This window comes from Rutidosis leptorrhynchoides, chromosome 1, assembly GCF_046630445.1.
Source record: "Rutidosis leptorrhynchoides isolate AG116_Rl617_1_P2 chromosome 1, CSIRO_AGI_Rlap_v1, whole genome shotgun sequence".
NCBI classification, from domain to species: domain Eukaryota; kingdom Viridiplantae; phylum Streptophyta; class Magnoliopsida; order Asterales; family Asteraceae; genus Rutidosis; species Rutidosis leptorrhynchoides.
This window is the reverse complement of record NC_092333.1, coordinates 98,494,702-98,566,790: the sequence shown is the minus strand read 5'-3', so window position 1 is coordinate 98,566,790 and position 72,089 is coordinate 98,494,702. Positions and strand designations below refer to the sequence as shown.

Sequence of the window (72,089 nt, the reverse complement as noted above, 5' to 3'; positions counted from 1 at the left end):
AATCAGCAGGAAATCCACGGACCTCAGCATAAAACAGGGTCGTCAAGTGGTCAAATTTATCCTAACCATGAGAAGGATTTATCTCGTAAAATGGGGGGCACCGTGTAAATTAGCTTGATAAGACTAATGAATCAGATCCCCAGAAAGGATAATCTCCTTAAAGATCAAAAATCAGCTTTTAAGACTGATATTACTCAATCCTAGAGATTGACCTTAAAGATTGAGAATTCAAACTCATGGAATTCAATGATATCTAAACTCGAGCCTGAACGATAAAATATTTTGATCAAAATTACAAACCAATTTGTTTTCTAAAAACCCATTTTCAATGCGTTCATTACCATTGAACGTAAAATCCTAGGAATTCACCTGGAATTCATTAGGTCACCTGAACCAAATTGGGTGTCAACCGTAAGAACGGTGGTTGCATAGCATGGTCAAAGACAGGACCTTGTGCCAGACCGAAAAATCATAAGGGTGAGCTTTACTATTGCTCCTACCAAGGATAGTAATTGCGTCCGACACGTTATAGACCATAATTAAAAGCAAGTCAGGGGACATTGCCTTAACAGTTGCTTGTTCAACGCTTTCCTTTACAACCGGATGGTAGTTTACCGAAAGGTAATATACGGAGCAAGTATACTGGACGTGTTGCTTTCCTAATACAAGGTTAGCAAGTGGGTGACACAAAACCGCAAGTTTTGAGCTAAAATTTTCAAATCTGAAACCCACCAAACCCACAAAAAAAAAAGAATTTGCAAACACCGGTGAAGGGTTATTCCGGAAAACTTATCTAGGGTAAAAACTAGATTTAATTTTCAAAAGATCAAATGTTTTCATAAAGATCCAATTTCCTTAATGGATCTAAATTTTATAGTCATGTGGGAATGTAAACCATATCGTTACTACCATTGTTTATACCGCCGTATAGAAATCACTGATGTACAAAGTGTGAAGAATAAAGAAGTGATTCTAGTATTTCAAGACTATATTGCTTGAGGACAAGCAACGCTCAAGTGTGGGAATATTTGTTAATGCTAAAAACGAACATATATTTCATAGCATTATTCCTCAAGAAAGACAAGCTTTTAGTTGCAATTGTTCTATTTAAAAGTGATATTCGTTTAAATAATAAAAGGTGAAGACAAAAGACAGATTCGATGAATTGAAGACGTAAACGACCAAAAAGCTCAAAAGTACAAAATACAATCAATGAGGTTCCAATTATTGATAAGAAACGTCTCAAAATTACAAGAGTACAAGATTCAAAACGCAAAGTACAAGATATTAAATTGTACGCAAGGACGTTCGAAAATCCGGAACCAGGACCAGAGTCAACTCTCAACGCTCGACGCAACGGACTAAAAATTACAAGTCAATTATGCACATGAATATAATATAATATATAAATAATTCTTAAAAATTATATATACATATTATATTATTATTTAAAATTGTCGGTAAACAAAGAGCCAAGGCTGAATGAGCTGTAAAAACGAACTCCGCGATTTGCGGAGTTCGAAGGCTAAAAGAACCGCGACTCGCGGAGCCCCAAAAAATGAAAATGCCTATAAAAGCCAACGCAGTTCGACGAATTTTAATATCAATATATATCCATCCATCTATCTATACGTAATATTTATATTTATAATTTATATTTTAATTTTAATTTTAATTTTAATCCTAATAATAAGGGTATGTTAGCGAATGTTGTAAGGGTGTAAGTCGAAATTATGTCCGTGTAACGCTACGCTATTTTTAATCATTGTAAGTTATGTTCAACCTTTTTAATTTAATGTCTCGTAGCTAAGTTATTATTATACTTATTTAATCCAAAGTAATCATTATGTTGGGCTAATTACTAAAATTAGGTAATTGGGCTTTGTACCATAATTGGGATTTGGACAAAAGAACGACACTTGTGGAAATTAGACTATGGGCTATTAATGGGCTTTATATTTATTTAACTAAATGATAGTTTATTAATGTTAATATAAAGATTTATAATTGGACGTACCAATAAATTACCATATACACTCGATCGGACACGATGGGCGGGGTATTTATATGTACGAATAATCGTTCATTTAACCGGACACGGGAATGGATTAATAGACACTAGAATTATTAAAACAGGGGTGAAATTATGTACAAGGACACTTGGCATAATTGATAACAAAGTATTAAAACCTTGGGTTACACTCAGTCGACATCCTGGTGTAATTATTAAACAAAGTATTAAAATCTTGTTACAGTTTAAGTCCCCAATTAGTTGGAATATTTGACTTCGGGTATAAGAATAATTTGACGAGGACACTCGCACTTTATATTTATGACTGATGGACTGTTATGGACAAAAACCAGACAGACATATTAAATAATCCAGGACAAAGGACAATTAACCAATGGGCATAAAACTAAAATCAACACGTCAAACATCATGATTACGGAAGTTTAAATAAGCATAATTCTTTTATTTCATATTTAATTTCCTTTATTTTATATTTAATTGCACTTCTAATTATCGCATTTTTATTGTTATTGTATTTAATTGCACTTTTAATTATCGTATTTTTTAATTATCGCAAATTTATTTTATCGCACTTTTATTATTCGCAATTTTATTATCGTTATTTACTTTATGCTTTAAATTAAGTCTTTTATTTATTTAATATTTTACATTTTGTTTTAACTGCGACTAAAGTTTTAAAATCGACAAACCGGTCATTAAACGGTAAAAACCCCCCTTTATAATAATAATATTACTTATATATATATATTTGTATTTTTATAAAATTAAACTAATATAGCGTTAAGCTTTGATTAAAAGATTTTCCCTGTGGAACGAACCAGACTTACTAAAAACTACACTACTGTAAGATTAGGTACACTGCCTATAAGTGTTGTAGCAAGGTTTAAGTATATCCATTCTCTAAATAAATAAATATCTTGTGTAAAATTGTATCGTATTTAATAGTATTTCCTTGTAAAATTTAATTGCTATTTTATATACACCTCGCATAACATCAACCATCGTCTTCAAGCAATCTTCAAGTAATCTTCAAGGGATCTTCTTCGCGTTCTTCGTGTTCATCAAGATCCTCAAGTGTGTTCTTTGATATTCAAGTGTTTTGATCTTCATCTTCAAGTTAACTTCATCTTTTTGTTATTATTCTTCATCATCATCAATAAAGGTTGACATTCGGCTCACGATCATCCAACTCATTTATCTTTCTCTTCCAAGGAATAACTCTCTCATCTACTTACTAAGGTGAACTCATAGCCCCACTCTTATTTGCTAGAAACTTATTTAACTTTTTGGGGTGAGACACATGCTACTTTTACCTTTTTACAATTTAGACACAAGTACCAACTGTTAAACTATTCTATACCCGGCTATGTCTGACTAAGTCCATACAGTGATATTTTTAATTGCTCGCTAAATGCATTCTTAATTATTGGGGGTAGGCCTATCGGGAGTAATGTCCCTGATACATTTGACCAAGTCATTGTATTACTTAATAATGAAATTAAACCGACAAGTATAGACACAACTTGTCATTGGGGTAAACTTTGAACGTTTAGTCTAAATATCATGAACTGGCATAACTTTTTTGATCCCTGCGAGATCAACTTTTAAGATCTTTGTGATCTTCTTGACAACTAAAGATCTGTGTGATCTACTTTTGAAAACAAAATCTTGTGATCTAAAAACAACGATAACTACTTTTGTTAAACCTATGATTTCACTCAACCTTTTTGGTTGACACATTAGCATGTTTGTCTCAGGTGCCGATTGATCAAGGATATTATACTGCTTATGTGATGCTTACTTGGACTTAGGATCAAGAACTATCACATTTATTATTCTTGCATTTGAAATATTTACTTTATCGTAATTTCCATCATTGTAACGACACTTCATTTTCCGCTGTGTACTCAATAAAGTTTGTTTTTATCATATAGTATTGTTCTCGTATTATAATATATTGGTTTATTTGATATTAGTGACGTTTTCTTCCAGGACCTATCTGGAGGACGTCACAGAGTGGTATCAGAGCATAACCAGTCTGTTATAGAGAACCAGGATTGCATCTTTATGTGTGCCTTACTTGTTAGCTAGGGTGCCTTAGCAATCTAGGAAACTATAACCTTTCCTGTCTTAGACTTTAAAGCACTTAGGATTGCCTTGTAATCTTAAAACATATTCTTTACAATCTTATCTTAAAACTGATCGAAATCTCTTTCCTAATGTAAGGATGTCTAATTTTCATCAAGCGAACAAAATGACTCTTTTCGAGCCAACCGAAAAAGATACTGAAAGGTCTTCCACTGAAAGACCAGTCCAAAGTCTACCTTATGGCATTGGTAGTCCTCCCTCACCAAATTATAGCCCGGATACTCTACCTACTTCTCCTGATTTTCACCCGACTCAAGGATCTGAAAACAAAGGAAAAAGCCCTGCTAATTCTACCGACTCTGGCTCTTATCACTCACTGGTATATAAACCGATGAGTACTCCTGAATGGGATGCTCTTCAAGATCTCCCTAACTACGACAGTGACTTCTCAAATTATGATCCGGAAGAAGAACCTATTGAAGAATCATCTGAAAACTCAACTATAAAGAGAAAGCAACCCGAACCCGCTACTACTGGTGAAACCGGTCTATCATTTTGTAATAACATGGAGCACGTAATGGTGAAGCGTGATATCATCAACCTTCAGAGTAGTTGCTCGGATAGAAGTGAGTCTAAACAACCTAGAAAAAGAAAACAAAATCTTGAAGTAAGTCATCAAAGAGTCCTTCGACTCTCAAATTGAAAGGCTAGAGAAACTTGTGAAGAATAACATGGACAAAGTGATGGAGAAAGTGATGGCTGAGAAAGAGAAGAAATGAAGCGTATCTTGTTCTTTGTTTTCCTATTTATTTATTTTCCATTTTCCTATCTATGTAAAGGCTATGCCTTAAACTATTTCTATTTCCAAATCGTGTAATAAAAAGGCTTGTTTAAAGCCTCGTTCTTAATAATATAAAGTGTTTCATTTATATCATATTCATCTTCATCTCGCTTAAAAATTTTCAAACTTATGACCTATCAGATTTATCAAACTTCTATACACCCTTATGTAGTGAAGAATCATGGTTCGTCCAATTGCACCAACTCTTACCACGATGTTTCATAACTTTCTCGTTTGACCACGTTCATTTCCTAACTTTCACAACTTCCATAACTTTTAAAGATATGAAGGGTGACCAAGTCTATAATGACTGCAACTCAAAACTAGCCAATCATAACTCGACAAGTTCGTAACTGTTTTCATGGATAACATTTCGATCTGCTCCAAGAGTGAGAAAGGACGTGAGCAACATTTGCAAATTCATTCTTGAAGAACAACTCTACGCAAACTTTCTAAGTGCAAGTTTTGGCTTAAAACCGACATGTTATCGATCCAGCTAAGATTACTGCTATCCTTAACACACTATATTAGAAATCATCATTGATCACATATCCTGACCTTATGGAGTGACCTTGGAATGGAAATATGAATTAGTGAAATATAATGATGGTGGCCAACGTGATTAAATTACGGTAATTCATAGAAATATTCCAATATCATGACGTATGGAATAGAAAGTGAATCAAAGAAAACCCTCAAGCTATCTGTTCAAAAATCCAAATGCAAGGGCATGAAAGGAGAAAAATGATCAACTTGATATTAGTAGATACGAAGAACTCATTCTAATCAAACTATATATCTATCTCATACTCATTTAACAAACTTTCATGTACCATGAAGGTTGTAAACAATCGAATCTTGAAATTTTACATTCATTTATCCTAAATGGATATCTCCTGATCATTGATACTTAATCATCACTTGTTATATCCAGATCCTCTCTGTTATTACACTTTTGGTGTAAATTTACATATGAATTTAAAAAAAACCCATGTCATTTGAACCCTCAAATGTCGATATTACAAAACCTCATTATCTATGTCGAGATGATAAATATCTCATATGCATAATCATTTGAAGAATGGAATCTCCATACGTGTATCATTTTGACTATCATAGTCAAGAAACTTCTGTACTCGTACATCTACTTATAATAGACTACTTGGCACCATGCAAGTAATGGTGTCATACTCAAACAATAATCTATCATTGTCAACTCGAAAATCAAAGGTGAAATACACTATCTCAAATTGTGGCTTGAGCTAAACTCATCACATCTGAAAAATTGCTGTAACAATTGAAATGATTTCATCATACTTTAACGTATCCTCCTCTCAGACCAACTAAGGCTGAATCCAAATGATCATTTCATAGTTGAAATTCACTGCTTTAGCATTTATTTATACTTGTCTATGCGACTGCCAGATTATTCATGACGAGTTCTCGAACTCTCACTATCACTCGAACGATTCAAAATTGCAAATCTTATTTGAAGTTCTTTCATACATAACTCTAAATCCGAGGGATTTACTCATTTGATGATAATCACATTATCATCCTTCTAACTTTAATGTTAACATTTCGAGTCCAAGGACTCATGCCCTGATAAAAGTCAATTCATTAGTTTTCACTACCTCGAAACAATTATTACACAATTATCCTCCGGAATTTTAAAATCTAACAAATAAACTCTTAAATACAAGTATCCTGTTTTCCAAAGATTTCTTACACGAGTCTTTATTTTCAAACTATCTAGGAATTTATAAAAATGATTTTTCACTTATGTGGTCTATAAAATCTTATACATAAATTTACCTTTGCGTATTTTGACTAGTACACATCAAATTATACTTTCGCTTTTACAAGTTTCCACTTTGACTAAATCGAAATTATTTTACCAATTATACATAACCCTAGTTTTACTATGAACTTTAGTTCATCACATCCTCCAAAATTACTTCCACTTATTAAAGAAACACTTTCGTATTATCAAGTTATACTTTCTTTTTAATCAACTCTTTTTTGTTTTGTTCGAATTATTTCACATAAAATAGTACGTGTTGTACGTAACTCAAGTTTTACCAATAGCTCCGCTTCGTTTATATTGTTATATCAAATGTCGCAACTTTTCAAGAATTACTTTGGCTTATTATTAAAACTTTCGTATTGCTCTCCAATGTGTTTGGATCACCTTTATTCTCATTCTCCGTGCAAGAACGAGACTTACCTCTTTACGTACATCATCTCTTCCTTGCTATGCTAATCATTAAGAAGTTCCTACTTTCGGTATTTCACGGCTAAACCACAACGCTCTCGTAAACATCAATAATACGATCTTTTGAACAAGGAAGCAAAGGTTCCTTCATGGTGGAAACAATACCTTATAATCAATGATTCACATTTATTCTCATCCACATTTAAACTCATAAGTAAATAATAGGCCGACTCGCCATTTGTGCGAAAATACTTTTTCTACTCTAAAGAAGTTACCTTAAACATTTATGAAGATACTCTACACATTTCTTCCTTTTTGGATTGCAACTAGATGTTATTCTAGTCAATATATGATTCGAGATGAAACTGAAATCATAAATCTTGAAGCTACATCCTGAAACTAATTCTAAAGGCAAGTTCTCATGTGTACTGAACGACGTCTTTCATTTAATCGCTGATATTATCGTGAGGACAATGAATCCTCAACTAACATCTCATTTGTCTATTAGACATCTCTTGAAAACTAAAGGTATTATGGTTACCTTTTGAAACTTGAAGCTGGTACTATCTCTAACAAACACCAGCCATACATCAAACTACGTAACTGAAATCTTTACATACTCTACTCTATTTTATCTGCCCTACTATTATGGCATGAACACTCAAAACTTTAATAAGCTCAACGACACATTTAATGCTGGTTTAGCATCATCTTTCCTTTTAAAGGAAAACTAGTCAAACGACACTCTTGTTATTCCTTGGAAAATCTCCGATTTAATGCACTTTGTAAATGACCTATTAAGGTTAAGGATCATGGGATCAAACGTGTAAACAAAACAATATACTTATTGTTAACACTCATCAAAATTCACGTAAGGGCCCGATTGTACCAGGGAACGTGAAAATCAAACTCTATTATTAAAATCCATTGGAATTTGCGTAGAGGCCCGAATATACCTGGGAACGCAAAGACCAAAAGATACGGAAATACTTCCATCTCTTCTCAACTGCTGATGCAAATGAGAAATCTACCTAAAACTTCGGGACGAAGTTTCTAAAAACTGGGAGGTACTATAACGACCCTCATTTTTCCATTCTATATTTTTTCAATATTAAATGCCCAGATCATATAATTAAAACTTAACGATTAAACTTTAATCAATAATTGTTAAGTATTAAGAATTATAAAACATATTAATTAACTTTTTGCAATAATTGACAAGTTAATAAAAGATGAAAAATAAAAGCTAATTAACTTCCATAAACAAAATGTAAAACTCTAGAACTTGTAGCCTTTAAATATTTAAACTTGAACTTAAAAGGAGTCATTTAAGCTAATCTAAATTACAAGGACTAAAAGGAAAAAGTTCCAAAACCCTTCGCTTAAAACTCTAGCCCAAATTTTAAGGGTAAAATTACCATTTTGTCCCTCTAATTTTCGGCCCAAATTACCTCCTCCCTAAACGCTAACTTATTCCCTAAGAAAACCTAACTAAACCCTAATTCTAGATCCTTCTGTGATGACCCGTCCTAATCCATCTGACGAAGTCATCAACATCTGGTCCCATTGCGAGGTACTGACCTAAATATGCCATGAATGACTTTAAGTAATATCTTTAAAATGAGCAAATGCACAGTGGAAGATTTATTTCATACCTGAGAATAAACATGCTTAAAAGTGTCAACCAAAAGGTTGGTGAGTTCATAGGTTTATCATAACAATCATTTCAATATGTTAATAGACCACAAGATTTCCGTTTATAAATATATGTACACTCGAAAGTGTATAAAAGTATTCTATAAGTTGTTGAGCGCTTCGGTAACCATACTTAACATTTAATGTGACATATTCCCTTTATTATGAAATCTCCCTACACTCGCAAGTGTAGTAAAAATGAAGTACTATGCAACCGTCTACGATACTAGAGCGACTAGCCCGGTTGGGGTGGTCAAACCCGATTGATCTATCAATAGGATTCGCGCTTACATGTTCTTCCAACATGTAAATATTAGTTACCAAGCTATTAGGGAAGATATGCAAGGTGGTACAACTCAACGTAGAATATATTTTAAGTACTTATGTCTATTTCGTCAAACATAAAAACAGCGCATGTATTCTTAGCCCAAAAATATATAATGCAAAAGCATTTAAAAAGGGAGCAAATGAAACTCACATAATGTATTTTGTAGTAAAAATACATATGACGATATTGAACAATGCAGGGTTGGCCTCGGATTCATGAACCTATATCATTTATATATATATCAACACATAAAATGGTAATCGAATAAACTTATATATCATTAGTGATTTAATTGTTATTTTAATTATGTGTTTCATTAATAACCTAGTTAATTACATTTATTACTATTTATTATAAAAGTATTAATATAGTTATGTTATATGTAGTAAATATATATATTTTTTTCTTATATATATAATATTTATTTAGCACATTAATAATAATAATAATAATAATAATAAGAAGTTGTAATATTTTTTTATAATAATGACAGTAAAATAGTTATACGAAATCATAAAATTAATAATATATTACTATTATAATATTCATCATTTATAATTTTGGTATCTATGTAAATTTGAAACTTAAGTTTTATAGTTTATACCCTCGGGTCAAATCGAACGAGAGAGACGAGTAGTGCTCAGAAGTGAAGCCCGACAGCAGTGTCAGAAAGTCGAGTAACAACATCTATTGTGATTCACCAAATCTAGTTTAAGAAAATTGGGCCTTAAGACAACTAAACCCAATACTTTCACCCTTATTGTCCAATCCACCAATACTAAGATCATAAGCCCACTTTAAATTAAAGAAGCCCAACAAAACAATCCATTTAAATGACCCATTTATCATCATCATTTATCTATTATCTTAATCATCATCATCAATCCTTATTATAAACTATTACTCATCGTCTTCTTTTATTCACTTCATCATCATCAAATCATAGTAATCCATCATCATCATCCTCATAATCCGTATATCGTAATCAATCTTTATCATCATAAATTACCGTACATCATTTACCATTGTCTCCTAACATCACACGATCATAATCAATCATACCATTTATTTCAAAAAGTGTTATTGGGTCACAACAACCGCAGCCCAATTAAAAGTCCATTTATCGTTAAAAGGGCCCAATCATATCAAAACCCACTTTGTGTAGTAAGCTAGAGTATTGGTTGATATCTTGATATCATAAAGCTTTTGTAAATTGGATTCATTTAAATAACCACAAATTGACATCTGTGAAAAGCTTATATGATACATATCATGAATAAAATATAAGGTGTCCTACCCATTCAATAATATAAAGGTTTAGTTCACCGTAAAAATTATAGCGATAGTAATCTGAATACTCGAACCAAAAGAGAAAAAAAAAATAACAGCTTCCTCGTTTATAATAGCATCATCATTATCATATCATTATTGCTCTTAATAGCAATTGGTTTTAATGAAAATGGTTTTTGATAAAGGTGGCGGTTTGATGGTTGAAGTGGATTTCGATGGTAATGGTATGGTGGTGTTCGTATTGAACCAAAACAGAAACGAAAGAGAGCAATAGCATAACATTACAGCAGCATTTTAATGGTGTTAGAGGTTGTCGAACTTGAACAGAAATATACACAATAGCGATTTGTAATGAACGTAGCTGCACTAGAGGGTGGTTAATTGCTATGGCTCACGAAAAAATTAAAAAGTGAAGAAAGGTGATTGGCTCGTTTGGTGGTGATAACCGATGGTTAAAGGGGTGATGGTTTTCGGATGGTGATAACAACTTAACCGAAGGTGATGGTGTTTAAGATGGGTGGTGGTTCTCGTAGGTGGAGGAAATGGTGAAGTTCATGATGTGGTGAGGATTAGTGACTAGAAGGTGACGTCCGGTGGTTTTATGAAATTCACGGTGGGAGGTGGTTGTAGGATGGTGGAGGATGGTGTCGGTTGTGGTGATTTTGCTTATCACATAAGGCGTGCAGGATGAAGAGAGAGAGAGAGAGAGAGAGAGAGAGAGAGAGAGAGAGAGAGAGAGAGAGAATGGAAGATAGAAGTTCATGGAGGTTGTAGAGGGTGGTGATACATTGTAGGTGGTGGCGGTTTTAGAGAAGGTGATTGTTGTGGTTGAGCTTACAACTGAATTTATGGTTCACGAAAATATATAGAGAGAGAGAGACGAGATAGAGACGGTGAAAGAGGTAATGGTTGTTCTCGGTGGTGATGTAGTTGTAGGTGTCCGGCGGTGGAGTGAAGGTGGCCAGCGGTTGACTGTGGTGGTGGTGAGATGGGTGTCCAAAGGTGGTCATGTTTGTTAGAGATAGATGTGAATGAATGGTGATACATATATATCTATCATATTATATATACTCTAATCTATTAATAATAATAATAATAATAATTGTATATTGTAAAGTAACACATGTACACAGTAATTTGGCTCCTAACATTATTAAATCTGCCGACAGTTTATAAGGGTATTTTTCGTACCCCGTTGTTAAACAGTGGTGGATGAAAGTCTTCTGAAAAATCCCGAATTTTTAGATTAACTATATTTATTTATTTTGGTTATTATAGTATAAAATTTGATCCTTAACAATTAAATAAAAATTACATTAATTATTCACTCCCAACCCCCAAGCAAAATATAAAATTTTTAAAATTTGACAAACAACATCTAAATATATTATTAATAAGCCTAAAATTTATAAAACTCATTTTCGTATCACCGTTTATTTTAAAATCACATAAGTTCGTTTTAAACTTCTCTAAATAATAATCGAAATGTCCAACGAGTATTACAATCATTTAATATTTATTTTTAATATACTTTATTTATATATAGTTATGCTTTAAATAATAATTAATATAATATCTTATTTTTATTTTATTTTACATAATTAATTTTAAATACAACAACATATAATGGTTCAAGTTATTTTTCCAATACATACATTTATATATATATATATATATATATATATATATATATATATATATATATATATATATATATGTATATATACAAACAATTGTTCGTGAATCATCGAGAATAGTCAAAGGTCAGATGATTTCATAAAATAGTTCGAACATTTCGAGATTCAGTTTAATAGAATTTGCTTATCGCGTCGGAATCATAATAAGATTACGTTAAATTTGGTCGGAAATTTCCGGGTCCTCACAGTACCTACCCGTTAAAGAAATTTCGTTCCGAAATTTGATCGAGGTCGTCATAGCTAACAATAAAAATGTTTTCATGACGAATATGAGTGGATAAATAGAGTTTTATCATTATTGAGTAATATAGATAAAACAATTCGATTATTTGAAGAGTACGAATGAAGCTATCACAAAAGAGTGAAATAGAGATTTAACTTTTGACGTAGTCACAGTGGATTTCCAAAATTCAAGGAATTTAAAGATAATCTTCGAAATCTATAAAAGATTTGATTTTTCGAAAACTAAGGAATTAGTATCTTATATAATTGAATGCGGTATTCTGTCTCGATTACCACGTCCGACAATTTGTTATAAATTAACCTCTCCCGTTCCATTCTTTTCACCGTTCCTTTACTCAATTCATACTTCTAAAAGATTTTGGAAATGCTGAATCCAGTTCTAATACTTTGTATTTTCTTGACTATCGCTTCTGTCATTCTTCTCTTTCATTTATCACCAGAGGAATCTGTTTACTTCTATGATTACCTTGGGGTTATAATGTTTTTAATTCTCCCGTGTCTTTATGTTGCAATACGTATTGATATACAGGGTTTGTAATTTCTGTGTTGTTGTCGGCTTTATATTTCCCCTTATATTTCGGAGCTCCATGCTCTTGTTTTCTCTTCCAGGCCTTAAGTAAAGCGATTAAGACGTCTCGGATTCACAGGTATGAAGTTTCGAATGATCATAATATACTATGTAGAAAAGAAAGGTAATAGAACGATTTGATTTGTCAAATTACCAGAAATTTCAAAAAAGATAGAAATATCAAGTAACTATGTTCTTGATATGTTTAGAGGTTAAATAGAATGAAAGAGTTATGTAACATGGCACATGATGAGGGTACGGTCTATGAATCATCACACCCATTAGAACTTTAGCATGACTTACTGTAATATAATCACGTTGGCCAAGTGTCATTATATTATACTAACTCATGCTCAAATTTTTAACACTTCTCCAGAATTCATTCGTAATTATATTTAAATTTTACACAAGTTTCCAATATAAAGTAATACAGAAAGCACAAAGAGGTATATAATTTCGGACAAGAATACTTTTGAAAATATCCTCAGAAATATCGAGGATATTTATGATGATATTTTGGAATTTCTAAGTTCGAAGGTTGATGAAGAAAGATTTTCCGCAAGACTTTAACATGAGTAAGGAGCAAGATATTCGTTGAAGGTTTCATCGGATCCAGAATTACCTGGATTCTTTGAATATACGGTTTGGTCCTTGTATTTGTCCTTAGTCTCCTTCATGGTTAGCTCAAACTATTTTTCAGTACCAAATTTTCTATCGAGCGTTCCCAACATTCCATTCTTTATTATCAAACTTTTGACCATTTAGGTCATCTACAACATGCTGCTTCGTCAGCATTTTCAAAGTTAACGGATCTGGATCATCGGTTATCAAACCGAGGGTTTTCAAGAATATCGAAGGTTTTTAGATGATTAAACGCTGATTGTGATCGTCAAGATACAAATGATGTTTAAGATGAAATCAAGTGGCAAACTTGAAGAATTGTTTAGTTTCATATATTATAATCAGTATTTTAATTCATTTTAATTGTCTAATGTTAGTAGTCCACAGTTAACAGTCTAATAATTCATATATAGCTTAATATATAATATTCGAATTAATTAATACGTATCATGACCCGTGTACATGTCTCAGACTCGATCACAACTCAAAGTATATATATTATTGTAGAATCAACCTCAACCCTGTATAACGAACTCGTGCATTACAGCATATAGAGTGTCTATGGTTATTCCAAATAATATATATAGATGCGTCGATATGATATGTCAAAACCTTGTATACGTGTCCCGATATTTAAAGTGCGTAAAATAAATAACAGAAATTAAATGACGATAAATAAAATTGCGAGAATATAAATTGCGATAAATAAATTGCGATAAATAAGATGTAATCAGTTAGCTAGGAACAGTTAGCTAGGAACAATTAGCGTGGATTCTTAACAAAATTCTTCTCATAGTTAAATTGTTTGTTTCTAACAAATTTTATTTTATCCAATATTTTCTTCATTATGCCACTTGTAGGATTCTGATAGATCAAAATCCAAATATGAAATTGAATGAAAATAGTTATTCTGCGGTGAACGGATACGTATATCAGTGGTTGTAAATAGGATAGTAAATGACTGTTGAATTAGATTTAAAAGAATGTACAGTGTACTTATTAATGTGAAATCTAAATATTCCTCGGGTATTACCTACCCGTTAAAATATTTTCACCAATAACAGTTTGTACGAAAGAATTTTAATCACAATCTTTATGAAAATATATATACATATATATTTTCCTTAGATGTAATCATGGATTTAATGAGTCAATATGATACTAAGCTCATTTAATTTACCGTTAGAACGAGAATATATAATCTTTAAGACTTTAGAGATTACCTAATCTCCACGTAGAACGAAGATAATTGATGTAGATTGATATGTAGAACAAAGATAAAGTAGATAGAACGAAGATTATGCTCGCGGTACATATGGTGATGTCGAGGCTGGTGATGTGGATGTTGTTGTCGGTGGTACAAATGCTGTTGGTGCTGAGGCTGGTGATGACGTTGGTGTAATAAGTATAGCTTGTAAATCACGCACCATTCTTTTCAGGGTTTCTATCCTACCCTCTATCATTTCTATCCACCCACTCATCTGATTCGATAGATCTTGATTATCAATTCGAAGTTTCTTAACTTCTTCTAATATTCCCCTTCGATTGGTATTCGGAAGTAGGGGTTGAATATTTTCTGATATTGTAGTAATGCGACCTTCGAGGTGGAATATTTTGGCAAAAAGGGTGAAAACAGTGTTGCGCATAGGTTCACCGGTGAGTACATTGTTTTCTCCGATGTTAGGAGGTAAGTTTGGTTCACGGTAGGGTTCGCCTTCTTCATTTCTCCATCGGGTGAGTAAGTCTCGGACCCACCCCCATCTCCTCCAGAAAGAAAAATAGCTAAATGGTTGAGGCACTTCAGGTTTATTGACTTCAGAGTCTATTTCAATATACATCTCGAAATCGCTCCCGGAACTAATGGAATCCAAAATAGGTGTAGGATCCATCTTTTACGATTACTTAGAGGATTTTGATATGAAATGATTTTCGGATATCAGATGTTATTCTAATTATATAGAATACCTATATATAGTACAAAAGATCCCGTAGATTACGGAGGGAATTAAGGAGACGTGTCAGACAAGGTTTAATGTGATGGGATATGAATTTGTCTGTACACCATCTATGCAATAATTTCAATAAGACATGTCGAGACTGAAAATGATAGGTATATATTTTTCGACAAAGAATGGTAAGCAAAATTCTTGACATGCAGACCAAGTTCAAGTCTAGACTTATTAATGTATCCTAACAACTACCAGGTCGAAGTCCAGACTCATTAATGCATCCTAACAACTACCAGTTAGACACACTAATGCAAGACCTGATTCGCTAAGACCACCGCTCTGATACCACATGTGATGACCCGTCCTAATCCATCTGGACGAAGTTATCAACATCTGGTCCCATTGCGAGGTACTGACCTAAATATGCCATGAATGACTTTAAGTAATATCTTTAAAATGAGCAAATGCACAGCGGAAGATTTCTTTCATACCTGAGAATAAACATGCTTAAAAGTGTCAATCAAAAGGTTGGTGAGTTCATAGGTTTATCATAACAATCATTTCAATATGTTAATAGACCACAAGATTTCCGTTTATAAATATATGTACACTCGCAAGTGTATAAAAGTATTCTATAAGTTGTTGAGTGCTTCGGTAACCATACTTAACATTTAATGTGGCGTATTCCCTTTATTATGAAATCTCCCTAAACTCGCAAGTGTTGTAAAAACGAAGTACTATGCAACCGTCTACGATACTAGAGCGACTAGCCCGGTTGGGGTGGTCAAACCCGATAGATCTATCAATAGGATTCGCGCTTACATGTTCTTCCAACATGTAAATATTAGTTACCATGCTATTAGGGAAGATATGCAAGGTGGTACAACTCAACGTAGAATATATTTTAAGTACTTATGTCTATTTCGTCAAACATAAAAACAGCGCATGTATTCTCAGCCCAAAAATATATAATGCAAAAGCATTTAAAAAGGGAGCAAATGAAACTCACATAATGTATTTTGTAGTAAAAATACATATGACGATATTGAACAATGCAGGGTTGGCCTCGGATTCACGAACCTATATCATTTATATATATATATATATATATATATATATATATATATATATATATATATATATATATATATATATATATATATATATATATCAACACATAAAATGGTAATCGAATAAACTTATATATCATTAGTGATTTAATTGTTATTTTAATTATGTGTTTCATTAATAACCTAGTTAATTACATTTATTACTATTTATTATAAAAGTATTAATATAGTTATGTTATATGTAGTAAATATATATATTTTTTTCTTATATATATAATATTTATTTAGTACATTAATAATAATAATAATAATAATAATAATAATAATAATAATAATAATAATAATAATAATAATAATAAGTTGTAAATGACAGTAAAATAGTTATACGAAATCATAAAATTAATAATATATTACTATTATAATATTCATCATTTATAATTTTGGTATCTATGTAAATTTGAAACTTAAGTTTTATAGTTTATACCCTCGGGTCAAATCGAACGAGAGAGACAAGTAGTGCTCGGAAGTGAAGCCCGACAGCAGTGTCAGAAAGCCGAGTAACAACATCTATTGTCATTCACCAAATCTAGTTTAAGAAAATTGGGCCTTAAGACAACTAAACCTAATACTTTCACCCTTATTGTCCAATCCACCAATACTAAGATCATAAGCCCACTTTAAATTAAAGAAGCTCAACAAAACAATCCATTTAAATGACCCATTTATCATCATCATTTATCTATTATCTTAATCATCATCATCAATCCTTATTATAAACTATTACTCATCGTCTTCTTTTATTCACTTCATCATCATTAAATCATAGTAATCCATCATCATCATCCTCATAATCTGTATATCGTAATCAATCTTTATCATCATAAATTACCGTACATCATTTACCATTGTCTCCTAACATCACACGATCATAATCAATCATACCATTTATTTCAAAAAGTGTTATTGGGTCACAACAACCGCAACCCAATTAAAAGTCCATTTATCATTAAAAGGGCCCAATCATATCAAAACCCACTTCGTGTAGTAAGCTAGAGTATTGGTTGATATCTTGATATCATAAAGCTTTTGTAAAGTGGATTCATTTAAATAACCACAAATTGACATCTGTGAAAAGCTTATATGATACATATCATGAATAAAATATAAGGTGTCCTACCCATTCAATAATATAAAGGTTTAGTTCACCGTAAATATTATAGCGATAGTAGTCTGAATACTCAAACCAAAAGAGAAAAAAAATAACAGCTTCCTCGTTTATAATAGTATCATCATTATCATATCATTATTGCTCTTAATAGTAATTGGTTTTAATAAAAATGGTTTTAGATAAAGGTGGTGGTTTGATGGTTGAAGTGGATTTCGATGGTAATGGTATGGTGGTGTTCGTATTGAACAAAAACAGAAATGAAAGAGAGCAATAGCATAACATTACAGTAGCATTTTAATGGTGTTAGAGGTTGTCGAACTTGAATAGAAATAGACACAATAGCGATTAGTAATGAACGTAGCTGCACTAGAGGGTGGTTAATTGCTATGGCTCACGAAGAAATTAAGAAGTGAAGAAACGTGATTGGCTCGTTTGGTGGTGATAGCCGATGGTTAAAGGGGTGATGGTTTTTAGATGGTGATAACAACTTAACCGAAGGTGATGGTATTCAAGATGGGTGGTGGTTCTCGTAGGTGGAGGAAATGGTGAAGTTCATGATGTGGTGAGGATTGGTGACTAGAAGGTGACGTCCGGTGGTTTTATGAAATTCACGGTGGGAGGTGGTTGTAGGATGGTGGAGGATGGTGTCGGTTGTGGTGATTTTGGTTATCACAGAAGGCGTACAGGATGAAGAGAGAGAGAGAGAATGGAAGATAGAAGTTCATGGAGGTTGTAGAGGGTGGTGATACATCGTAGGTGGTGGCGATTTTAGAGAAGGTGATTGTTGTGGTTGAGCTTACAACCGAATTTATGGTTCACAAAAATATAGAGAGAGAGAGAGTAGAGAGAGACGAGATAGAGAGGGTGAAAGAGGTAATGGTTGTTCTCGGTGGTGATGTAGTTGTAGGTGTCCGGCGGTGGAGTGAAGGTGGCCGGCGGTAGACTGTGGTGGTGGTGAGATGGGTGTCCAAAGGTGGTCATGTTTGTTAGAGATAGATGTGAATGAATGGTGATACATATATATCATCATATTATATGTACTCTAATCTATTAATAATAATAATAATTGTATATTGTAAAGTAACACATGTACACAGTAATTTGGCTGCTAACATTATTAAATCTGCTGACAGTTTATAAGGGTATTTTTCGTACCCCGTTGTTAAACAGTAGCGGATGAAAGTCTTCAGAAAAATTCCGAATTTTTAGATTAACTATATTTATTTATTTTGGTCATTATGGTATAAAATTTGATCCTTAACAATTAAATAAAAATTACATTAATTATTCACTCCCAACCCCCAAGCAAAATATAAAATTTTTAAAATTTGACAAACAACATCTAAATATATTATTAATAAGCCTAAAATTTATAAAACTCATTTTCGTATCACCGTTTATTTTAAAATCACATAAGTTCGTTTTAAACTTCTTTAAATAATAATCGAAACGTCCAACGAGTATTACAATCATTTAATATTTATTTTTAATATACTTTATTTATATATAGTTATGCTTTAAATAATAATTATTATAATATCTTATTTTTGTTTTATTTTACATAATTAATTTTAAATACAACAACATATAATGGTTCAAGTTATTTTTCCAATACATATATATATATATATATATATATATATATATATATATATATATATATATATATATATATATATATATATATATATATATATATATATATACCCAAACAATTGTTCGTGAATCGTCGGGAATAGTCAAAGGTCAGATGATTTCATAAAATAGTTCGAACATTTCGATATTCAGTTTAATAGACTTTGCTTATCGTGTCGGAATCATAATAAGATTAAGTTTAAATTTGGTCAGAAATTTCCGGGTCGTCACACCTTCCTAGCTCAAGTATAAAATGAGGTGCAAGGGTTTAGGTTTTTCTCATCTCATTTATCACACAAAATCCCTAAATCTATCTCCCTCTCTCTTCTTGATTTCGGCAATTATAGCCACCACCACACCACCATCGTCTTCAAGCAATCTTCAAGGGATCTTCATCGCGTTCTTCGTGTTCATCAAGATCCTCAAGTGTGTTCTTCGATATTCAAGTGTTTTGATCATCATATTCAAGTTAACTTCATCTTTTTGTTATTATTCTTCATCATCATATATAAAGGTTGACATTCGGCTCACGATCATCCAACTCATTTATCTTTCTATTCTAAGGAATAACTCTCTCATCTACTTACTAAGGTGAACTCATAGCCCAACTCTTATTTGCTAGCAACTTATTTAATTTTTTGGGGTGAGACACATGCTACTTTTAATTTTTTACAATTTAGACACAAGTACCAACTGTTAAACTATGCTATACCCGGCTATGTCCGACTAAGTCCCTACAGTGATATTTTTAATTGCTCGTTAAATGCATTCTTAATTATTGGGGGTAGGCCTATCGGGAGTAACGTCCCCGATACATTTGACCAAGTCATTGTATTACTTAATAATGAAATTAAACCGACAAGTATAGACACAACTTGTCATTGGGGCAAACTTTGAACGTTTAGTCTAAATATCACGAACTAACATAACTTTTTTGATCCCTGCGAGATCAACTTTTAAGATCTTTGTGATCTTCTTGACAACTAAAGATCTGTGTGATCTACTTTTGAAAACAAAATCTTGTGATCTAAAAACAACGATAACTACTTTTGTTAAACCTATGATTTCACTCAACCTTTTTGGTTGACACATTAGCATGTTTGTCTCAGGTGCCGATTGATCAAGGATATTATACTGCTTATGTGATGCTTACTTGGACTTAGGATCAAGAACTATCACATTTATTATTCTTGCATTTGAAACATTTACTTTATCGTAATTTCCATCATTGTAACGACACTTCATTTTCCGCTGCGCACTCAATAAAGTTTATTTTTCTTATATAGTATTGTTCTCGTATTATAATATGTTGGTTTATTTGATATTAGTGACGTTTTCTTCCAGACCCTATCTGGAGGACGTCACACTATCCCAACCTTTGCCGAAATCGATTACACAAGCACGTAGCATATCTTCCAAGGTTTGAATAGTTCGTTCACTTTGACCATCAGTTTGCGAATGATAGGCTGTACTCATGTCGAGTTGAGTTCCAAGAGCAGATTGTTAAGTTTTCCAGAATCTAGAAATGAATCGACCATCGCGATCAGAAATAATCGAGATAGGAACTCCATGACGCGAGACAATTTCTTTAATATAAAGCTGTGATAATTTCTCCATCTTGTCAGTTTTCTTGATCGGTATGAAATGTACAGATTTAGTAAGACGATCAACTATGACCCAAATAGTATCGTTACCATTTGAAGTCTTAGGCAACTTAGTAACGAAGCCCATAGTGATGCATTCCCACTTCCACCGCGGAATATCCGGTTGTGTCAACAGACCAGAAGGCTTTTGATGTTCAGCCTTGACTTTCAGATACGTGAGACACTTACTAACATAAGTAGCAATGTCGGCTTTCATGTTAGGCCACCAGTAGAATTCCTTCACATCGTGATAGATCTTACTGGAACCGGGATGAATAGAGTACCTAGTCTTATGTGCTTCATCCAAGACTAGATCACGGAGATTACCGAAACGAGGGACCCAAATTCTATTGCCAAAGTACCGTGTACCATTAGCTTTCACTTGGAGTTGGTTCTCAAAACCGATAGGTCCTTCACCTTCGATAAGTGTTGGTTTGATAGCTTCCAATTGAGCTTCACAGATTCGTGATATGAGATTCGACTTGATTTTCGGGTTTAAAGCACGAACTCGTTTAACATCGTCTTTTTGACTAAGAGCATCGGCAACCACATTCGCCTTTCCAGGATGATATTCCATCTTACAGTCATAATCGTTCAATAACTCGAGCCATCGGCTTTGCCTCATATTCAGCTGTTTCTGATCAAAAATGTGTCGAAGACTTTTATGGTCAGTGTACACTGTAAAGTGGGTACCATATAGATAATGTCTCCATATCTTTAATGCGAATACCACGACACCTAACTCAAGGTCGTGTGTAATATAGTTCTCCTCGTGTTTCTTTAACTGTCTAGATGCATAGGCAATAACCTTTTCACGTTGCATTAAAACACAACCAAAGCCTTGCTTTGAGGCATCACAGTAAACACCAAAGTCGTTAGTACCTTCAGGTAAAGAGAGAATCGGGGCTGTGGTCAATTTATCCTTCAGAACCTTGAAAGCAGATTCCTGTTCTTCGGACCACTCAAACTTCTTCCCTTTGTGAGTTAACTTTGTAAGGGGTTTAGCAAGAAGAGAAAAATCTTTTATGAACCTTCGATAATAACCGGCAAGTCCCAAAAATTGACGAATATGCTTCGCAGTCTTTGGTATCTCCCAGTTCTGAATAGCGGTAATCTTAGCTGGATCGACATGTATTCCGTTACTATCAACAACATGCCCAAGAAATTGTACGGTTTTGAGCCAAAACTCGCACTTTGAAAATTTAGCGTAGAGTTGTTCCTTCTGTAAGATTTCAAGAATCATGCGCAGATGCTGCTCATGTTCTTTCTCACTCTTGGAGTAGATCAAGATGTCGTCAATGAACACAATGACAAATTTGTCAAGATACGGCTTGCAGACACGATTCATAAGAACCATGAATACGGTAGGAGCATTAGTTAAACCAAAAGGCATGACACAAAATTCATAATGCCCATAACGAGTGCGAAAAGCAGTCTTAGGAATATCGGATTCCTTGACTTTGAGTTGGTGATAACCGGACCTCAAATCTATCTTTGAATAAACACTTGACCCTTGAAGTTGGTCGAATAGATCATCAATACGTGGCAACGGATAACGGTTCTTGATAGTAAGCTTGTTGAGTTCGCGGTAATCAATGCATATCCTCAATGTACCATCCTTCTTTTTAATGAATAGAATAGGAGCTCTCCATGGGGACGAACTTGGACGAATGAAACCTTTATCCAATAGTTCTTGAGTTGGTTAGAAAGTTCCTTCATTTCGGAAGGAGCTAATCGGTATGGTGCTTTAGCAATAGGAGCAGCACCGGGAGCTAAATCAATTTAGAATTCAACTTGTCGAGGAGGTGGAAGACTGGAAAGATCTTCAGGAAACACATCGGGAAAGTCTTTAACCACTGGTACATCTTCAATACATTTCTCTTTCGATTCAATCATCTTAACGTGGGCTAGAATAGCTGGATAACCTTTCATAAGGTATTTGCGGGTTTTAATACAGGAGATAATGTTGAGATTAGAACCACTCTTGTCGCCTTGAATGACTAGAGTCTCTCCATTTCCCAACGGAATGTTAACGGTTTTATCAAAACACAAGATTACAGCATGTAATGGACGTAACCAATCCATTCCAACTACAACATCAAAACTTCAGAGCTCGACCGGCAAAAGGTCTATCTTAAATTCTTTGTTGGTTAAGATTAGGTTGCAGTTTTTATAGATTTTATCGACTTTCATGATCTTTCCATTGGCTACTTCTACTAATTGTTTAGATTCTAAGGGTTGAGGCTTTTCAGTAAATAGGGTACAAAATTCACTAGACACGTAACTTTTGTCAGCACCCGTATCAAATAAAATAGTTGCGTAACAATTATTGACAAGATACGTACCCGTGATGACCTCATCTTCATCTCTGGCTTTAGCAGCAGTAAGGACAAATGCACGACCCTTTGAAACAGTAGTATTGGCTCCAGTAGCGGGATTATCTATCTTCTTAGGACAATTTGGACTAATGTGTCCCTTTTCTCCACAAGTGTAACAAGTAGGAGGAGCTTTGGCAGGAACAATAGCTTTATCCTTTGGAGGAGTCTTACACGTCTTAGAAACGTGTCCCACTTTCTTACACAACGAACAAGTAGCAGTACACCGCCCCGGGTGATGCCTTTCACAACGAATATAAAAAGGATAGGTACCCTTATAATTCATCCTTGTACTATCTGCAGGCTTCTTACTAACATTCTGAGTCGAACCTTGAGATGGCTCAAACTTCCTGTTACCTTCATTGCTCTTAGTGTCAACCTGCTTATTAGCCGACGCCCTTCTTCTCTTGGCCAACATCAGATTTTGTGCCATGAGAATCACAACATCAAGAGTAACCTTCTCGGCAGCGATAACATTCCCCTGAACATCCTCGGGGAGACCTTCAATATACCTTTCAATCCTTCTAGCTTCAGTAGGATACATCTCGGGACACAAAGTTGAAAGCTCGAAAAAACTATTGGTGTAGCTTTCAATATCAGTACCCTTCACCTTGAGTTCCCAGAACTCGGCTTCAAGTTTATGAACTTGACTTCTCGGACAGAATTTATTAACGATCATGCTTTTGAGTTCCTCCCATGGGATTGCATTAGCATTGTCAATTCCCACGGACTTAGCATGAGCATTCCACCAAGTCAAAGCATTGCCAGCTAATGAGCTAGTGGCATATTTGACCTGATCGTTACCCCCGTAGTTGCAAACACGGAAGATAGACTCTAGCTTCTCGAACCATCGAACTAGTTAGACAGCCTCTTCATTTCCCTTGAAAGCGGGAGGATGGAAGTTTGTAAAGTCCTTGTAAGAACAAGGTTTCGGTTGGGTGTTAACATAATTAGCTTGAGCGTTGCCTTGGGCGGCAGCAAGCAACTGTTGGAATTGTTCAGTGGTCAATACGATGTTGTTAACAGTAGGTGCAGCTGGATGAACCATGATGTCACTACATAGAAGTGAACATAAGTTTGGTAAGGTGACAAGTTATAAGTTTGGGCAATTATAAGTATGAATAGAATAAAGCATTGATATCACATGATATTAATAGGACACTTTATATTATTGGAGCGAGGCATTAATAAGCCTTTTTAACACATGATTCGGAAATAGAAATAGTTTAAGGCATAGCCTTTACATAGATACGAAATTAGAAAAATAAACTAGGAAATATTAAGATTGAAGTAATCTTCATATTTCTTCTTCTCATCCTCAACCTTCTTCATAAACTCATCAACTTTCTTGTTCCTCGCCTTTTGCTTCTCATAGAGATACTCGAGGTTATCGTAGAGGTTAGTAACATGGCTGTTAACTGCGTTGTTATCGTACCCCTTTAGAGCAAGCTGCTTGTTGACTCGATTTCTTTCCATATCCAACCAGAAATCAACATTCTCCTTGAGATGAGTAAGTGATTGCTTTCCCCAACGGGTGTTACGTTCTTCCTCATACTTCACCAACTTTATCTCTTTCTTTAACTCCTCATTTTCCTCCACAAGTTTCTTGATCACTAAGTCTTTTTCATCCATTCGAGCCTCGATCCTTGTAACATGGCGAAGCAAACCATCGAAGTTCTTCTCGGTAGTTGTTCGCAGATTCATGATTTCACACATGGCGTTATGGTTATCATAAGAAGGAGATCGGGCTCTTTTCTTAGACGGGCCATCTTCTTTAAAATCAGCAGGCGTTTCCCCTTGTCTTCAATTCTCGGGGTTGGGTAGTAGTCGGGAGACTTAGGTAAAGTATTCGAACTATAGTTTGGTGAGGGAGAACCATCAAGACCATAAGGTGGGCTCTGGGTTCGTCTCGAAGTTGAAGAGTGTCCAACACCTACTTCGGTGGTAGGTTTAAAGCGAGCCATTTCTTCAGAAGAATTGAAGAGAGTCATTTTATTTGGTTGATTAATGCTTGAGCTTGACATCCTAACATTAGGAAAGAGACTTTGATTAGAATCTTTAAGTCAAGTTTATTAAAGCATAATTTTTTAAGATTATAAGGCAATCCTAAGTGCTTTAAAGTCTAAGGCAGGAAAGGTTATAGTTTTCTAGATTGCTAAGGCACCCTAACTAGCAAGTAAGACACACATAAAGATGCAATCCTGGTTCTCTATAACATCCTGGTTTACTCTGATACCAATATATCACACCCCCAATTAGGGCCTGGTGAATGTGACATTAATGTCAAATAAACCAACATATTATAATATACAAGAACAAAACTAAATGTTAAAAACAAACTTTATTGAGTACGCAGCGGAAAATGAATGTCGTTACAATAATGGAAATTACAATAAAGTAATTGTTTCGAATGCAAGAATAGTAAATGCGATATCTCTTAATCCTAAGTCCAAGTAGCATCACATAAGCAGTAAGTAAATAAGCTTGATCAATCGGCACCTGAGACAAACATGCTAAAGTGTCAACCAAAAAAAGTTGAGTGAAGTTCATAGGTTTAACAAATATGTTTGACCGTTTTTTAGACCACAAGATTTAGTTTATAAAGTTGATCTCGCAGGGATCAAAAAGTTATGCTAATTCGTGATATTTAGACTAAACGTTCAAAGTTTTCCCCAATGACAAGTTGTGTCTATACTTGTCGGTTTAATTTCATTATTAAGTAATACAATGACTTGGTCAAATGTATCGGGGACGTTACTCCCGATAGGCCTACCCCCAATAATTAAGAATGCATTTAACGAGCAATTAAAAATATCACTGTAGGGACTTAGTCGGACATAGCCGGGTATAGCATAGTTTAGCAGTTGGTACTTGTGTCTAAATTGTAAATAGTAAAATTAGCATGTGTCTCACCCCAAAAAGTTAAATAAGTTGCTAGCAATAAAGAGTGGGGCTATGAGTTCACCTTAGTAAGTAGGAGAGAGAGTTGTTATTTCTCGGAATAGAAAGTTTGGATGAATGAGCAGAAAGTCAACCTATTGACATTTAAGAGTAGTTAAATGTTTTGCCCAAATTTAAGTTTAAGTATGCAAGTGTAGTTTGTTTTACTAAGTTCCATTCCTAGTAAGTTTTTACTTTTAGCAAGTTTCCATTTTTAGTAGTTTCCACTTTTAGTAAGTTAGTGTCGAACACTAGTGAGTTGTCCTTAATAAGTCTACCACTTATTAAGTGTGAAGATAACTAAGTGTATGATTACTATAGTCGTGTTGACATTGTGCATCATACCCAAACATCTATTCCACCGCCGAGTCACTAGAATGACTAATTGTTACCGGTTGGCCCAGGATTTCTTAACCAAAATCTAAGTTTGGCATTCGTAATCCACAAGCGCCCCATAGTGGTACCAAGGGTCACCCTAGGCCTTAAGTAGCGTTGACGTTTGAGTAATCACACGTTATCGTGAATGACTATTGTAATCGTGTGTCATACTATATGTAGTATATTATAAGTGATAGTAGTAGTATGAGTGTATAAGTGTTAAGTAGTAGTATAAGTATAAGTAGTAGTTTGTAGTATAAATAGTATTAGGGTTAAGTAGTAGTATTAATTAATTAGGTTTAATTAATTAAAGTAGTATTTAATGATTAGGGTTTATATGATAAATGTTTAATAGTATTATTAGGTTTAGGGTTTAGTGAAGTAATGATTAGGTAATGATTAGGGTTTTATTTAATGTATTAGGGCTTTATTAAATTAGGGTTTAATAAATTAGGTTTAGATTTAATTATGGTTTTATTTATTTAATATGTATATATGTATATATATATCGTGTATATGTATATATATATATATAGTATTTTTATTTTTATTTTTTTATATACATATGTAGTCTTGTATATATATGTATATATATATATATATATTTTTTATTAGTAAATACATATATATGTAATGTGTATCTACTTTCCAAATATAACTACCCTAACACAATCTTAGTGAATCCTTAAGGTTTTTAAGATCTAAACAATTTATATATATATATATATATATATATATATATATATATATATATATATATATATATATATATATATATATATATATATATATATATATATATATATATATATATATATATATATATATATATATATATATATGTATATATGTAGCCGTATGTGTGTATATGTATATGCATATTTTATTTTATTTTACATAAACAATATAGATGTTAAGATCATGCATAAATGTAATTATGAAAACATGAATTGAAGGTAAGATTTAAAAGTTTTGGATCTAGGGTTTTTACCTTGATGAACAATGATGAAGATTAACAAGAAAAGATGATGATGACTTGAAGATGAAGATCAAAACCCTTAAATAACGAAGAACACCTTGAAGATCACGAAGAACGAGCTTGAAGATCACTTGAAAACCCTTGAAGATTGATGATGATGGATTCGATGGTGGTGGTGGTGATTTTCGGTTTTTGGCCGAAAATTAGGAGAGGGAGAGGGAGATTTGAGAGAGAATTGAGAGAATGATTTAGTACAAGAAAATAGTTTAGCCTAGGTCTCTATTTATAGAAGTGATTAGAGAATTCTAGAATTAGGGTTTAATTAGGAATTACTTTGGGAACAAGTTAGGTTAAATGAGGAGGTGATGGGGGGTTGCTTGGGCCGAAATTTGGGAGGGCAAAAGGGTAATTTTACCCCCTTTAAAAATTGGCAAAAGGGTAATTTTATACTTTAGTCCTTGTACTTTAGATTAGCTTAAATGGTTCCTTAATTATCCAAGTTTAATTATTTAAGTGTACAAGGTTTAAGGTTATTTATTTTGTTCACGAAAATTAATAAGCTCACTATTTTTATCTTTTTATTAACTTGTCGTTTATTACACAAAGTTAATTATTATATTTTATAATTCTTAATGCTTAACAATCGTTGATTAAAGTTAAATCATTAAGTTTAATTATATTGTTGGGCATTTAATATTGGAAAAATATAGAATGGAAAAATGAGGGTCGTTATAGTGGTGCCGTTTTCACAATGAGAAACACTTACTTTGGGCAAAAGTTATCTCAAGTCTTTATGGGCGGGATGGAGGGTTGAGGTCACAGTTAAACCTTGGGTCCGAGAAAGGATTGATATGGAAAAATATTTTCAAAGTCGGGATTATCATTGATAATCTCGGCATCCATTTCACTAACTCGTTTGTGAAGATTATTTGCAAAGGTGATGATAGTTTCTTTTGGCATGACAAGTGGTTGGACAACTTTACTCTCAAGGGAAGATTCGGCAGGCTATACAACCTCGACCGAAACAAGGATGTGCCTATAATGGATATGATTTGGCGAAATCGAAAGAGGGGTTGATTTGGATTCGGTTCGATGCCTCATGTGTGACAATGACATAGAAACGGTGGACCATATCTTCATTCATTGCCAATTCGCAAAGGATTTATGGTTACACGTCTTTCGGTGGTGGAACATAAATCGTCTTCCGTATGCAAACATAGGTGAGCTTTTTCAGGGTATTCTAGACTCTAACCATCCGGAAAAGAGATCGAATTTGTGGAAGGTATTGAATGGGTTTGCGGGTATATGATTTGGAGGAATCGAAATTCTTACGGTATTCTAAAAAAAGAAAGGTAACGGTCCGATGGCTCTCAACGAAGTACAAATCAAAGCGTTTGATTGAATTTCTAGACGCTCTCGGAAGTTAAATATTGTATGGATTCAATGGCTTCTAAATCCGGGAACGTTCGACGATCATGGTTAATTTCTAGTGTTCAATGTCTATGTAATTCCTCACGTGGTTACGAAAATAGTGGATAATGATGGGTTTCAAGCAATTCGAAATAATGGAAAGAATTTGGGTTGTAACACCCTAGGCAAATTCCACATCGCCCACGAACATGAGTGATCATGGGATTATAAGGTAATACTCACGCTTAAATGACACAACGCGTTTTGGGATCACAAGCTGAGTAGAAGTGCAAGTACGTTGTGGTTAAGCGTGCTCGGACGAGAGCACTACCAGGATGGGTGACCTCCTGGGAAAGTGCTTCTCGTGTGTGGTCGCCAAGAAAAAGCCGTGCGCCTGCTGGCAAAGCGGACAATATTGTGGTCATGTTAAGCTGGGGTGTTACAGAATGGTATCAGAGCCACTCATGTGCTGTTGGGGGTGGTGGGGCAAACCTCATCGAGGACGATGAGTCCCTAAGAGGGGGGGGTGAATGTAACACCCTAGGCAAATCCCACATCGCCCACGAACATGAGTGATCATGGGATTATAAGGTAATACTCACGCTTAAATGACACAACGCATTTTGGGATCACAAGCTGAGTAGAAGTGCGAGTACGTTGTGGTTAAGCGTACTCGGGCGAGAGCACTACCAGGATGGGTGACCTCCTGGGAATGTGCTTCTCGTGTGTGGTCGCCAAGAAAAAGTCGTGCGCCTGCTGGCAAAGCGGACAATATTGTGGTCATGTTAAGCTGGGGTGTTACATGGGTCAAGCTCACACGAGAAAGCAGAATGATGGGTTTAATATGGGAATAAGAAAACCAAAATGTGGCACAGAGTGATTCAAATAATGGCTTGCAGAAGGTTGCTCTTGTGGATAAAAGGAGGTCAGAAAGTGGGACAAGTAGGGGGTCACGTGTGAAGATTCAGAATTCATTCGGAGTTCTTAACAACGACTATAATTTAGTGGATGAACCAAGTGACGTTGAATCTGAAAATGATGAAAGGCTGAGTTTATGGCGGGGAAAAAGGTGGCATCAACTCCGTTTGGAATGACGTCGGGCTGGTTGTAGTTTGTCCTTGTCTAGATGGTCGTTTGATTTTCTTGGTTTTGCTAGTCCTAATTTGTTTGTAGGTTCTAGCTTGGTCTATGGTTGTCTGTGAGGCCGGAAGGCGCGCGTGTGGTCATTTATTCTTATTTGCACATTTATTATTTTTTATAAATAATATTTATCGGGTAAAATCATTTACCCAAAATAATTTCTCATGTATAATTTTAGGTTTTGTTCCTAAAAAGCTTGTTCTCGATTGCTTTTGGGATTGTTGTAAAGTTTCAAGTTATTAATAAGATTCTACTTTGCCTTGCGGAAAAAAATAAGTACAAACAAGCATTCAAAAGCGATACATTTTTTTTTTTTTTTTTTTTTTTTTTTTTTTTTTTTTTTTTTAATGTTTACTTCGTATTGAACACGTACCCATTTGTAGTAGTGGGACTTTGGGAGGCTCTAAGGTTGGGTCGTCCACTAAGTCATGAACTCATGATAGACCAAATTTATTCCAACATAAGCCCAAACGGCGTGTGACTGTGTGAGTAGTTTCAGACTTTTCATTATTACTCCTTGAGCATTGACATATGTTACAACTATGTAGTTACTTTTGATCCAAAGCTTTCTTGTTTGAAAATGTTGAACACTTATTACTGTTTCGTAATTTAAGTCGTCACAAATATATTGACGATATAAGATACTCCATCTGTCACAATTTTATTATACCTACACAACACAAAATTATTGTACAACTTGCTTTTTTAAATAAAAACATTTTTATTCTTGACTTTTTACCCTCATTTTATGTTGAATATTGTACATATGAGTCGACAAAGAAACTTTAATCAATCATTCCATCTACTTATGAAAGTAATTAATTTTCTTTATGTTGAATATTTTACATTTGAGTCGACAAAAAAAGTTTAATCATTCCATCTACTTTTAAAAGTAATTAAATTAAGGCCTCTCAAAATAGAAAGTTGAACTAATTATTTGAGGTGGAGTCACGGAGTAACGTAGAGACTAAATTATTTGAAACGTTTGTATAGAAAAGTGTGATTAAGCAAAAAGCTAAATCATAAGATAAAATTTATGTGACCTCAATTATCGTATCATATTATCCATATGTAACAGGATGGAAGGTTATAAATTATTGACAAACGAGGATAGAAAACTCGCTTCGCTGCGGGGTGATTTTTATCGGTTAACGATCGGTTAATTTTACGTTATAAAGTTTAACGGTTAATTAATTTGACGTTTAATGAAAATGATTTAAAATAGGAAGGTGAAAAAAGAAAATGATTTAAAATTTCGGTCGGTTAACGGTTCTTTAGTTCAACGGTTAAAAAAGGCGGATGGTTGGTTCATTAAATGTTTAAAAAACGGTTTGTTTATGTGTGTTGCTGTGGTGGAATTCACGTTTGTTTAAGCATCACAAACTGTAAGTTAGCTATGTATGAAGTAAAAAAGAATGTGTGAGTATCACATCTCCTAGTTAGAATTATTAATATTAATATTGATATTATATTATGAATAAGGTTATACTCCGTAAATACATTAAACTAGATTTGTGGTCCGCGCTTCGCGGCGGATTAGTGTCATTTTAACGCTACTATATCGTTAGACATTTTTCGGCCTGAAATTCATCAAAATGTTGTCCACTCTTTCCAGACTATTTACGCAATGGCCGGCAACTGTTATGGTAATATTCTACTATATAAATGAATAATACGTAAGCAACTGGATATATGTTACAGTCTGGGTTGCAATGCTCAATTTAACAACAAAACGAATCAAAACAAATTAAGTTTTGAGGTTTCTAAACAAATTACTTCGGCGAAACCTTATGGTTCATATAGTTTTAGTAGGTTTTTTAAAAGATAAAAAATCAAATAATATACAGTATATTGAAAAAAGTGATGAAAAATAAAAATATAACCCCTTTTACATATATTTTTTTAGGCTTCTATTTGTTGCTAGAAAACTCATTAAATAAACACCTACGATAGATTGTATTAGAAAATTGAAATTAGTTTTTATGTTTTTTAGGGGGAAAAAAAAAAAAAAACTCCGTATTAACATTATATAATATAATATGGCTGATAGAATTTCGTATGAAAAGTGACAACAATATATAGTCACGTGTTGTACGTACTTGATCAAAAGCTAGCTAATTATTAACATTATATATTTTGGACAAGACTCAAGAGTTATCATGTAAGCATCTCAGATGCAAGTTTTTTTTGTTTAAAAAAAGATATTTCATATAAAAGCGGCCTCACAAAAAAGTACTTTTCTAGTAGTTAATTGTGGAAGACGACATAAACCATACAAGTTTCTCGATGAAGAATCCGATAGTAAATGCGACACCTCCACGACCACGAAGGATCATTATAGTTCGACACGGAGAGAGTGAAGGAAACATTGACGAAGAAGCGTATAATAAAGTGGCGGATCCAGAGATAAAGTTGACGGAAAAAGGGAAACGAGAGGCGGAGGAATTGGGAGAGAGGATTCGAGAAATGATCGAAAAAGATGGAGGTGATGACTGGAAAGTTTATTTTTATGTGTCTCCGTATCAAAGGACCATCGAGACGTTGCATGCTTTAGGCAAAGCGTTTCATCCGTCGAGAATTGCAGGAGTTAGAGAACCACGATTACGAGAGCAGGATTGGGGGTACCTAGTCTTCTTTTTTTCACGCTTCTATTTATTTACTAGTTTATAATTCGCGAATTAATATCTTAGGCATAAGATAAAGTGCAATGAACTAATTCAAAATATTTTCATATTTTAGCGAAATTTTTATTTCATTCACTCCAAGGATATATGTTACCAAAACCCATATCAGACTATAAGATAAGATAAGATAAGAAACGATACAACTGGCCGAAGGCCCATGGTAGAGCACTCATTAGGCTAGGGTGACCCTAGTTCACATTACCGAGCCGAACAAAAATCCGAGTAGAAACTTTGTGTGGTATATTCATATCATTAAGAATTAGTGGTCTAACTAAGACTAGAATGTTAGGGTGCAAATTGAAGTTCCACATCGTATATGAGAAGAAATAAATGTATGCATATAAGTCTAGCGGGACTTCCTTTAACTACAAATTGATTTTAAAGTACTAAAGAACTTTTGGGCTTGTATGTAAACGTAGAATTCTCCTTAGGTGTCTTTTTGGAATTGTTGGTTGTGCAGTTTTGTCATGAACTTGGTGTGTTCATGGAATATTATGTTTTTCATATCAAAGGTAACTTTCAAGATCCAGAGGAGATTAAGATTCAGAAAGTAGTTCGACTTCAATTTGGTCGATTTTTCTATCGTTTTCCTAATGGAGAATCCGCAGCTGATGTCTACGATCGTATCACAGGTTAATTAGTCTTTTCTCAAATATCCATTTTTTAGCATCTCTGTTTTCTTCACAACATTGAACAAGACTATAATTTTGTGCCATAAATATGGATGTTGCAGGGTTTCGAGAGAAAGTAAGGACGGATATAGATATAGAATGATTTCAGCCACCAGGGGAGCAAAGTCCTAATATGAACATAGTGATAGTTTCACATGGATTAACATTAAGAGTGTTCTTAATGAGATGGTATAAATGGACAGTTGAGCAATTTGAGAGGCTTTATAATATGGAAAGTGGGAATATGATTGTTATGGAAACAGGTGAAGGTGGAAGATATAGTTTGTTAGTGCATCATACTGAACAACAAATGTTGGATTTTGGTTTGGATCAAAAAATGCTTGATGATCAATTATGGTATGACATCATCCTTTTTTTTTTTTTCTTTCTTTTTTCTTCCAATATACCTTGTAGATACCAACAAGTGTTACTTATTTTTGTGATGTTTTGAAGGCAAAAAACAGCGAAGCTAAGCGAACACAACTATGAAGGCGGACTAACCTCTGGTCCATCTTTCTTTGGTCGTTCTGATGACGAAAAAAGAGAAAATATTCAACAAAAGAGTGAAGACTTGATTGAACAATCGAAGGGTACGATATAGTCGGGTTTAATTTTTCCTATGAATCTGAAGCTGCAACAGAACAATATCTTTAAATGAACAATTTAAATTCTCCTTTTTGTTGAATTTTATTTTTTGTGGTTTGTGTATAATCTTTGTTGGAACGTGCCTTCAATACAGTCAATATAAATTGAGTATAAAGGCTAAAAAAGTAAGAGACTATTAACAATCAGTAGACTATAAATACCCACCAATACATACACACGAGACACGACTTCACCAAATTGGCCGTTTTATACCACTACTACTGCTACTACTAAATACTCCATAGAAACTTAAAACAGTCACAACTTTCACGTTCCTATTACTTTGCCTTTGATCCATTTCATACACACACAGACTTGTTCTATTCTTCAAACTTGCTACTATATTACATACTGGGCTGCTATGAATCAGGCTTCTTTAATGAACTAATTGCCAAATAATATTTGGGCTTTTATTCTTGATAACGGTTTGGTAGTACGGGCTAAACCAATTACCAAGATTACCCAATACTCTTCATCTCATTATTGAAGATTCTTTAATTTGTGCAATATAGCCCATATATAATACAAGATTTGAAAACTGTTGAAAACCAAATAATAAATAAAGGGGTTTTTTCATATATACCCTTCCTAATCTCAATAATCACATATTTACCCACCTAAACATGATTATATCATATATGCTCATTCTTAACTTTTATATTTAACATATTTACCCACATTAAAATGATAATATCATATTTGTCCATCTTAAACATTTAAATTCATCATATATATACCCATCTATTTCAAATGGACTTCATATTTAGAACCTTTCCAATTGATTATTCAGGTGTTTGACTCTCTAACTGGGTTCTTACGAGACTGGAGCAATAATTGGATTCTTTATATATGTATATATGTTGTAAACTGTTTAATTGTTTTCTTAATTATGAAGATTATGCAGGTGTTTGAATCATTTTATAGCCGGCTTTTATGAATATTATACATGTGTTCGACTCATTTGATGCACGAAGATGTACACGTGAAATTGTGATCCAAAATGTATACGTACAGTGCAGCTCGGGCAATGAGTAAAAGTTGTTAACCACCAACTGATCATGAACTAATCTTTCACTTGTAGTTTCATTTCCCTGGCTGCTTTGACTCAATTAATTATATCCAGTACTCCATCCAAATGGTTACTTCATGGGCATGGAATGAAGCTAACGAATTATTGGTCCAGTTTAGTTATGAAATCAATTTAAAAAGTTTTAAATATGAAGTCCTTTGAATTAATGGGTATGTAGGATGGATATAAATGTTTAAGATGGACATATATGATATTATCATTTTAAGTGGGTAAATATGTTATATATAAAGGTTAAGAATGGACATATATGATATAATTATGTTTGGGTGGGTAAATATGTGATTATTGATGTTAGGAAGGGTATATATGATAAAATCCCATAAATAAAAGGGCACTAAGTGACTTCTTCTCGTAGCCGCAATCGCCCTTCGTTGCAACATCTTTTTTGCAACATTGAAGAAGATTTTTATCGTTGATAAAAAGTTGTGAGCCCAAGTCCTGTTCACTCTATAGGAAATAAACATTACGAAAAAGGAGGATGCAGTCAAGTAATACACAACTGTATTGGCTATGATCAGGTTGCTCCATTCAACAAATTAGAGAGAAGAAAATTGTATTTTTATTTACTCATCTAATATCCGTGTTTTCTTTTGATTTCGAATTTTCGGGACTTCGCCGTTCGGACTGCAGAGAGTATTAGGGCATGTTTACCTTTCATTTAATGATCTGTTTTGTTTCTTTACAGCTCTTAATTCAGTAAGTAAAATTGTTGTTCTTTGTCACTTAAATTGTCACTTAACCTAAAAAATGACATGTTTGTAGAAGACATGGAAACGGAGACTCCTTCTCAAATAGAGGCAAATGGAAACAACGCTTAATACAAAATGAAAGTAAACAACCTCTAAGAGTTTTTAGGTTAGTTGGCACAACTCGATTGTCAGCTTAGGTTCGCCAGGTTTAAGGTTTCTAGATTTCGATGTAGTTCCTATAAATAGGTATCAATAATGACATAATAACCTACAAAGTTTTCATTGTTAAACAGTATTTATCATAAAAGCCCAAATACAAACGTTAGATGCCCACTGATATGGGTAACCGATGGTCATTTATAGCCCAAATACAAACCCATAGCTGAATTTTTCAATTTTTCATCATTTCTATGTATCAATCAAGTATCTATTAAAGGTTAATCTGGTTCGGGATGGTCTAGAGATAGAATCGGTTTGGGTTTGAGCCGGTTTTAGGTAATCCCAGACCCGAACCCAATTAAGAAACCATGTCGCATACCCGGACCTATACCCGTCGGGTTCCCATTTAGTTACTAACTACAGGGTTATCGAGTTTATCTATCGGTAAACGAAGATTCCCATTCTTTAATAACTCTCGGGTTAATGGGTTTCCCATAGGTATTCAGTATCTCCCTTGTTAATTATTCTGATTCAACATTCCCCTATTTCTATTTTTGTTTCAATATTATATTAAAATAAGTACTAAATTTAAATGACTATATATAAATATCGAATAATTGTACAATACCGCATAGTAGCTTATATCATTATTATTAAATTTTATTATTTTTATAATTGAAATTGTAACTAAACCTGACCTTAGACCCGAACTCGCAAAAAAATTCAAAGGCATCCCCATACTCGGCCCTAGAAGAATGCGAACCAAGCCAAAACCTTCAAATATATCTCAAGCATTTTCATTTACAGAAAGTCATTTTTACAAAATTTAACCACATGTATATATGTTGAGTGCGAAGTCGATTAAACAAGGAAAGTAAATCAAAATAACTTGACATATAAGTTTTGCTTGGAGGTCAAGATAACTTGTGGAGCAAGTATCTAATTTATGGAATGTTCTTTAGCTTGAAGGAAAAGTCATACTTGGGCAACAAGTTGTTTCCTTTTATTAGTTTGCACTATAAATACAATCATATGTAACCTGTAATTTTGTGCACCAAAATTATAGTGAAGAATCTCTGGTTTGCATCCGTGGAGTAAACCCTTCTCTGTGTTTTGGAGTTGCGATATAACCACGTTAAGTACTCGTGTTGTTTGTATTTTATTTATCGTTTTAATTCGTTTATCGTTTGTGGGTTTGGTGATTGGTTTAAATCACCGGTCTTATTTGGGTCCATAATTCCTAACAAGTGGTATCAAGAGCTCATCGTTTCGAGTGGGAGCGATGGCGATTTGAAAGCATGGTGAACGAACGACGGGTTTTGTACAATATGTATCGAGATCAAAGGGCTTAGTTGACGAGATCGCGAAGAACTTACAGGTATGTCTATGTACTCATGAAATAATCTATTAAAATTGGTCTATGATTATAATAGATTATTGTGGTGATTCGCGGTGATAACGGAGTCGGTGGTCGGATCGATAGTTTTGTTGTGAAAGAGATTTTTAAAAAATTCGAAATTCTGGCGCAGCGGTGGTAGAAAATTCGTTACGGTTTCGTTAACCATTGGATCTCCATGACATTTTAACCGTAGGTTTAAGACTCATAGATCTGGCTGTGTATCAAATTTGAAACTGATCAGATGGTTGGATTGAGAGATACGATTTTCTGAAGTTGCAGTAACTCTGTTTAGGGTTTAATTGCAGAGCTGTGGTCAAAAATCCATAGAGGGTTCGTCAACTGTCGGATCATCTTGAGACTTTTTCTGTAGGTGGTAGACATGTAGATCTAAAACATATTCAAAATTCGTAGGGATCGGACCGTTCAATTTGGAGTTATATTTTTTTGAATTTTGCAGCCGTCAGAAAAAACCTTTTGGGGTTTGTTTGCGCAGCTGGGCGAGAAAATTAATTGTGGGTTCGTATACTGTTGGATCGGCTTGATTTTTGGGCTTCTGATTTTACACACATCGATATAGTTGTGGTAAAAATTCGAGGTTGATCGGACCGTTGGATTTTCAGATATGATGTTTAGAATTTGGGCAGTTTCAGGGTTGAACTTTTTCGGGTTTGATGACGCGAGTGCGAGACGGTTTTTTGTCTCGTGAAACTTCGAGCGATACGACCTGTGTTTTTCAGGAATGTGGGTTTGTTATGGGAGCTCAGGAGGTTTTTTTTTATCTCGGGTTAGAGCAGTTGGATAACGAACAAGATGCATCGAGTCGAAGTCGACAGTGAGTTATCGGGGAAGTTTGTTGCTTGCGTGGTTATGAAACTGAGTGACCAAGCGTATGGTCGGATATTCCAAGATGATTGGGATATTATGGAACTTGAGCTTTCTAGGATCGTTGAAGGTGTCGGGAACTCGGTAGAGTTTAGTAATCGACGGAAGTTATCGAGCTAGTGGGAGTTAGTCAACTAGTAGAGTGGTGGAGATAGTTATGCGACGTTGTTCTCCAAAGTTCTCAAGATTAATGTGATGATTCTGGGTAATGCTAGGGCTTCAAGTACCTGTTTTACTCTCCGATGGCAAAGAAATTTGTGACTGACTGGTGGTATGAACCAAGTTTCTTCTCGAGTAGTCGCGGTTTTATTTCTTACTCGTATAGTGGGAGCGTGCTTGGGATGAGAAGATGGGTTTGTAAAATTCATAGCTATGAGGAAGTCAGTGTACCAACGAGAAAGCAGAAAGTTGAAAAGTTAGTAGATTTTGAGGTTGTGACTGTATTCTCACTAGAGCCTTGATGAAGAGTCTATGAGGGCGTCTGTTGGATTTTCTGATTGCTGGAAAGAAAAATCATAGATAGACGGTGAAATCCTGTACGAGGGTGTTCATTGACATGTGTGTTCGGGATTGGACATGTCTAGAGTGATTGGTGAGGCGGTATAGTCTCATGAAGGATCCTATAACTGAAGAGTCGCATACTTCAGTTGGTCTTCTAGTGTTAGAAGATGATCTTCGTGTTAGAAGATGGTGGCGATATAAATCGAGATGGCCCAAGCTAATAACTATGAGATTGGATTATCGCTCAGCGGTGTTTTTTGGTGTCGAAAGACTTCACTTGCTCGTAGGTTAACGAATGAAATGCGGCGTGATTCGGGTGTCTCATCCGGCGGTATCAAAAGGAGTTGGTAATCAGCTAATCTGGAGTTATTGTGGGTGCTGAATGAACATAGTTGACGGGTTGGCGAAGGTTGTTTAATGTCTCCTTCGAGTGGGAGATTGTTGAGTGCGTAGTCGATTAAACAAGGAAAGTAAATCAAGATAACTTTAGATATAAGTTTTGCTTGGAGGTCAAGATAACTTGTGGAGCAAGTATCTAATTTATGGAACGTTCTTTAGCTTGAAGGAAAAGTCATACTTGGGCAACAAGTTGTTTCCTTTTATTAGTTTGCACTATAAATACAATCATATGTAACTTGTAATTGTGTGCACAAAAATTATAGTGAAGAATTTCTGGTTTGCGCCCGTGGAGTAAACCCTTCTTCGTGTTTTGGAGTTGGGATATAACCACGTTAAATACCCGTGTCGTTTGTACTTTATTTATCATTTTAATTCGTTTATCGTTCGTGGGTTTGGTGATTGGTTTAAATCACCGGTCTTATTTGGGTCCATAATTCCTAACAGTATATGCATCGGGTGCGTTTAATATACCACAACCCAAGCATATAAATTGGGATGTGATGCATATATATCACCATTTTTTTTGCTAAACACCTTAAAATAAAATTTTGGACCATTTTACCTTTAGGCAAGTAAAAGGAATGATTTAAATGAAGTTTTACATGCTACCGAAGCCTTGGTTTGAGTAGTTTGAGGCGGAATTCAACTTGGGGTACTGCCAACTCATGTTCGATTCTCATTTCAAGCGGGAGTTTTCAACTTTTGATGGTACTATCAACATAAATGCGATTTGGGAAGGTCTCATGGAGTTTTCCCAACTTTTGTTGGTACTGTTATCATCGTCGCGATTTGAGTTTCCTCCTATCGTGTGTGTGTGGGTGACATACGATCGCGAATGTAGTTAAGTCCTCTCTGAGTGATGCCGATATTGTCGTTCGAGAAAAAAAAAATGAAGTTTTACAAGGGTAAAATGGTTTAAAAATTTATTTTGATGGTGTATGACAAATGAGATGGTGTAGAGATCTCGTTCTATATAAATTCTTTATTATATTCAGTTTCCTATGACGACATTAAGAGAGTGTAATGATACGCATACCCGATCAGATTGTATAGTGCATCAAACAGCATCGCCACAAGGATTTGCAAGGGTGCGCGCTAAGGCATAGAGCGCTATACCCATAACCGTGGCGCAAGTTCCATCCGCGCGCATTGGCAGCATCCACATGTCAGGCGATGTTGTAGCTAGCAGAAGACACCTGGCGGACAAAAGGTCAGAGCTGACAAAAACACTTTTTACTTTTGTCGAATCAGCTCGCTTGAAGACGTACTATTTGCAGGCCACGATCCTTTTAACTTATTACGTGGCGATAAAAGACAAGAAAGATTATCCTATAAATACAAGACTTCATCCATAGAACAGGAGGACCCTGGAATTCACTTCCACACACGTATACTCTAAGAACAGTAGCGCATAGCGCAATTATACCCGCGCTACTGGACTCATAGCATTACACTAGACATCCTTGATATACAGGTAACGTTCCATGAACATAAACCCTACAACTTAGCGCGAGCCATCGATGTCCGTACTACCCGCCGATGATGGGTCTACGTTTAACCACCCCTGTTGAGATCCTCATCTCGTGAGGGCTTATTCACGGTACTCCGGACCAGAGAGTTAAACCCAATTGACCTTTAAATCCCCCTCTATTGATGTCAAGCATGGACCGAACCCGACCCGATCATTCTATGCTTGATCTTTTGGCGCTATTCGTAGGACGCACAAGTTAAAAGATTTCGGTTTGATCTTTTTTTTGTATGTCCTCTAACAACTCGCTTGTTTCCTTTTGATACAGTGACAGGTGTTGAAATGGCCAGCAAGCAGGAAGTACAAAAGCCCGCGCAAGCGCGAGCTACCTCGCATACAGGACCTAAGCCAGCCGTCAAGGGATCGGCAGGAACTTCTGACAACGCGCCACCAAGAGGCGCACAGATGCCTCCCCCTGGCGCACCCGTGTCGTCCTTCAAGACTCCAAAAGCGATTAGGCCGATACCATGGGCCTCGAACACCACAAGTACGGGATTCATACCCATCTATCTAACAACTGAATCCGCGCGCAATAGTCCTAGCCACACTAGCAGTCCCGCTGGCTCCCAGGGCGCGCGACCCTCACCTTCACCTCAAAGAGATGCCTCCCCAACCACACCCGGGTCTAGCACTACCACATTTGCGCAGGGAACTTCGTCTGCAGGGAGAGGTGCATCCACAGAGTCGCCGGCATGAACACGCGAACAACGCTCCCAGAGCCAAGCTAATCTGATTTACGCTTTGATGAATGTCGTGCCAGATGATATGGTGCATAAGTTTGAGCAACCGGGAAAGGCCGAGCTCATGATTAAAAACCTGTACGCAGGGATGAAAGGAGTACCCGTCAAACCCTCTTTCGAAACAGCGCCCACTGGTGAAAAGTTCTCGGCGCACATACTAAGCCATGTTTCTACGCCGCTGCCCGTGATACCGCTAACCCTGGGGTACTATGATGGATTCTCAGACCCAGATGACTTCTTGCAAAAGTATGAAGGTATAGCACGAAACCAGCGCTGGGCTGACGAGACAAAATGCATGGAGTTCCCACCACTACTTAAAGGCGTAGCTCGGCAGTGGTTTAACAACTTGCCAGCGCCAGTTATAAGCTGCTATGATGATCTCCGAACGCGCTTCCTGCTTAACTTTCATAACATGCGCGCAACTCAAAGGACGCATGTTGAATGTCATGACATCAACCATGAGCGAGGGGAGTCCTTAGGACAGTTCATCGACAGGTATTGCCAAGAGGTAGCCAGAGTTCCCAACTGCACAGAGTAACTGAAGGTATCCGTTTTCATACATGGAATCTGTAGGGAGCGCCACCTGACGTTGTGGCAGAGGCTTAGGAAGCGTCCTCCAGAAACACTTGCAGAAGCGATAAGGTAAGCGCATGAACACATGTGCGCTGAAGAAGACACCACCAGGTACTCGAGTTACAGGAGCCCAGGAAATGGCAGGCGCGACGGTTACGACTCGCCAAGGGGTGGACGCCAGTCAGGTGGTTTCGGGAGAAGCCAACACGACTCTAGCCCCTACCGCTACCACGGCAACAATCACCACAATGATAGGAAGCACCAGCGAAACCACCAAGGGAGCAACAACAACCAGTAACATCATCGGAGCACGGACAACGACACCAGGGAGAACAAACAAGATTTGATCAGGAGCCTCACCGAGAGTTTGAAAGAGATCTATGTGACTGAGCCAATCTCTAAAACGTTCGAGAAGCCCGCTCGCATGTCTGAGTACGCGCGACGTGATAAGTCCAAGTTTTGTGACTTTCACGATGACTTCGGGCACAAAACCAATCGCTACAAAGCATTGGTTGATAAAGTGGTTGAGTGTCTCAAACGCGGAGAGTTGAAACACTTGAAACCAGGGAAGGATGAATCAGGAGGGTATAAGAAGGAGAACGAATGAGTTGAGAAAAACAAGGTCATCTATGTCTTTTCATGGGAGAAGAAGAAGGAAGTTGAGAAAGAGCCGCTGCTACCGTATGAGACCCTGAAAGCGCATCTCCCGCGCGAGCCCATTTTCGAGAGGAAATGCGCCCCGCTCGTGGTAGAAGGTTAAATGCCTGAATGTACTCAACACATTGATAAGGTTCTCATCGATACTGGCAGCTGTGTCAATGTCATGTTCTTTCATTATTTCGAGAACCTAGCCTACACAGTGAAGCACAACTTAAGAAAGGTAAAACAACAGTTCAGATGGATTAATGGAGACCCAGCTTGGTCAAAGGGGATACTGAAATGTCCCATTCATATTGATTATAAACGTTCCATATTAATTGATTTCGTCGCGAGGTTTTGACCTCTATATGAGACGTTTTTCAAAGACTGCATTCATTTTTTAAAACAAGCATAACCTTTATTTTATCGATAAAGGTTTAAAAAGTATTACGTAGATTATCAAATAATGATAATCTAAAATATACTGTTTACACACGACCATTACATAATGGTTTACAATAAGAATATATTACATCAAAAATAAGTTTCTTGAATGCAGTTTTTACACAATATCATACAAGCATGGACTCCAAATCTTGTCCTTATTTTAGTATGCAACAGCGGAAGCTCTTAATAATCACCTGAGAATAAACATGCTTAAAACGTCAAAAAAATGTTGGTGAGTTATAGGTTTAACCTATATATTTATCAAATCGAAATAATAGACCACAAGATTTCATATTTCAATATACTTCCCATACATAGAGATAAAAATCATTCATATGGTGAATACCTGGTAACCGACATTAACAAGATGCATATAAGAATATCCACTATCATTCCGGGAAATCCTTCGGACATGATATAAACGAATTCGAAGTACTAAAGCATCCGGTACTTTGGATGGGGTTCGTTAGGCCCAATAGATCTATCTTTAGGATTCGCGTCAATTAGTAGATCGGTTTACTAATTCTTAGGCTACCAAGTAAAAAGGGCATATTCGGCTTCGATCATTCAACCATATAATGTAGTTTCATTTACTTGCGTCTATTTCGTAAAACATTTATAAAACTGCATGTATTCTCATCCCAAAATATTAGATTTTAAAAGTGGGACTATAACTCACTTTCACAGATTTTTACTTCATCGGGAAGTAAGACTTGGCCACTGGTCGATTCACGAATCTATACAAATAAGTACATATATATCAAAATATGCTCAAAATATATTTACAACATTTTTTAATACGTTATAATGTTTTAAGCTTATTAAGTCAGTTGTCCTCGTTAATAACCTACAACTAGTTGTCCATAGTTAGATGTACAGAAATAAATATAAATTATCTTGGATCAATCCACGACCCAGTGTATACAAGCCTCAGGCTAGATCACAACTCAAACTATATATATTATTTTGGAATCAACCTCAACCCTGTATAGTTAACTCCAACATTACTGCATATAGAGTGTCTATGGTTGTTCCAAAATATATTATATAGATGGGTCGATATGATATGTCAAAACATTGTATACGTGTCTATGGTATCCCAAGATTACATAATATATATTATAATACATGAATAATACAATATAAGTTTGTTAAGTTATGATTTGTATAGAATTTTTACAATATTTCCCGTAGCTACAACAATAAAAAAATATCCAATCTTGTTTTACCCATAACTTCTTTGTTTTTAATCCGTTTTGAGTGAATCAAATTGCTATGATTTCATATGGAACTCTATTTTATGAATCTATACAGAAAAAGTATAGGTTTATAGTCGAAAATATAAGTTACAAGTAGTTTTTGTAAGAGGTAGTCATTTCAGTCGAAAGAACGACTTCTTGATGACCATTTTGAAAAACATACTTCTACTTTGAGTTTAACCATGATTTTTGGATATAGTTTCATGTTCATAAGAAAAATCATTTTCCCAGAAGAACAAATTTTAAATCAAAGTTTATCATAGTTTTTAATTATCAAACCCAAAATAGCCCGCGGTGTTACTACGACGGCGTATGTCCGGTTTTACGGTGTTTTCGTGTTTCCAGGTTTTAAATCATTAAGTTAGCATATCATATAGATATAGAACATGTGTTTAGTTGATTTTAAAAGTCAAGTTAGAAGGATTAACTTTATTTGCGAACAAGTTTAGAATTAACTAAACTATGTTCTAGTGATTACAAGTTTAAATCTTCGAATAAGATAGTTTTATATGTATGAATCGAATGATGTTATGAACATCATTACTACCTTAAGTTTAGTAGGTAAACCTACTAGAAGTGATAAGAAATGATCTAGCTTCAAAGGATCTTGGATGGCTTGAAACTTCTTGAAGTAGGATCATGACACAAAAACAAGTTCAAGTAAGATTTTTACTCGAATTAAGATAGTTTATAGTTATAGAAATTGAATCAAAGTTTAAATATGATTATTACCTTGAATAAGAAAGATAACCTACTGTAAATAACAAAGGTTTCTTGATCTTAGATGATTACTTGGAATGGATTAGAAAGCTTGGATGTAAACTAGTAAACTTGAAAGGATTTTCGAAGTGTTCTTGAAGTGTTCTTCCTAAGATGATTATAGCTTGATTCTTGAAGTAATTTTTGATGAAGATGATTATTAGCTACTGGAAAAATTCGTTCATAAGTGTGTGTGTGTGTGTGTGTGTGTGTGTGTGTTTGTGTATGTGTGTGCTGAGAGAGAATTAGAAAGAGAATTGGAAGTGAAATGGAGTGAATGATGAGTGGTAAGTGGTGAGTGGTGAGTGGGGTTAAAAGGAGTTATAGTTAATTGACTAGTTCATGGTAGAAGTTAAAATTGATTAGTAATACATGACATAATCAAGAGTGGAATCCCATGCTAGTTCCTATTGGTATATACCCACAGTAAGTACGTCTAGAAGCTGTGTATAATACGGGTATGAATACGACTAGAATTCTTGATGAAAAACGAATGGGAATGTAACTGCACCCATTTTCGTTAAGTATTAGTGTTTTGATATATGTCTTGATGTCTTCCAAAAGTATATTAATACATCTAAATACACTACATGTATATACATTTTAACTGAGTCATTAAGTCATCGTTAGTCGTTACATGTAAGTGTTGTTTTGAAACCTTTAAGTTAACAATCTCATTTAATGTGGTTAACCCATTGTTTATTATATCTAATGAGATGTTAAATTATTATCTTAACATGATATTATGATATATTAATATATCTTAATATGATATATATACATTTAAATGTCGTTACAACGATAATCGTTACATATATGTCTCGTTTCGAAATCCTTAAGTTAGTAGTCTTGTTTTTATGTATATAACTCATTGTTAATATACTTATGGAGATACTCACTTATCATAATCTCATGTTAACTATATGTATATCCATATATATATATCGTCATGTCATTTTTACAAGTTTTAACGTTCGTGAATCGCCGGTCAACTTGGGTGGTCAATTGTCTACATGAAACTCATTTCAAATAATCAAGTCTTAACAAGTTTGATTGCTTAACATGTTGGAAACATTTAATCATGTAAAAATAAATTTCATTTAATATATATAAACATGGAAAAGTTCGGGTCACTACAGATACTCGGGGCAGCGTTAACTTTGCGGGACGATCAACACAAGGAAAGGGCGCACACGATGGTGGTCGACTTCAAAGTGATACGTGCTGAATCGGAAGACGACGCTATCCTTGGACAACTGGTGCTATCACACTTCGCCATCAGCACCTGCCTTTACCGAGGAATCATAAAGCTACCCACCCCGCTAGGAGAAGCCACACTCAAGTCCAAAGTTACCGCAGAGGACTTTCGACTTCGACAGGTACACGCAAACATATGTAGTAAATTATTTTAAAAATTAAAATCACAGGTCATGCGTAGTGGCTTAACAGCAAAGTCGGCGCTTGCATACTTCGCTGGATAAAATGCAATAAACGTGCAACCAGTCTGCGCGCTTACCGCATTAAAATGAGCACAATCTTACATAATTCGAAACATAAGACGCATATTAGAGTGCGCCTGCACACATACTCGCGCTTTCGTTGATTTGCAACACTATTTGGCTGGTATCCGCAGATCCGAAGTATTCAAGCCGAGGCAAAGGTGACGAAAAATGGGGTCGGCTCTTCTCGAGCCGGAAATGACGAGGGAGACAAAATTGCCAGCGTGGACTATGAGTTCGAAGAATACAAGGACGAGAAGTTGAGGGAGGAGAGAGCATGTGGCTACAGTTATGATCAAGGTGGATACAGCTATTACTGGTATTAGAAAGATAGGAAGTTATTGAGCGCGCCATGTTTAGCGCATGTTTAAAAATCTGCACTGATGAAATAATGTCTCTTAAGCGCTTTACGTGCATGTGTATCTATGTTTAATTATTGCCTTCAAGTTATCGTCTGCCATATTCTTTATGCCATTATATGCAAAGTAGCTCTCAAATTTGAAAATGGTACGCACAATCTCTTAGGCAGCGCACTCCTGCCTTTGAAGGGTTGCTCTCTCCGGCACCCGTGCAGCACAATCTCTAAGCTAGTCTATTATAACCGGACGGTTAAGCGTCATTGGGTTGACCTAACCAACACGCGCAGAACTCGATATCTACAAGTCATGACTATAAACGATGACGTTGGTCACGCCTGACCTCAATCCTAAGTGTTGGCGCACTTAGAAGACTCCCGATGCGCACACACGTATGCTTAACTTAAGCATATATTGTGTGCACAACAATATATGTGATAAGTTAAATGTTGACATGCCTCGAGTATAATTACGATGAAAATCAATGAAAACTTAGCCAAACATTTTAACAAATGATCTTACGCGCATGATCATACAAGAATCGCGAACATGATCCATATACCTGGTCGCACTAATGTTTGACAATTGCACTTGGAAACATACAAATCGCAAAGGACAGAATCATTTCTAGCGCATGTATACCATCTATGGTTAACAACGAAATATGCTTAAGCATAAATTGCTAACGCGCACTTGTAAACTTTAAACGCATTACAACATGCAAACCATGCACAATACAGAGAAGTCAACAAAATAAATTTTTATTATTACCAAGAAAGTTATTATATTCTTAAGGAAAATTACAAAATTACAATGGGTCATTTAACAAACGATGAGCATCAGCAGCGGGGTCCTCGGATAAAGCCACAAGAGAAGGGACCATGATGTTCATCAGTATCGGTGCCACCTCTTTGCTCTTCTGCACCGCAAAGGTATCCACTTCCTTGGCAATAAGGGTGTCCAAGGCCTCAGAAAGGCCTCAGAAGATTGGATGAGAGGCTGAATCTTCTTCCAGAACACAAGCCTCTGCTCTGCCTTGAAAGCAAGAATGGCGTCAACAAGAAGATCGCTCACGTATTTCGAGTCACAAGCACGAGCAACAAGCGTAGGGATCCCTTTTTTTAAGGTCTCGAACTGACACTTTGCCGTGTCACGATCAACCTGACAGGTACTTAAGCGATCAGTCAAGCTTTCGCACTCTCCCTCCCAAGAGCTCTTTTCAGACTCGAGGGACCTGACCTTTTCGGTCAAACCCTCAACTTGAGATGCTAAATTCTCCGCAGCTAGAGCAGACGAGGTGCTGACTGCCTCTTAGTGCACCTTTTCAGACTGCTCAAAATCCGACTTCAGATGCACGATACGGTCATGCAACTGTTCAGTAGACAGTGCGCCTGGTGTAGAAGAGCCAGCGCTGTCCAAGTGAGCCTTTGCCTCCTTAAGGCAACTTTTAGAGCGCATGAGGTTCAACATAGCCAGTTGAACATCAAAGCGCCACGCTGCCTTGGGCGACAGATGCCCAAAGTAATTGGGAAGCTTGATGTCTTCCAAGTAGTTGAACTGAAAGGTTGCTGTAGCCTCCGGGATAGACAGCAAGTCATTCATGCCGTAAAATTGTAGGCGAGCCTCTGCAAATAAGAAGATAACTGGTCAGCAACATAAAAGGTAGCGCAAATTTCAGCGACATGAGGAAAGTAAGACTACCTTTCGTCTTTTTAGCGCGCTTGCTGTAGTGACCCGAACTTTTCCATGTTTATATATATTAAATGAAATTGATAATTTACATGATTAAATGTTTCCAACATGTTAAGAAATTAAACTTGTTAAGACTTGATTATTTGAAATGAGTTTAATGTAGACAATTGACCACCCGAGTTGACCGGCGATTCACGAACGTTAAAACTTGTAAAAACTATATGATATATATATATATATATATATATATATATATATATATATATATATATATATATATATATATATATATATATATATATATGGATATATATATATATATATATGGATATATATATATAGTTAACATGATATTATGATAAGTAATTATCTCACTAGGTATATTAACAATGAGTTAAATACATAAAAATGAGATTACTAAGTTAAGAAACTCGAAACGATATATATAACGATTATCGTTATAACAACGTCTTACTAAATACATATGTATCATATTAAGGTATTGTTACACTATATTTAACATGATAAAATGATAATTATATATATCATTATGTATGTTAACAATGAACTACATATGTAAAACAAGACTACTAACTTAAGAATTTCGAAACGAGGCATATATGTAACGATTATCGTTGTAACGACATTTTAATGTATATATATCATATTAAGATATATTCATACATCATAATATCATGATAATGTAATAATTTAATATCTCATTAGATATAATAAACAATGGGTTAACTACATTAAATGAGATCGTTAACTTAAAGGTTTCAAAACAACACTTACATGTAACGACTAACGATGACTTAACGACTCAGTTAAAATGTATATATTCATGTAGTATTTTAAGATGTATTCATACACTTTTGAAAGACTTTAAGTCACATTTCAAAGTACTTCTACTTATCAAAAATGCTTACAATTGCATTCTCATTCATTTTCATCAACAATTCTACTCGTATACACCCGTATTCGTACTCGTACAATACACAGCTTCTAGATGTATTTACTATTGGTATATACACTCCAATGATCGACTCTTAGCAGCCCTTGTGAGTCACCAAGACATGTGGGACCATCATTTGACAACTAGCATGACTTATGAGCATGAAAACAAAAACTAGTAACCTTATATTGACTAAGCATTAGGCATTTTTTTCAAACAACACACACATCACATTTCTTTGATTTTCTAATCCAAATTCTCTCCATCTTAACTCTCTCTAAACTTAAGAACGTCTATACTTCAGTAATATTGATCATCTAGGTCAATCTAGCTTTAATTACAATCAAGAAACATCATCATTCAAGAACACATCAAGAACACTTCACAAATACTTTCAAGCTTACTAGCTTACTTCCAGTCTTGCAAATCCATTTCAAGTGATCATCCAATCTCAAGAAATCTTTATTATTTACAGTAGGTTATCTTTCTAAATTAAGGTAATACTCATATTCAAACTTTAATTCAATTTCTATAACTATAACAATCTTAATTCGAGTGATAATCTTACTTGAACTTGTTTTCATGTCATGATTCTACTTCAAGAACTTTCAAGCCATCCAAGATCCTTTGAAGCTAGATCAATTTTTGTCACTTCCAGTAGGTTTACCTACTAAACTTGAGGTAGTAATGATGTTCTTATCATCATTCAATTCATATATATATAACTATCTTATTCGAAGATTTAAACTTGTAATCACTAGAACATAGTTTAGTTAATTCTAAACTTGTTCGCAAACAAAGTTAATCCTTCTAACTTGAATTTTAAAATCAACTAAACACATGTTCTATATCTATATGATATGCTAACTTAATGATTTAAAACCTGGAAACACGATGAACACCGTAAAATCGGACATACGCCGTCGTAGTAAAACTGTAACAACCCTGCTTTTTCCGTTACTTTCGTTAACCTTCCGTTAGTTTATTTAACGGCGATTATTTGACCTTTTGTGCGTTTACGTGTAATAAATGTGTACTTGATCTTTGGAGGGTTATAATAATTAATATGGGTGGATATTAATTCAAATAAATATTTCGGATAATGAAATACGATAAAAACGATACGCTTTTGATAACTGCTTTTTGAGCAACGAAACGCTCGGGTTTATTTTAATAATTAATTTTATTGATTATTAACTTTTTAAAATATTTAATTTATTGGGTTTTTAATAAATTAAACGATTGGTTGCTTTTAACGATCGGGTTAGCGTTCCGGGCCCTCGGTACGACTAAACGACACTTAAAATGGACCACGATTACACGGAATTGCAAAACACGAGCCCGGGAGTACCCAATGGGGCCCATTCGGCCGACCACCCCCTCTCCACCCTTTTATGTTGAATTTTGACAACTTGAGGGGCTTATGTGCTAATTGTTTAAACTAGGGTTAGTATAAATAGAAATATTAACCTAAAATTAGATAAAACTCTCACACAAAAAGAAAGCAGTCGACTCCCTCCTCCCTCTGCTCCATTCTTCAACCACCATCCCATAACTCTTACTTTTCAATTTTTGATAAAACCTTGAACACGAAAGTTGCAATTCTTGATCTCCTCTATGCGTTGGTATAATTCTTTTAGCGATCTAAGGTACATTTACATGAACCCTAATTTGTAAAATCTGATTTTTATTAGAGTTTCATAGATATGTTGTCAATTGCTCAAGTCTATACGCGTACGTGTTAATTGTTATCGTTATTTTGATTGTTTGATGCGCTAGGGTTTAAAAACGAATTTGTTTTTGTTTGATCATTAAAATTAAGTTTTTCAAATGTTAATTATTATGTTATATTTAGATTCCTTACGAAAAACTATTGAGTTTAGGCTTTGGATTCGCTTGATTTCGTTTCCGTATGATTAAGTTATGTCAATTTGAATTATCGTTGTGTTTTGTTGCTTGATCAGAAATCTGGTATTGATAGACAACGAATTGGCATGTGAAACTTATACCACTGGAAATATAATTTAAAAACACTCAATTTAGACTAGGATATCATGTCGTTTGCTTATGTATAGCCCGAGATATGCTTGAATTAGTGTAAAAGTAGTTTTATACAGAACTTGCATGAAAATAACCTTGTATGATAAAATGTGTTAACTTCTGTGATTAAAGATTTGCATATTTGAAATTTAGACAAAAAGTACTTCACTTTTCATGTAGATATCATAGGCTAATTGTATCTAGATCTTCGGATATTCGCGTGCGAATGTGACTAACTAAATGGGAATCGAATCTGTAACTTGCTCACTGTTTTGTACTCTGTGGATGGTGTTTATTGCATGAGCATGTATAATTCTGGAAAATGAAACTTAACATGATATATGACTTATTTTTCGTTTATTTCAATCTCTGAAACCTTATGCAATGGGCACAATAGAGCCATACTTTATGTAAATTCTGATTTGAGCTGAAAACCGAATATTCAACTTGCACGAATAAACTGTACAAATTGGCTAAACAAAAGTTGCTAGATTTTTTATATGTGTTACTTTGGCTTGTCTTTGAACTATGGCCACTGGTCTTGTATCAATTGCATGTTCCTAACTCCGGTTATAGCCAAAACGAAATCAGTGCGCGGTCAGAAACTGACTGGGAAAACCCCAAATGTACCCCTTCTGATTCCTGACTTTTAATTATCGTATGAGCCCCTGGCCAGAATTTTTGGAATCTATTTTAAGTATATTTATGATCTGGAGTTTTCCATGTTTACTTGAATTTTGTGCTATGAGATAATGTGCTAAGTATGCTACGTGTTCATGAACTTTGTGCACAACGATAAACTGAAATTGTGAAAATGATTATTCATGACCTGAAACGTATTGTTTGACTTAGGTTTGACATGTTGACCAAGATCTGACATGAACCTACTGATTTTGACTTTAGTTAACTACTTTGACCAAGTTTGACTTTCGGTTGACTTTGTTTGACTTACATGACATAGTTGACTTTTGCTTTGAAATGCGTCGAGTCGAGCAATAAGACAACGTATACTATGAAACCACCCTTATTTAAGATGCATATATTGACCAACCTAAATACGTATACTTAGATTGCATTATTCAGCTGTAAACCGTACAAGTTTTTGTCAGTCATCCAAGCTTATTCAAAGGTGAGTCTACAGTCCGCTTTTTACATGTTTTCAGGGATGAGAATACACGCTGTTATACTTACTTTATCAAATGCTTTTGTATTGACACGAGTACTATATATGTGTACTGAGTTTGTTCACAAAGCCTCTAGCTTGAATACTTTTAATACCGTCGGTGTAAGCACGATTTAGATGGATGGATCCGTTAGGTTGACAACCTCACCCGCTATAAAAACTGTGGTGCATTTATTTTGAACATTAGATACGCTCGAACAAGTGTATAATATTTTAGGAGGTAAAGGTGGGTATAGTGGCTTCTATACTCGGGTCATTGCTAGTATTCAGGTGCTCAGATTATGCAAACATTAAAATCTCGTGGTCAAGGAAACTAAACCATTTTTTTGATAACTGTTTTTCAGATACTACTACATTAGTTTAAACCTGTAGATTTACCAACATTATTGTTGACATGTTTTGTATGTTTTTATTCTGAGGTCCTTAAGAGGTAGGCTTCCGCTGTGTTTGCTGCATGTCTGGCCGTGAAGTCAGCATTTGATTTAATGAACATTACTTACTTTCGCATTTAAAACTTTTATAACTGTTTAAATACCATTGGCTTATGGTTACGATCACAACAGTGTTTCCGTTTTGGAATTATTGACTTATGTTTTTGAAAGTCAACTTTTAATAAAATTAAATGCGATTGCTTTAAACGTCTCATATAGAGGGCGTAACTGTTAACTGTGGGACATGGATTAACGCGCCGTCAGATGGAAATTTGGCGGGGTGTTTTAGTTGGTATCAGAACTAACGGTTCGTAGGGAAACTAGGACTTGCATTCGAGTGTCTGATATGGTCATTAGGACACCTTGAAGAGTCTAGACTACGACCAGGACTTAGTCATTACATGAGTACTTTGTGACTAACATTATTTACTTGGCTAATCTGTTGGTTTGTGTTCTTGCATTGTAAGCTAGATGTCACGGGATTCAGGAAACAGTAGCAATGACTCAAGTGTGGCTGAGGTAAATGCACCTGCTCCTACCCCAGCACCAGCACCTACTCTGCATCAGATACCCAATCATCCCGTGAACCTTTATGCATTGGATTTGATTCACACTAACCGCAACAGGGATGTAGTTGATCATGTTAACGCTTTGAGCGATATTGCTAGGACATACCCGCACCCCGATGATCTTGATAGGTTGGACGAAAGGGTCACAAGTATAAATACTTATACGTATGAGGCCAAAGCGAGGTTCGTTGAGATGACGAGATTGATAGCAGCCTTGACTGCCAGGGTTGTTGCATTGGAGGCGGAACGTAATAGGCCGAGGAATGATGGACCTGCCTCCCGTACCTGACAGAAGAGGAAGTGAAGGGTCATTGACCATGAACTTCTTTTCCACCCACCATTCTTTCTTTAATTGGTTATATAAGACTTACCGGGTGTTATAAACCGGGCTACTAGTACATTATGTTTATTGTTTGGGTTACTACTCTTGAATATTGGTTTATCGCTTATGGATTTCATTTATAATAATGGTGGTTTATGCTATTAATAACTATTATCTTTTATTGCATGCGGTATTATTCTATATTTAGTAACTTTGTATGACCATAATACTTGTGTTATGTTTTAATACTACTATTGCCATTAATGTTACTACTTAGTGCTACTGCTACTACTACCACTAGTGTCACTACTACCACTAGTGTCACTACTACCACTACTATCACCGGTGACGCTACTAACACTACTATCACTACTAATACTACTTACGCTACTTCTCACTACTAGCGAATCTTTTCGTACTATTATTTACTAGTCTTCAACACTCGTTGCTAGTATATTTTCATATATAGCGTTGTTTTGACACTGACCTATTGTTTTTCTGTGTTGAAGATGCCTCCGAAGGAATCAACCGCCGCTCAAATCAGGAGAATGGTCGCTGAAGGAATCGCGGCCGAAAGAGCTGAACTACTGAGGGAATTTAACAACGTTCGGAATAGTAATGATCGTGGTGGTTTGAGCAACACCAATGGGAACGGCACTCAAGGCCGCAACGGATGTTCTTACAAAACGTTCACTAGTTGCAACCCACATTCTTTCAACGGAACTGAGGGACCAGTTGGTGTCACTAGATGGTTTGAGAAGCTTGAGTCGGTTTTTCGCATTAGTGGGTGTAATGATAATGACCGGGTAGGTTTTGCTACGGGCACACTGTCGGACAGTGCGCTCACCTGGTGGAATAACTATGCTCAGTCCCTGGGTCAAGATCAAGCTTATGCCCTATCTTGGGACACTCTGAAGCAAAGAATGATAGAGGAGTATTGTTCAAGAAATGAGATTAAGAAAATGGAACGCGAGTTCCAAGAGCTGAAGTTGGTAGGCAACAATATCACCGCCTATAACAAGAGGTTCTTTGAGCTGGCGTTAATGTATCTGGAAATGGTTACTCCTGAAAGGCGTAAGGTAGAGCTGTACATCGAAGGTCTAAGTGAGAATATTCAAGGCAGGGTCACTACTTCCAAACCCGCAAACGTGCAAAAAGCTATTGACATGGCTAGTTTGCTATTGGATCAGATTGCCCAGAGAGGGAAGGGCACTACTGTGAATGAGAATAAGTCAAACGATGGTAAGAGGAAGTGGAACGGTGGTCAGGACAAGAATTTTAATCAACAGCCGTTCAAGAAGCAAGATTCTTACCGTAACGACACTGGAATCACAGGAACTAACTCCGGCTATAAGGGCAAAAAGCCACAATGTCAGAATTGTGGAAAGCATCATATTGGAAACTGTTCTATTCTAAATTGTGACCGTTGTAAGAAGTTTGGTCATTTGTCGAAGGATTGCAAGGTTAATCTCAACGGCAACAACAACAGCACTGCAAACAACGCGAACAATGCTAATAATGGTAAGAACTGTTATGGTTATGGATAGCCAGGTCATTTTAAGAAGGACTGTCCTAAGAACAACAATGGAAATGCTCGAGGCAGGGTGTTCAACATCAATTCCGCAGAAGCTCATGATGATCCGAAGCTAGTCACGGGTACGTTTTCACTCGATGATCAACCTGTTTATGTTTTGTTTGATACTGGCGTTGATAGAAGTTTTATATCTAAGGATATTTGTCACAATGTTAAGAAATCTGTTTCTTCCTTAGATGATGTGTATTCCATAGAACTAGGGAATGGTAATTTGATGAGAGCCGATAAGATTTATCGTGATTGTACGTTGACGTTAGAAAGTAAGCCTCTTAGCATTGACGTGATACCTATTAAACTGGAAATTTTTGACCATGTGGTTGGAATGGACTGGTTAGCTGATAACAAAGCCGAGGTGGTCTGTGGCCTAAAGGCTATTCGTATTCCTATTGCTGACGGTGAACCTATGATGATTTATGGTGAAAAGAATGGCTCGAAATTACATCTCATTAACTGCTTGAAAGTCCAGAAGTATGTGAGAAAGGGATGTATCGCGTTTATGGCTCACGTAAGCCAGATTGTACCTGAAGAAAGGAGACCCAAAGACGTTTCTGTAGTTAAGGAATTTCTTGAAGTTTTTCCGGAGGAATTACCTGGTCTCCCACCGCATCGAGAAGTTGAGTTTCAGATAGACTTAGTGCCAGGAGCGGCACCGGTGGCTCGCGCACCGTATAGACTTGCACCCCCAGAACTTCAAAAGTTGTCTAGTCAATTGCAACAGTTGTTAGACAAGGGATTTATTATACTGAGTTCTTCACCTTAGGGACCTCCAGTCTTGTTTGTTAAAAAGAAAGATGGGTCGATGAGATTGTGTATCGATTACAGAGAATTGAACAAGTTGACAATCAAGAATCGGTATCCGCTACCGAGGATTGATGACTTATTTGATCAGCTACAAGGATCTAGTTGTTACTCGAAGATTGATTTGAGATCTAGGTATCATCAATTGAGAGTCAAAGAAGCTGATATCCCGAAGACAGCGTTTAGAATACGTTATGGACATTATGAGTTTACAGTGATTCCGTTTGGTTTGACGAACGCACCAGCAGTGTTCATGGATCTCATGAACCGTGTGTATGAGCCATACCTAGATAAATTCATCATTGTGTTTATTGATGACATATTGGTGTACTCCAAGAACAAAGAAAAGCACGAACAACATCTACGATCAATTTTGACTATGCATAGAGATGAGCAGTTGTATGCAAAGTTCTCTAAGTGTGACTTTTGGTTACCAGAAGTACAATTTCTTGGCCATGTTGTAGGGGCCAATGGAATACAGGTTGATCCAGCAAAGATTGAGTCAGTTAAGAATTGGGAAACTCCAAAGATGCCAACTCAGGTTAGGCAATTTTTGGGTCTAGCTGGTTACTACCGGCGATTCATCGAAGGATTCTCTAAGATCGCCCGACCATTGACCGCGTTGACTCATAAAGGTAAGAAGTATGAATGGTCAGAACCGCAAGAGTTCGCATTTCAGTTGCTGAAAGAGAAGTTAACAACTGCACCAGTATTGTCTCTACCCGAGGAAAGTGAAGATTTTGTTGTTTATTGTGATGCCTCACGTCAAGGAATGGGTTGCGTGCTTATGCAACGAAATAAAGTTATTGCTTATGGATCGCGACAGTTAAAGATTCACGAGCAGAACTACACTACGCACGACCTTGAACTAGGAGCTGTTGTCTTTGCACTTAAAATGTGGAGACACTACCTGTATGGAACCAAATTTACTATCTTCACTGACCATGAGAGTTTACAGCACATATTCGATCAGAAACAACTCAACATGCGACAACGACGTTGGATGGAACTACTTAATGATTATAACTGCGAACTTCAATACCATCCGAGCAAGGCAAATGTTGTGGCGGATGCTTTAAGCAGGAAAGAGCGAGACAAACCTCTCAGGGTTAAGGCTTTTAACATAGTTGTCCGTACGAATCTCACATCACAAATCCACGAAGCACAACAAGAAGCAGTGAAACAAGAAAATGTTGACGTTGAATTTCTCAGAGGAATGGATAAGAAATTTGACATCAAGGAGGATGGAACACGGTACTTTTCCAAATTAATCTGGGTACCAAAGTTTGGTGGATTGAGAGAACTAGTGTTGAAGGAAGCACACAAGTCAAGGTACTCAATTCATCCAGGATCAGATAAAATGTACCAGGATTTGAAGGCATTCTATTGGTGGCCAAATTTGAAAGCTAATATTGCTACCTATGTCGGTAAGTGCTTGACTTGCGCTAAAGTCAAGGCTGAGCATCAGAAGCCATCAGGATTATTAACTCAACCAGAGATTCCCCAGTGGAAATGGGAAGGTATTACCATGGACTTCATCACAAAACTGCCGAGAACATCAGGAGGTCATGATACTATTTGGGTTATCGTGGATCATCTCACTAAGTCTGCACACTTTCTACCGATAAGAGAAACTGATAAAATGGAGAAGTTGGCTCAGATCTACATTAAGGAAGTCGTCTCTAGACATGAAGTGCCTATATCCATTATAACCGATCGCGACAGCAAATTCACTTCCAGATTTTGGCAGTCATTACAGAAAGCAATGGGGACTCGTTTAGATACGAGTACAACATATCACCCCCAGACAGATGGCCAGAGCGAATGAACTATTCAGACTTTTGAGGACATGTTGAGGGCATGTGTCATTGATTTTGGTAACGGATGGGATAAGTATTTACCACTAGCTGAGTTCTCGTACAATAACAGCTACCATGAGAGCATTAAGGCTGCACCTTTCGAAGCACTGTACGGAAGGAAGTGTAGATCTCCCGTATGTTAGAGCGAGTTGGGAGATAGTCAGTTGACAGACCCTGAAATTATTCAGGAGACAACTGAGAAAGTTCTATAGATTTAGGAACGATTGAGAACAGCTCGAAGTCTTCAAAAGAGTTACGTCGATGTTAGACGGAAGGACATAGAATTCCAAGTTGGTGACAAAGTTATGCTTAAAGTATCACCTTGGAAGGGTGTTGTACGATTTGGAAAACGAGGTAAACTGAGTCCTAGATATGTTGGACTGTTTGAGATAACTGAAAAAGTTGGACCGGTAGCTTACAGATTGGAACTGCCACAAGCTCTCAGCGGTATACACGACATTTTTCATGTATCCAATCTAAAGAAGTGCCTAGCAGAGGAGAATTTGATTATTCCTTTAGAGGAACTACGTATCGACGACAAACTTTATTTCATTGAGGAACCTGTCGAAATTTTGGGCCGTGAGGTCAAACAATTGAAACAAAGCAGAATTCCTATCGTTAAAGTTCGATGGAACGCGAGAAGAGGATCAGAGTTCACGTAGGAGCGTGAAGACCAGATGAGGCTGAAGTATCCACAACTGTTTCCTGAGAAAACTACTTCAGAGGACGATCACTAAAATTTCGAAACGAAATTTTTAATAACAGGTGGGTAATGTAACAACCCTTGTCCTCTTCTCGCGTTAAAACTTGTAAAAACTATATGATATATATATATATATATATATATATATATATATATATATATATATATATATATATATATATATATATATATATATATATATATATATATATAGTTAACATGATATTATGATAAGTAAGTATCTCACTAGGTATATTAACAATGAGTTAAATACATAAAAATGAGATTACTAAGTTAAGAAACTCGAAACGATATATATAACGATTATCGTTATAACAACGTCTTACTAAATACATATGTATCATATTAAGGTATTGTTATACTATATTTAACATGATAAAATGATAATTATATATATCATTATGTATGTTAACAATGAACTACATATGTAAAACAAGATTACTAACTTAAGAATTTCGAAACGAGGCATATATGTAACGATTATCGTTTGTAACGACATTTTAATGTATATATATCATATTAAGATATATTCATACATCATAATATCATGATAATGTAATAATTTAACATCTCATTAGATATAATAAACAATGGGTTAACTACATTAAATGAGATCGTTAACTTAAAGGTTTCAAAACAACACTTACATGTAACGACTAAGGATGACTTAACGACTCAGTTAAAATGTATATACATGTAGTATTTTAAGATGTATTTATACACTTTTGAAAGACTTCAAGACACATTTGAAAGTACTTCTATTTATCAAAAATGCTTACAATTGCATTCTCATTCATTTTCATCAACAATTCTACTCGTATACACCCGTATTCGTACTCGTACAATACACAGCTTCTAGATGTATTTACTATTGGTATATACACTCCAATGATTGGCTCTTAGTAGCCCTTGTGAGTTACCAAGACATGTGAGAACCATCATTTGACAACTAGCATGACTTATGAGCATGAAAACAAAAACTAGTAACCTTATATTAACTAAGCATTAGGCATTTTTTTCAAACAACACACACATCACATTTCTTTGATTTTCTAATCCAAATTCTCTCCATATTAACTCTCTTTAAGCTTAAGAACGTCTATACTTCAGTAATATTGATCATCTAGGTCAATCTAGCTTCAATTACAATCAAGAAACATCATCATTCAAGAACACATCAAGAACACTTCACAAATACTTTCAAGCTTACTAGCTTACTTCCAATCTTGCAAATCCATTTCAAGTGATCATCCAATCTCAAGAAATCTTTGTTATTTACAGTAGGTTATCTTTCTAAATTAAGGTAATACTCATATTCAAACTTTGATTCAATTTTTATAACTATAACAATCTTAATTCGAGTGATAATCTTACTTGAACTTGTTTTCATGTCATGATTCTACTTCAAGAACTTTCAAGCCATCCAAGATCCTTTGAAGCTAGATCAATTTTTGTCACTTTCAGTAGGTTTACCTACTAAACTTGAGGTAGTATTGATGTTCTTATCATCATTCAATTCATATATATATATATATATATAACTATCTTATTCGAAGATTTAAACTTGTAATCACTAGAACATAGTTTAGTTAATTCTAAACTTGTTCGCAAACAAAGTTAATCCTTCTAACTTGAATTTTAAAATCAACTAAACACATGTTCTATATCTATATGATATGCTAACTTAATGATTTAAAACCTGGAAACACGATGAACACCGTAAAATCGGACATACGCCGTCGTAGTAAAACTGTAACAACCCTGCTTTTTCCGTTACTTTCGTTAACCTTCCGTTAGTTTATTTAACGGCGATTATTTGACCTTTTGTGCGTTTACGTGTAATAAATGCGTACTTGATCTTTGGAGGGTTATAATAATTAATATGGGTGGATATTAATTCAAATAAATATTTCGGATAATGAAATACGATAAAAACGATACGCTTTTGATAACTGCTTTTTGAGCAACGAAACGCTCGAGTTTATTTTAATAATTAATTTTATTGATTATTAACTTTTTAAAATATTTAATTTATTGGGTTTTTAATAATTTAAACGATTGGTTGCGTCTAACGATCGGGTTAGCGTTCCGGGCCCTCGGTACGACTAAACGACACTTAAAACGGACCACGATTACTCGGAATTGCAAAACACGAGCCCGGGAGTACCCAATGGGGCCCATTCGGCCGACCACCCCCTCCCCACCCTTTTATGTTGAATTTTGACAACTTGAGGGGCTTATGTGCTAATTGTTTAGACTAGGGTTAGTATAAATAGAAATATTAACCTAAAATTAGAGAAAACCCTCACACAAAAAGAAAGCAGTCGACTCCCTCATCCCTCTGCTCCATTCGTCGACCACCATCACTATCCCATAACTCTTACTTTTCAATTTTTGATAAAACCTTGAACACGAAAGTTGCAATTCTCAATCTCCTCTACGCGTTGGTATAATTCTTTTAGCGATCTAAGGTATATTTACATGAACCCTAATTTGTAAAATCTGATTTTTATTAGAGTTTCATAGATATGTTGTCAATTGCTCAAGTCTATACGCGTACGTGTTAATTGTTATCGTTATTTTGATTGTTTGATGCGCTAGGGTTTAAAAATGAATTTGTTTTTGTTTGATCAGTAAAATTAAGTTTTTCAAATGTTGATTATTATGTTATATTTAGATTCCTTACGAAAAACTATTGAGTTTAGGCTTTGGATTCGCTTGATTTCGTTTCCGTATGATTAAGTTATGTCAATTTGAATTATCGTTGTGTTTTGTTGCTTGATCAGAAATATGGTATTGATAGACAACGAATTGGCATGTGAAACTTATACCATTGGAAATATAATTTAAAAACACTCAATTTAGACTAGGATATCATGTCATTCGCTTATGTATAGCCCGAGATATGCTTGAATTAATGTAAAAGTAGTTTTATACAAACCTTGCATGAAAATAACCTTGTATGATAAAATGTGTAAACTTCTGTGATTAAAGATTTGCATATTTGAAATGTATACAAAAAGTATTCACTTTTCATGTAGATATCATAGGCTAATTGTATCTAGATCTTCGGATATTCGCGTGCGAATGTGACTAACTAAATGGGAATCGAATCTGTAACTTGCTCACTGTTTTGTACTCTGTGGATGGTGTTTATTGCATGAGCATGTATGATTCTGGAAAATGAAACTTAACATGATATATGACTTATTTTTAGTTTATGTCAATCTCTGAAACCTTATGAAATGGGCACAATAGAGCCATACTTTATGTAAATTCTGATTTGAGCTGAAAACTGAATATTCAACTTGCACGAATAAAATGTACAAATTGGCTAAACAAAAGTTGCTAGATTTTTTATATGTGTTACTTTGACTTGTCTTTGAACTATGGCCACTGGTCTTGTATCAATTGCATGTTCCTAACTCCGGTTATAGCCAAAACGAAATCAGTGCGCGGTCAGAAACTGACTGGGAAAACCCCAAATGTACACCTTCTGATTCCTGACTTTTAATTATCGTATAAGCCCCTGGCCAGACTTTTTGGAATCCATTTTAAGTATATTTATGATCTGGAGTTTTTCATATTTACTTGAATTTTTTGCTATGAGATAATGTGCTAAGTATGCTACGTGTTCATGAACTTTGTGCACAACGATCAACTGAAATTGTGAAAATGATTATTCATGACCTGAAACGTATTGTTTGACTTAGGTTTGACATGTTGACCAATATTTGACATGAACCTACTGATGTTGACTTTAGTTGACTACTTTGACCAAGTTTGACTTTCGGTTGACTTCGGTTGACTTGCATGACATAGTTGACTTTTACTTTGAAACGCGTCGAGTCAAGCAATAAGACAATGTATACTATGAAACCACTCTTATTTAAGATGCATATATTGACCAACCTAAATACGTATACTTAGGTTGCATTATTCAGCTGTAAACCGTACAAGTTTTTGTCAGTCATCCAAGCTTATTCAAAGGTGAGTCTACAGTCCCGCTTTTTACATGTTTTTAGGGATGAGAATACATGCTGTTATACTTACTTTATCAAATGCTTTTGTATTGACACGAGTACTATATATGTGTACTGAGTTTGTTCACAAAGCCTCTAGTTTGAATACTTTTAATACCATCAGTGTAAGCACGATTTAGATGGACGGATCCGTTAGGTTGACAACCTCACCCGCTATAAAAACTGTGGTGCATTTATTTTGAACATTAGATACGCTCGAACAAGTGTATAACATTTTAGGAGGTAAAGGCGGGTATAGTGGCTTCTATACTCGGGTCATTGCTAGTATTCAGGTGCTCAGATTATGCAAACGTTAAAATCTCGTGGTCAAGGAAACTAAACCATTTTTCTGATAACTGTTTTTCAGATACAACTACATTACTTTAAACCTATAAATTCACCAACATTATTGTTGACCTGTTTTTGCGTGTTTTTATTCTCAAGTCCTTAAGAGATAGGCTTTCGCCGTGTTTGCTGCATGTCTGGCCGTGGAGTCAGCATTTGATTTAATGAACATTACTTACATTCGCATTTAAAACTTTTATAACTGTTTAAATACTGTTGGCTTGTGGTTACGATCACAACAGTGTTTCTGTTTTGGAATTATTGACTTTTGTTTTTGAAAGTCAACTTTAAATAAAATTAAATGCGATTGCTTTAAACGTCTCATATAGAGGGCGTAACTGTTAACTATGGGACCTGGATTAACGCGCCGTGAGATGGAAATTTGGCGGGGTGTTTTAAAAACCGCGGGCTGTTTTGGGTTTGTTAATTAAAAACTATGATAAACTTTGATTTAAAAGTTGTTCATTTGGGAAAATGATTTTTCTTATTAACATGAAACTATATCCAAAAATCATGGTTAAACTCAAAGTGGATGTATGTTTTTCAAAAATGGTCATCAAGACGTCGTTCTTTCGACTGAAATGACTATCTCTTACAAAAACGACTTGTAACTTGTATTTTCAACTATAAACTTATACTTTTTCTGTTTAGTTTCATAAATTTCAGTTTATTATGAAACCATAGCAATTGGATTCACTCAAAACGGATTTAAAACGAATAAGTTATGGGTAAAACAAGATTGGATAATTTTGCTTGTTGTAGCTACGTGAAATTTGTAACAAATCTATACAAATCATAACTTAACTAACTTATATTGTATTATACATGTATTCTAACATATATTATGTAATCTTGGGATACCATAGACACGTATACAATGTTTTGACATATCATATCGACCCATCTATATATATATTATTTGGGAACAACCATAGACACTCTATATGCAGTAATGCTAGAGTTAGCTATACAGGGTTGAGGTTGATTCCAAAATAATATATATACTTTGAGTTGTGATCTAGCCTGAGACTTGTATACACTGGGTCGTGGATTGATTCGAGATAATATATATTGATTTATTTCTGTACATCTAACTGTGGACAACTAGTTGTAGATTACTAACGTTGGACTGCTAACTTAACAAACTTAAATCATTAAAACGTAATAAAAAATGTGAATATATTTCGATCATACTTTGATATATATGTAAATAATTGTTATAGGTTCGTGAATCAACCCGTGGCCAAGTCTTACTTCTCGACGAAGTAAAAATCTGTGAAAGTGAGTTATAGTCCCACTTTTAAAAATCTATTATTTTTGGGATGAGAATACATGCAGTTTGATAAATGTTTTACGAAATAGACACAAGTGATCAAAAAAATTACATTCTATGTTGAATTATTGAATCGAATATGCCCCTTTTTAGCTTAGTAGCCTAAGAATTGGTGTTTATTATAATTGCCACCAATTGACGCGAATCCTAAAGATAGATCTATTGGGCCCAACAAGCCTCATCCGAGTTACGAATGCTTTAGTACTTCGATTTATCATGTTCGATGAGAGTCCCGGAATGATGGGGATATTCTATATGCATCCTGTTAAGGTCGGTTACCAGGTGTTCATCATATGAATGATTTTTATGCAGATTGCATGTTATTGAGAAATGGAAATGAAAATCTTGTGGTCTATTATTACGAATTGATAAATATATAGGTTAAACCTTTAACTCACCAACATTTTTGTTGACGTTTAAAGCATATTTATTCTCAGGTGATTATTAAGTGCTTCCGCTGTTGCATACTAAATAAAGACAAGATTGGAGTCTGCATGCTTGTATAATATTGTTTAAAAACTGCATTCGAAGACTTATATTATTGTGTAATATTATTGAAAACCATTATGTAATGGTCATGTGAAAACGCTATATTTTAGATTATCATTGTTTGATAAACGTCATAATATTTTAAACCTTTATCGATAAAATAATGGTTATGGTTTGTTTTAAAAATCGAATGCAGTCTTTGAAAAACGTCTAATATAGAGGTCAATACCTCACAAGTAAATCAATTAATATGAAACGTTTATAATCGATATGAACGGGACATTTCACTTGCGCTTGATCCCACTCTCGGTTGGGGGCTCACTCGCCTTGCCCCTTCAACGTCTGTTTGATGAGAGTCATCACCTACACGACTCTCGCGCTGGCTGGCGCTACCAGATCCACTGGCGCCAACAGTAGCGTCACCATGAACTTGCTTGTCAATGTCCATACCCTGATCACCCTGATCCTCCACTTTGAGCGTCTCAGTATGAAAGCCCTCGATATCGCGTGAAGCAAGAAGTCTGTCTAGACGCATCTCTGCAAATTCAACAAGCTAAGTTAGATAAAAGTGATGAAAGGAGAACAAGTACAAAAATAAAGCCCATCTGCCGCCTACCATTATCATCGGCGTCTTTGATAACTGGCAAGGCAGGCGGATAAGGGCACATATTAGCAATCCGTAAAATGTCTGAGCTATATTGGTGGATGGGGAGCTCGCGGTTGTAGAAATTCCCAAGTCTCTGCTGATCGTCTGGGGAAAGGGGAGGCCTGACATTTAACTGCGCATTCGTAGCATCTGTGTGCCATGCGCAAATATTCCTATATGCAAGAGCGATAAAAGAATCATCGATAAAGAAGAACGAGTTCTTCCACTTCTTACGCACACCGGCTTTAAGGCGCTTTACAAAATTAATCCAGTCATTGAAAGAATACCAACTTTGTTGGTTTTTACGGTACGAAAATACGTTCTTAAACAAGTCCAGCGATGGAATAAATTGATAGTGGCGGTAAATCATCTCGAAGAGGGTAACGCGACACGCGCTATAAGGGTGCAGCTGGCCAATACCAATATTAAAATGGCTAAGGACCTCCATGAAGAAAGAAGTGGGAGTATAGCGCACATTCCCTTCTACCATTACTTGTCGATAAACGGTAACCTTACCGTCAATAACGTCATTCGTGCGCTGGTCAGGCAAGGGCGCTATAGGATTCAAATTGGCCAAAGGTGGGTACCAATCCACCAACAGCGCGATTTTACACTTTGTCATAATAGACCTAATAACCTCGCAGTTTGGAGGCTCAGAAGTAGACGAAGAAGACGCCATCTGTTAACAAGTAATTCAATAGATCGTAAGGAAAGAAACTAAGCGCGCGCTAACCTGAAAAAGCTAAAGAAGCAAAGTTGAAGTAATAAGCTGATAAGATTTGTGCAGGATTAGGGAGCACAGATGAAGTAAAAACTGAAATAGATGATTATGAGGTATTTATAGGGGAGTAAAAACACAGAAGAGGCCTCAAGAGAAGTTGAAAAGGGGCGGTTAAAAATTGGAAGGCAGGGATGGAGCCACGTGTCGCAAGATGGAAAGGAAAGGGTACGAGGTAACTAAAGGCGGCGAAAACGGCGGAATGACAACTGTAGCAACTGACAAAACGTCACCTCGATTTCTCTACATTTAATGCAGCAGGACAAAATATTTTTAAAATATAGGTAGAAGAAAGTGGAGGCGCGTGGAGAAGAATAGTTGAACGATAGTTACGAGTTGAGTTCAACGCCACGCGCAAAACTTGCGCACACCATTGAACGATAGTTACGAGTTGAGTTCAACGCCATGCGTCGTACCTGTGCATACCATTGAACTGGGGGGACTTAATGATACACATACCCGATCAGATCGTATAGCGCATCAAACAGCATCGCCACAAGGATTTGCAAGGGTGCGCGCTAAGGCATAGAGCGCTATACCCATAACCGTGGCGCAGGTTCCATCCGCGCGCATTGGGAGCATCCACATGTCAGGCGATGTTGTAGCTAGCAGAAGACACCTGGCGAACAAAAGGTCATAGGCGACAAGAACACTTTTTACTTTTGTCGGATCAGCTCGCTTGAAGACGTACTATTTGCAGGCCACGATCCTTTTAACTTATTACGTGGCGATAAAAGACAAGAAATGTGATGCCCCGTACAAAACCATCGTGTACGAATCATCAACAACATGATCATTACAAGGTCAAACACTATATGCTATTTTAAAATACGTTTGCATTCAAGATAAAAGGTGACGTCATAACTAACGTCAAATGTTTTACATCAAAAGTATGCTTCAATGAACAGAAGCAAATAGTAGTGCATAACCCTTAGGTCGTTACAAATCATTGTTCAAAAGTATTAAAGTTTGAATGCAAGATAAACAGTTCATGCGGTGATAACTCTAGAGCAGCGGATGTCTACAACAAGACTAGCACGACAGCGGAGGCAAATAACCTTAAGCACCTGAGGAAAACATGCTTAAAAACGTCAACACAAAGGTTAGTGAGCTATAGTTTAAGTATAACAGTATGTAAGGTAGGCCACGAGATTTCAGTGCTACAAAGAGTGTTTCAAAATAGTATGATAAAGTATATGTTAACCGTGGGCACTTGGTAACTAACTTAACGTTTATAACCCCCTGAAAGTACACTTGGCAAGTGCGTATGTTTATGAAGTATTAAACACCCGTTAAATGCTAGTGCTACTAGCCTGAGTGGGGATGTCAAACCCTATGGATCCATATCTAAGATTCGCGTTCACCGGTTCAAAAACCAATGACTAAACGTTACCGAGCTAAAGGGAATGTTTATGCCGTTGTATAACCCACACATATATAAAGTTTAAGTACTCGTGCCTAGTATGAAAAACGTAAAATGCGCATGTATTCTCAGTTCCCAAAATAGTTAAAGTAAAAAGGGATGCTATAACTCACAATGATAAAGTAGCGGTAAAGTCGAGTCGGGAAATAAGCAAGTACGTAGGTCCGGAAAGTCCTCAACCTAAGTCAAATAGTACTAAGTCAGTAAATCGTCCCAAAAGGTTTAAATGTATGTAAATTAGGTCTTAAAGTTCATCATCATTCATCATCAAATAAAAGGTGTAAAGTAAGTTTCGTTCATGAAAAGAGTTTAAAACAAAGGCTGAGTTCGATCAGTCACCACGGCCTCTATACCTACTGAAATAAGGTGAGACCAGTGGCCATGGCTCCGTATATGAGTCCTTTAGTTGTGGTAAAAATCCCAGAATCAAAATCGTCTTTGTTTGACCGTGGCGACGGTCTAAGTGCGAGTAGGTCAGAATTTTCAGCACAACGTTAAAAGACATAGTGACGATCAGAGGGCCATAAATCCTAAACCGTAACTCGGATTAAGACGAGTCCTAAATGAAAAGTTATCTAATAAAACAGAGATATCTGAAAATCATCTTATAATAGCCCAGGTCGTAAGGGTCAGACACAGAAACAGTAAAACAGTAGGTCCGGCGGGTTCTTGGTGTCCGATGCTTATCACGGTTCTCATCCTTGATGCATATAGCTTCAAGTGTACAACTTGTTGATGTGTTTGTATCATCTTAACCAAGGTTTCACCATCATAACACTTGTGTAAGTCCAAGACATGTAGCACAACTCATTTAAGTGTTGCAAGTGTTTTGATGAACCAAAGTTACATCAAAGTCTTAGATGTAACACATACATGAACTATAAAAGTAATATTAACCAAGTTTTGACTATTATGACACAAGTGTAGGTCTAAGACATGTAGCACAACTCACTTAAGGGTTGTATGAAGTTTGATGAACCAAAGTTACATCAAGGTCTTAGATCTAACACATACATGAACTTTAAAACTAATATTAATTTACAACTTGAAAATAAACTTATAAAATCAAGATCTTAAGTTGTAGAACATAGTTCTTAGTTAGATTTTGAAGATCCTAGACCCAAAAGTATAGATCTATCATAAGTGTACCAAGTTATAATTAAAGAAAGCTTACTTACATGTTCTTGAACTTTTAAAATTAATTTTAGTTCAAGAAAGTATGAGATCAAAGTTAACTAGTAACACTTGACCATTATAACCAAAAATCACGAATTTAAAGGATGTAAGAATGAAGAAATAAACTAATTAAGAAAGTAATAAGTTCATGGGTTTCATACTTTTAAAGATTCAAGCCTAAGTCTTGATCTTTAGAAAGTAAACTTTATGTTTACTTCATGAACACAAGTATGCTTTCAACACATGAACTTTGATCTTTAAACAAGTGTTAAGTGTAGATCATAAACTAGAAAGTTTATGTCTTGTATGTCTTGTATGTCTTGTAAGAACAAGTTGATATGAAGAATCAAACTAACAAGTTTGATTCTTAATAATTAGTAAATAACAACAACTAGTAAGTTACTTAACAAAGACAAGTAACTAAACAACAATCAAGAACAAGTAACAAACAACAAATGATGATGATATGAGATGTTGGTTTCGGTTTTTAGCAAGAAGAAAAGAAGAGAAAATTGTTCATAATACTACAAGAAAGAGAGAAAATGAGAGAAAAGATGAAGCAAGTAAGTGTGTGTAAATGAGAGAGTAAACAAGTGAGCAAGTAGTAAGTAAATTTGAAACAAAAAACTCCTCTAAAGGCCTAGTAGGCCGACGGTTCTAAGGGGAGGAGGGAGGAGGAGATTGTCCAAAAGGTTTATGCATGTAAAAGCTTAAAAGTGTGGTTACAAGAGGTAGTTTCATGGGAAAGATGTGGTAACTAGATTCTTATGTAAAAACTAGCTAGTTACATCATTAAGTAATACTTACACATGAAAGACATGGGCTAAAATGAATCCATTTAAGATGTAGGGTGGGCTTATAAGCCCAATATCATGAGTTCATAACATTAACAAGGCCCAAGTTCAAGTATTTAACAAGTTAATCCAATTAAAGCCCAAGTAACTAACTAATAACCATAGTTAATTAAAATGATTAATAAAATCAATCATGAATGTAAATAATATTCTAAAAATATTATTCGCGAAAGTTTCGTGTGCCACAAAGACGTTTCGGGCAATTAAAGTCAAGTACGGGCAATCATGGCAACATGTCAATGTAATAACATACATTCATTTAATCATAAGTATTAATAATAATAATTATTAATAAATAAACGTTGGAAAATCCAGGGTCGTTACATTACCCACCTGTTAAAGAAAATTTCGTCCCGAAATTTAAGCTGAGGTAGATGGAGGAGTCGGAAAAAGGTGAGGATACTTCTGCATCAATTGATCCTCTCGCTCCCAAGTAAACTCAGGTCCTCGTTTGGCATTCCATCGCACTCGGACGATCAGAATCTTGTTGCATTTCAAAGTCTTGATCTCACGATCCATAATTTCAACAGGCTCTTCCACGAAGTGGAGTTTGTCGTCAATTGTAAGTTCTTCCAATGGTATGATAAGTTCAGGTGCAGCAAGACACTTCTTCAAGTTTGACACGTGGAAGGTAGGATGAACTGAGCTCAATTGTGCTGGTAAATCCAAACGGTAAGTAACGGGTCCAATGCGTTCCAAGATTTCAAAAGGACCAATGTATCGTGGGTTCAACTTTCCACGTTTTCCAAAATGAATCACACCTTTCCAAGGTGCAACCTTCAACATTACACGGTTACCAACGTTGAATTCAAAGTCTTTACGTTTATGGTCAGCATAACTCTTTTGGCGATCACGGGCAGTCTTAAGTCTAGTTTGAATCTGAGAAATCTTCTCCATTGTTTCATGGACTACCTCGGGTCCGGTGATTTGCTTTTCGCCTACTTCGGCCCAACAAATAGGAGATCGGCACTTGCGGCCATACAACGCTTCAAAAGGTGCGGCATTAATGCTTGAGTGATAACTGTTGTTGTACGAGAATTCGGCTAACGGCAAATGCCTTTCCCAGGACGTTCCGAAATCAATGACACATGCACGCAACATGTCTTCAAAGGTCTGAATCGTGCGTTCACTTTGCCCGTCGGTCTGTGGGTGATAAGCAGTACTCATGTCAAGACGGGTTCCCATGGCTTCTTGTAAAGAACACCAAAATCTAGAAGCAAAACGGGGATCGCGATCTGAGATGATTGATAAAGGTACACCATGACGAGATACAACCTCTTTGATGTATAGTTGAGCAAGTCTTTCCATCGTATCTGTTTCCTTCATGGCCAAAAAGTGTGCAGATTTGGTAAGGCGGTCAACAATAACCCAGATGGTATCGTATCCGCCCACTGTTTTTGGTAGCTTGGTGATGAAATCCATTGTGATCCTTTCCCACTTCCATTGTGGGATTTCTGGTTGTTGAAGTAATCCAGAGGGCCTCTGATGCTCGGCCTTAACTTTTGAGCAAGTCAAACACTTACCAACATAAGCTGCAACGTCTTTCTTAAGATTCAGCCACCAATACTGTTCTTTAAGATTGTGTTACATTTTGCCCGCTCCAGGATGAATCGAATATCTCGATTTGTGTGC

General features: G+C 35.6%; 1 pseudogene; it reads left to right on the top strand.

Annotated features, from left to right (window-relative positions):
- The first annotated feature begins 32,588 nt into the window (after nt 1–32,588).
- LOC139863485 (phosphoglycerate mutase-like protein AT74H) lies at nt 32,589–34,261 on the top strand (annotated as a pseudogene).
- Nucleotides 34,262–72,089: the final 37,828 nt, after the last annotated feature.